This window comes from Acomys russatus, chromosome 3, assembly GCF_903995435.1.
Source record: "Acomys russatus chromosome 3, mAcoRus1.1, whole genome shotgun sequence".
NCBI lineage: Eukaryota > Metazoa > Chordata > Mammalia > Rodentia > Muridae > Acomys > Acomys russatus.
Window position 1 is genome coordinate 24458863 of NC_067139.1, and position 52313 is coordinate 24511175.

Here is a 52313-nt window from a genome sequence, read left to right on the forward strand (position 1 = left end):
ATATGTGCATATACATGTATGTAATAAAACATGATTTGCTTCATAATAATTTTTAAAGATGCCAAAAAATTAATTATATATATATACATGTGTATCTGTGTGGATTTGTGCCCATGAGTACAGGGTCCATGGGGGCCAGAAGAGGGCTCCACGTCACCTGGAACTGGAGTTATACTGACATGAATGCTGGAAATTGAATTTGGGTCATCTGCAAAAGCAGCACGAATGCATTTTTAAGTACTTTACTGTCTCTCCAGCCTCAGAGTTACCATAGTTACCACCCACTATCTTCTCATTAAAAAAAAAATTTTGTTATGGTGAGTGCCATCCACACAGACCTCTTGAACTTATCTAACTGTAATATATGACCTTCAACCTTTGTGTGTGTGTGTGTGTGTGTGTGTGTGTGTGTGTGTGTGTGTGATGGATTCAATTCTCTCCTTCTATGAGAGCAGCATTTTAAAAATGAGATAATGTTAAAGTTGTCTGGCCGGCTTATTTCACCTAATATAAAAACCTCTACGTTTACTCATATTTTTGCAAATGATATGGTTTTGTTCTTTATTGCTGGGTAGAATGCTCTGTGTTCTATTCAGCCACATTTTCTTTATTCATTCTGTTAATGGAAATTAGCCTGATCCTCTGTCTTGACTACTTTCTTTTACTAACTTGATCTTACTTACATCCTTAACTCCCCATTACTTGGCTGTAATGAACATGGTGGCACATATGTCGCTTCAGTATACTGATTTCATTTCCTTTGGAAATATACCCGGCGATAAAATTACTGGATCATGTGCTACTTCTAATTTTAGTATTTTGAGGAGCCTACATGTGGTTTTCCATATTCACAGCATTAATTTACATTTTCATTAGCTTGTAAGGTTACCCTTTTCTCCACACACAATTCTTTTTTCTTTTTTTCTGAGATATGGTCTCATATAGTTCAAGCTAGTCTTGACCTCACTATGGGTCAAGCTAGGAGTGGCCTTGATCTTCTGATCCTTCTGCCTCTACCTTCCAAGTGCTAAGAATAATGGCATATGCCACTGATCCAGACTTTTCAAGTCAACTCAGGTTTCTGTTTTCTTCGCTGGTTTTCACCTGTGATCCATCTACTAATCCCAATGATTTCATTCCATAATGTGTCCTCTGTCTGCCCACTTTTCACCAAGCCAGAGGTGACTGCCCTCATCTGAGCCTTTTACTTAGATTACCATAGTGATTTTGATTCCATAGTTCTGGGGCAGTTCTGACACATGCCCAGAGCATTCTGTTGATCTGAGATTATTCTTTAGGAGGCACAGTTTTGGAGGACACATTACATTTCACCTGGGAGCTCAAAGCAAAAACAGAAAACAAAACGCTTCTTGCCTGCTTCTTGCCCTGGAGACTGGATTTGATTCAGAGTGGGATAAGATATGGTCATCTGCAGTTGTTATGTCTTTCTGGGTGATTCAAATGAGCATCTAGACTTGAGAAACACTGTCAGGGGCAGAAGGAAAGTCAAGTTTATTTGGTCCTTGGGGGTTTTGCACACGCTGCTCTTATCACCCAGTAGCTCTTCCTGTAGGTCTCTCCATGCCTGGATTCCTGCTCAGGACTCAGATCAGTCATCACTTGCTCAGGTAGATCTTCCTTGATGATCCCTATGTTTACCTCATTGCCTTGTTTTCATTAAGAATTTGCAGTTCCTGTACAGCCCTATTTATGTTATTGTCTGTATCTTCCACCTATGAGCATCTTGAGCTCAGGCACCATTTTCATCTCGTGGTTCTATCCTTAGCACCTCAAAGAAGTCCATGGCACACAAAAGTGCTTGTTATATGTAAATGAAAGGTCAAAACCTTTGACTTCTTTCTGATTTCTTTTGAGCTAAATCTATTCAAACCTGTTGCTTTCAACCAGATTGTAATCAAATGTGCTGTTATGCAAGTGAATTGGATCATCCACTAAAAATGAGTAAGTTGATTTCTAAATTTATTGAATTGAGCTCACTCTCTTCACAGGAACTGTATATTAAATCTTGTGCAAAGCAAGTAATGCCTTGATGTGTTTTTATATGCAGCGTTTATTCACAGTGCTGTGTCTTGCTTGGAATGCAGCTTGCACAATAGGGAAACAGCTGAACAAAATTTGCTAAACAGCTAAGTGAATTAAGGGCACAGATGTCCCCAAGTCACTCACTAGTTACTTCTAAAGTGTATTGTCTGTGAAAACATAACACAACATCTGTAGCTGGGGGATGGAAAAAGGCTTTCCAGATTCTGACCTCTTTCAGTCAGGGGACTTACTGCCTCACAAGTATCCAACCTTCCCTGGAGGCAATAGGTTGGGTTCAAGTGCAACCTGTTTTTCAGGCAACCGCCTTCCCTTTTTCCCCTCTTGCTCACTAAAAACAATTTTGTATTTGGATTAATGGCTGAAACGTCACTGGCGCCTCGGCATAGTCAGGTAAAGGAGACAGCACACCGCCTAGACTTCTTGAGAACACGAACCAGCAGTCTTCAGACGGAGGTCGGGGCTCCTGAACACCAAAGGCACAGGGGACACGAAAGGAGAGCTAGGCGATGCCCTGAGAAATGTTGCGTTCTGGGAGTTGTAGTTCCCTGTAGGGCACAGACCGGCAGCTCTCAGAAGCTTTACACTACATTTCCCAACAGGCCTCGCGCAACGGCAGAGTCGCTGCAGAGTGGGTACTTGGTGATGAGCTGCTGCCGGGGGAGGGGGCGGGGAGCTGAGGAGCAGCTGCTGCGGCCTTGGGGAGTGGTTGACATCTGGCGTCTCCTAGGGCCGAGGGGACCTCGTGCGAGCGGCTGCCAGGGCCTTGCGTCCGCCGCGCCACCTCCTGCTAACGCTTTCCCCTTCGGCGTCCGCCATGGCAGGGCGTCCGTTCGCCGCCAGCCTCTCGGCTCGCCGGGGCCCCTGCTCCCCGGAGCGATGAGGCGGTAGTGGCGCCCCGAGGCCCGCTCCTCCGGCGACTCGATCGTCCTGACCCGGGGCAGGTCTGCGGATCGGTCTCTCCGCGGTCCGCCCCCGCACCGCCCAGTCCCGCCCCCCTGGGAGCGCTGCCCTCGGGCGCCCGCCGCCCAATGCCGTCCAGCCGCTCCGCCGCTCGCCGCTGAGCCCGCGCCCACCCTCCAGCTCTCAAAATGTGGCACAACGTGGGGCTGACCCTGCTGGTGTTCGTGGCCACGCTGCTGATCGTCTTGCTGCTGATGGTGTGCGGTGAGTGGGGGTTAACGTCGTGGGTGGTCGGGAAAGCATGTGTGTGGACGAGCGTCCTGGAGCCCACGGTGGTCGCCTGGTCTCCCAAGATCGAGCTCGGAGGAGCCATGACTCCTGCTCAGGGCAGGTCGTCCTGGCATCACGGAAGCTCAGCGTTCAAAGCTGGCATCCCGACTCTAGGTAGAAGCTCGGTCCTGCTTCCCCGGCAGGTTTGCCCTTGGTTGCCATAATGCCATAGTTTACCCAGATTTTCCTCGTGGCATGTATTCGAAGGAGAAGTGATTGGTGTCATCTTTTTTTATTTGGAGGTTCTGAGCCTGGTGAGAGATTTCCCCACCTTCATTTGCACTAGGGGTTGGAGCACGCTTGGGTTTCCAGAGCACGTGAAGTTTTTTGTTTACTTGAGTTCAGGCTTTAACCAAATTCCGAGCATACGTGATAACGGTCAGAGCCTAAAAACACGGCTGTAATAAACTTCCAGGGTCAGGTAACCTAATTCTTGGTTCTGCAGTAATGGTGCTGTTTGGATTGCTGTGTGTATTTCCCGTCTCAGAATGAGAGGACGTTAAACTGTTCTCAAGACATGTTTTCCATCCCTCTTAATTCGTTAAAGCACAGTAGGTGATAACCACAGGTCTCAGCGAAGAGGCCCAACAATCGTGAGACTTTGGAAAGCTTTTCAAATAAATGCCAGTGAGCATTGGTATTTACCAGACCGAAGAATGGGCTGGATGTGATGGAGTATTGGGTTACAATTTTATAAATACTGTAGGGCTTATTATTACATAGTTAATGCCCAGGCCAGTGGCTGTACTTGGAAAAGATATGTGTACACACACACACACACACACACACACACACACACACACACACACACACATATATATAATTTTTGTTTGTGATACTGTTTGAACCAAGGGCCTCACATATGTTAAGCACATGCTGAACTACCGAGCTATTCCCCACCCTAAAATTTTTGGCTATTTCTAGTGACAGAGCTAAAATGTTTGTTTGTTTAGTTTAGTTTTAAAACAGGGGTTCATTATGTAGCCTTGGCGAGTCTGTAGTTTACCATGTAGACCAGGCTGGTCTTGAACTCATAGAGTTCCAACTGCCCCAGCCTCCCAAGGGCTGGGATTGAAACTGTGTACCATGCTGCCTGGCCCAGTTTTTCTTTCTTTCATGACCTAAAACAATCAAATAACGTCTCCCAATTTTCTGATGTGGTGTGAACAAGGTGATTTCATTAATTGTTGATGTTTAAAATTTTTACTTTTTTGAGATGGGGGGGGGCAAGGTAGACCAGGCTAGCCCTGAACTTGTGGCGTGGTAGACAATGGCCTTGATTGCTGGTCCACAGAGTGCTTGCTACATTTTACACCCAGTGCTATACCCAGTGCTAGGGTGTAACTCCAGGCTTCTAGCAGGCTAGGCAAGCTGTGTCCCCCAGCTCAAGGTTCTTTTTTTTTTTTTTTTTCGAGACAGGGTTTCTCTGTGTAGCCTTGGCCGTCCTGGACTCACTTTGTAGACCAGGCTGGCCTCGAACTCACAGCGATCTGCCTGCCTCTGCCTCCTGAGTGCTGGCAGCTCAAGGTTCTTGAAGTAAGGGTAAACAAACCGTTGAGCACTGCTGGGTGACTAGAAGATGAGGACGTGTGTTAGCCTTTTATCTTGGTCTACGGATGTGACATACAAGCCATAACTTCACCTTGGATAGAACATTTACCAAACTTCCTTTGAGACATTTTCATTCCCCCTTTTCTTTCTCAACTTTCAGTGGCCACTGGGCCGCTTATTTTCACTCATTTTTCTCAACATGCCTTGTCATTAGTTTCAGGAAACCTAATGAGCGAGAGGTAAGGTATGGTACTTTAAGCCTAATGGCTGTATATGGTAGTCCAAATACTGTTCCTTGTTGGGAAACTAATGACAGGGTAGAGCAGCCTTTTGTTATGACTAGAAGGTGGCTGAAGGCTGAAGAGGGAGGGGGCAGGCCAAACATGGGAACTGGGGTGCCCTGTTAGCTTGCTGGGGCTACATGGCAGAATACCACTGGCTCATGTACCCCACAGACATTTATTCTCTCACAGGAGGCTTGAAGGGCATCTCTTTTTGGCGTATGTGTGGATGGCCATCCTTTCTTAGTATTTTCACAGTGTCTTCTCACTGTATGTACCTGATACCAGTCATTGCATCAGGGCCCTGGCCCTAAAGACTGTATTTACATTCCAGACACAGTCACGTTAGTAACTGGGACATGTGAGTTTGGCATGGGACGGGGGACACAGTTCACTTTGTGCATATGCCCTTAAAACAGTACCTACCATTCTGGTGGCCTTTAGCAATTTTGAGAACCTGGCTAATGTTTTGAAATTTTTCGTTTTCTTTTTTAAAAATTTTATTTATTAAGTATACAGTGTTTTGCCTGCATGTGTGCCTGCACACCAGAGGAGGACACCAGATTTCATTATAGATGGTTATGAGCCACCATGTGGCTGCTGGGAATTGAACTCAGGACCTTTGGAAGAGCAGGCAATGCTCTTAACCTCTGATCCATCTCTCCAGCCCCACATTTTTCCCTTTACCAACACTTTTTTTTTTTTTTTTTTTTTTCTTAGGAGATTTTGTTCAGTCAGAGCAGAGAGCTAAAACCTCTGTCCTTTGGGCTGGATCTCCTGTTTTCTGATCTCATTCATGCCACCTTTTAGTCTGGTGCCCACAAGACACCGGATGGGAGTCTGTCCCCAGGTTGGCACCAATGGATCAAAATTAGGTTTGCTGGAGAACACTGCTGGTCTATGTCACATAAAAATCCTAAATTTCAAATTTCAGGTTCCTAGGGAGGTTTTCTCTCTGTATATTGGTTGTTTCTGCTTTTTCATTTTAAAGTGTTTTCTGCCTTTACCACTCATTGAAGCTGCCCATTGTCAAGGTGGGTAGTAAATGGCTCCCATATTGCTGACTGGGTGTTCACTCTGCTAGGTAGGCCTCTTCTGCAGAATTGAGGTTTCTCCCTGAGAATCACTTTGGGTTTTTATATGCCATGGCTGATAATCATTTCCAAATCCTAACCCCCCACCACAGACCTCCAAAAATGGTCCCCACTATGTAGCCCTGGCTGTTCTGGAACTTACTATGTAGACCAGGGTGGCCTCAACTCACAGAGATCCACCTTCTCCGCCTCCCAAGTGCTGGGATTAAAGGAGTGTGCTACCATGCTCAGCTCTCCAGAATGGTTTAATAAAATACTTTGTTCAGCTTTTCACTGAAGAAACAGATTTAAAAGCCATAGCTCCTCTCACCTATGTTTTACTTTTACCCTGTAATTATTTTCTTGCGCATGTCTTGACAACCTTCCCTGCTACGGCCGATTCTGTAGTTTAGATACTTGATCTGCTGAGGCAGTTTTGCTTTTCCCTGCTTAACATAACAATTTTTGGCCAAATTAATTCTCAGGATTTATATTTGGATTGTGTAACTATTCCTGTTGGACCAGCGGTATAATCTGGCCATTTATGGTTTCATTTTGCATGACCTTAACAACTGCCTTTGAAGTTTACCCACTGGGTTCATCTTTTCCGATGCTTGGGATATAACCCAGGTTCTTGCACATGCCAGGCCAGTGATCTAACAGTGAGCTCCATGTGTAAGCCCCTGGGATTGCCTTCCCTTTATGTACTTATTGTTATGCGCTTTTCCCCTCCAGGCTCCAGAATCTACACCGTTAAAGAGAAATAGTTCCCATATGTTCAGTCTGTGGCCTGTTCCCACCCTTCCCCGAGCTCCACTTCCCTCTCAGCAGCTGTGTTTCTCACACACTAAGCGGGGCTTTCTCTGCTGCCCCGTCCTGGACTCTGCTGTCCTGTCCTGGATCTCATGTCATTGTCCTTCTCAAACATTCTTTATTTGTGGGAGCGAGCTTTCCAAGAAAAGGTACATGAAAAAGAATGTTTTGAGCTACATGCTTAAAAAGTCTTTTGATTTTTAGCCCTGACATTTGATCACAATCTCAGTAGATCTGAGGCTGCAAATGGTTTTTATCTAGATTTTTTTAAATCATTGCTTTTTTTTTTTTTTTTTTTTTTTTTTTTAATCTTCCAGGGCTGGTTTTGAGATGTTCAGTTTTGTTCCATTTCTTGGTTTCCCTCTTGGCTTTTCTCTCAGACGGCTTTTTGGATAGTCTTTTCATCACTGGTGAACTGAAGTGTCAGGGCATACCTTGGTTTCATTCCTTTGTTTCTGGACATATGCAAATGAGAATTGTCCTTCATTTCTGGGAATATTTTCTTCTAGATAAGTTATATTTTCCTATTCTCCTTTGAAATAAATGGCTTTGTTTGTTTGTTTATTTTGCTTCATCATTCCTGGACATGGAGCCCCGCCTTTTACCCTGGACTCTTCTTGGACATCTAGAGAAGGTTTTTGATATGCTCATATTTAATGATGAAGTAATTTTTAAAAACACAAAATCTTAGTTTCTTACCTAGCAGTGTGGATGTGCATGCATTTAATCCCAGCATTTGGGAAGCAGAGGCCGGTGGATCTCTTGAGTTGGAGGTCAGCCTGGTCTATAGGAGGCATTCAAAAAAAAAAAAAACCCAAACCAAACCAAACCAAGCCAACCAACCAACCAAACAAAAAAACAAGAACAACAAATACGATGAGTTTCTTATGCACTGTGATTTGGTGATGACTTAGTCTCGGTTTTACATGCACTGTTAATGTAGAGATCTGTTTTCTGAAGTATCAACAGTTGTTTCTTTCCCAGAGAGGAATTCTCTTATTCCTTCTAGGATGTTATAAATTCGCCTGCCTGCATGAGTAGACTTTAGCCAGTTGCTTTTTCTTCTCACCGACTTTTTCTATGGTTCTTGATTGTATTTTGTGTCCCACTGGTATACCCCATTCTGCCGTCTGCCATTAAGTTTTAGTGAGATCAAACCTAGATCGAGAGTGCAGATTCTCTGAAATAGAAAGGTTTAGTGAGCTGTTAGAGAGCCAAGTCCTGGGACAGGCCCTGAGCTTCCACAGATCCACGGGAGTTGGAGCTGGGAGCATTTCCTTAACAGCAGCTCTTTTAAGTTGGTCAGAGCTGTAAGGGTGGGCATCATAAAAAGCCAACGTTTTGGGCCAGGAGGGTGGTCTCTAAGAAACCTCCTGGGTTGCCTGAGGCTAGAAGTTGAGACAGTGTGTATGTGAACAGATGGCTTCAGGGTTTAATTAAGACTAGGGTCTGCCCTACATTCCTGCACAGGGAACAGTCTTTGCTCCTTTATCTCTACCCCTTATCAGAGCTTTAAAATTTTCTTATCAGAGTCTTTAAAAAGAAGGGATAATTTATTAAGGGTGGACTTAGGCATCTGCACTGGAGAACCAGCCCTGCTTGATATGATGGAAGTTATGTGCTTAACAGTCTCAGGAGCCTGTGACAGTCACTCGTGGATTCTTACCCAGAAGCAACCTGAGTCCAGAAGCTTCACTGAGGTGTCCCCACATGATTCTCCTCTCCCTTTGCATCTCTGCCTCAGTCCCTCATGTCTCCAAAGACTCCACATGGAGGCTAAGGGAAATCCAAGCCAGTGGATTGACAATTCTGCACCTGCTGGTCTCTTCCAGTAGCCTGAGCATGGCTATGGTGTAGCTTCCTGACTGATTGTCCCTCAGAAACAATGAGTATTAGCAGAGAGCTGGAAGTGTGTGGTTCAGTGGTATTCCTAACACAACAAGGTGTGTGTGTGTGTGTGTGTGTCTGTCTGTCTGTCTGTCTGTCTGTCTAAGGATTAAGGCAGAAAGAATGTGATTATCTTGCTAATTGGAACTGGCCTGTTGGAGAGTGGGCTGTTATGTAATACTGATTCTCGACATCTCTTTAACCCTGATACCTTGAGAAAAGGTCAGGTCAATGGTTTAGTTTTAGCTTCAGGACATGCAACTTGAGCAAGAGTGACTGACTTTCAGCCTGGTATGTCGGGACAATGGCAGCCTGGTTATTATTTAACACTGCCAATTAGAGTGTAAGCGCTGCTGTGCCGGTGACTTAATTTGCTTTGTTCACTATGTCTAGATGCTAGTGAAATGCCTGGCACACAGCATGATAAGCCCTCATTTGAAGGATGAAGGAAAATCCTATGCCAATCATTAAAATCCAATAACAATTGTTAAGTGAGGTATAAACCAGATGGCCTCAAATGGGTGACTCTTCTTAGTGTAAAATAGTAGATTCTTAGGTACATTTGCTGGAGAGGGTGGGGCATCCAAAATGAACAGAGCATCATCTGTGCCCCTGAGGATGTCATCCTCCAGTCGGGAAGGCACTCATTCTACAGGTAACTAGTCACACTGAGGCCTCCCCTCGGCCACACGTCCTAGATGCTGCCCCTGAACACAGAGGCTGCCTTGTTTTATCTTGTACCTTCACTAGGCTGCAAAACTCAGATCTTTAACCATCTGTTTTGATTGCTTGGTTGATTGAGACAGGGTCTCCCTGTGTAGCCCTTGCTGGCCTGGAATTCTCAGATACCCACCATGCCTGGCAGAATCTTTACTGTGTAAAACACTGGTGTCTGACAGCCTCACCTACCTCTGAATCGTCACCTAAAATGCACCCTTCTGGTTTCCTATAAACATTGCCAGATGAGTTTGTCTTCCTTAATTCCTGTTCACTGGGCTAGATGTCATACCTAGTCACCTAAATAGCTGATATGATTTCTGAGATTTAGAGGTAGCCACAATCTGGTTGTCTTTAAGTAACAAGCTGGACAGGGACCCCACTTATTCATTCAGAAACATTCCAAGAGTCTGAAAAGGTCCATTGATGTGGGCGTGCTCTGCTCTCAGATAAAGCCCATCAAGGTGGCATGGATGCTCATTCTTTTATCACCTTCCATGTCTATCCCCCAAGACCTCACAAGTTCATCTCTGCACTCTCATGAAAAATAGATTTAGTACAAAGCCCCAGTTCCCTTAGACCAGCCTATGTGATAGGTGCGGCATGTCATCAGGACCCTTTCTGACCAGCGTCTTGTGCCCATGAAGTGTCTCTGGGGCCCCTAGATTATTTTAGGGTAAAGACTGGTCACCAGAAGCATAAAGCATGTGACCGGAGAGTGGGAGATGTGAACCCCACAGCCTGACTTCTAGAGGGGGCAGGAAGACATGGAGCTTGGACCACGAGTGCAGTAAACATTTCAGACTTTGCACATAGGAACCTACACTTCAGAACTGGTTTCTGCAGCGTTTCCCATCTCATTGACACCTTTTATCCTCCCAGTTGCCAGCGAGGCTCTCTAACCTCTCTGAAGATAGCGGTTTCCTTTGTGTGCACCTGACCCCTCCCCCCTCTGCTCTTCCCCATAGATTCATTGTCAGTGGACATGCGCACTGCAGCACGATAGTGTTTGGACCATCGTAGGCACTGACAAATATTTGAGTTGGCTGGGATGAGGTGATAAATGAGTGCAGGGGCATCAAGATTTTGGCCCAGATGTGGGCCCTGAGAGGTTTCACCGGAACTTCCAAGATTCTCCAAGCTCATAGCTGCAGCCTGGGAGGAAGGAAACCCAGTTGGGTGGTTTGTGTTGGGTTGATGACAGTTTTAGCCAAGGAGACAGTCGTAGAGTTGGGAATGACCATGGCTTTGGGATTGTACTTTGCCTCAGTAACAGTAGTGCCATTTCTCCCTGCTCTGTTGCAGTGACGAGCACCTGAGTTCTGAAGCTTTAGAGCTACTTGAAAACTAATGTCAACATAGGTCCTAGGACAGGAGTTGTATTAACTGAGGGTCACACCCTCTCCTTCATAAGTTGGCAAGGTTGTATCCCCTAGGTTAGCTTGAGCACAGTGATGTGCAGGTGCGTAGTACCAAGACCCAGGCTACTGCTCTTTCTGGCAAAGCCAAGGAGTTAGAGCAGACAGACCTGACTCAGGCGGAGCTGGACTGATGGAGCAATGTTCCCAGCCTGAAGTGTTAATGAAGACAGGTTGGCAGGTAGCAGGGTCTGCGAATGGGGAGGATCAGCTGTGTGCCTGCTGACCTCACATTGAAGGACAGGGGAGTCAGTGGGTCAGTCAGTGCCTGTAAGTGGATCTTCAAAGATGAATAAGCCCACTTAGTTTACTCTGAGTCAGGCAGTGCCTCAACCCCATGGTGTTGGGGTCTGCCAAGGGCAGGAGAGAAGGCTCTTGGACACAGGCAAGGTAGGAAATACTGAACATATGGGAAATTTCTAGCTAAAGGCTTTCTGTTTCCGTGGTTAGGCTTTTGCTTTGTTTTGTTTTATTTTGATTTACTGTTGACAGTGAGTTAAGTTTCAGCTTACCTGTATAAGAATCCAAAGTTCTGGGACCATCTGAAAGTGATAGCGTCTTAATTAGTTTAAAGGGTTTGTTAAAAAGTTTGGCAAATAATGTTTTAAGTTTATGATTTTAGTCAGCCTTACTTAAGTATAATTAACAGATAAAATGTTAGCAGCAACAAAAATGTAAAATAGTTTCAGTGTCAAGCCAACATTCAGAAGGCATTATGTTTTTTTCTTAAGGATATGAAACGTGGAGGTTCATCAGGCTCCTGGGAGTCTCTAAACCGCAATAGTATCGCCAGAGTAGACACTGAAAACCAAACATCCAGGTTCCAGCTCTCTTGCCCTACCCTCTCTCACAAAACCATGTAAGAATTTAAGGATATTAGTTGGTTAGTTCGTTGGTTTGGTTTGGTTTTTGAGATAACGGTTTCACTGTGTAGCCCTGGCTGACCTAGAACTCCTTTTGCAGACCAGACAAACCTTAAATTCACAGAGCTCTACCTGCCAACGAGTGCTGGGATTAAAGGCATGCCCCATCCCACCACACAAATGTAAGGATTTAAAATGTATATCATCTGCTGGTAATATACTAACTATGGAATCCAGCCCAAACTGCTGGCGCCTTTTTACACAGATACCAAACAGTCTTGTTAGTCAGATAGACCCGAGATGTACAGAATACAGACCGCACCGTTCAAAACAGATGTGAATGGCCATACCTAATTCTTCCCGAAGGACTGTACCCTCTGACCCTTCACCTTCCAGAGGGCCGTCCTCCAGTCTAGTCGCGTGGGATTGTGTCACAGTGTGTGAATTACATCATGCTGAAAACTGCATTGTCGTACTTCTGCCATGAAAAACCCAAGAACTTGAGATACTAAACTTGGTTGTTTTGTCCTAAGTTGGCTAGCTGGCTCTCTTCAATAGCTGTACCTCATGCATCCCAGCACTTGGGAGGCTGAGGCAGGAGGGTCTCTAAGTTTCAGACCAGTCTGGGCTACTGTAACAAGACTCTGTCTTAAAAGGGGGTGGGGCAGGCAGCAGACCCCAGTTGCTTACGGACACTTACTTGAAGCCTGCTCGCTTTTCCGAGTTCCGACTCAAAAAGTAACTTTTCCTTTCCCCTTCCCTGTGGGTTCTTTAGCTCCTGACCCATATCTTAAACGGACTTACACTCTAGATCTTTCTCCTGTTCCTCTTCAGTGCAGCTACTTACTGACCTCCACTGCTAAGCCTGCTTTCTTGGCCCCTAACCCAAGGCATGACTTTCTTCCTCCTTTTCTTTCCTTCCTCTCAGCAGCTGCTGAGATTTACAGCTCGCCTGCCCTGTGTTGTTTTTCTTTCAGATTCTTAACCAAATTGGTTCCGAAGCTTAAAATAAAGCAAAACAGAAAGCCCCAGTTAGTCATCGGGTCTTTTGTGTGGGGATGGGGATCATGGTTGCTGGTCTTGGTGAAATGCGCAGTGTTACTTGATCCTGTGAACTTTTAGTTACATTGATGGTGATGGCTAAGTGTTTAGCTTGTCTACCACTGCTGTCCTTCTGGCACGTCGTTATCTATAGGAATCCAGTGCAAAGTGTTTCATAACGTTTGTCTTTTGAACTAATCCTTGATGACTGGCACACACAAGAGAATCACCTTTCTTTATCCCAGAACCCATGGCCTCTGCTGCCAGCCAGGTTTTTTTTCTGGCTTACAGCACCTATCAGTGGAACAAAGCCCAAACCTACCTTTTAAAAAGCTGTGAAGAACTCACCAGCCAGCCTTGGGGTCTGAGTATATGGAAATGGAATTTCCCTCTCCCCTCCCCTCTCTCTCCTTCCTGTTTTTCTTTCTAAATCCCAGGACATAGTGCAAGACTCATGTCCGTAGAACAAGAGTAAGCAAGAAATGTGTTCTGTGTGTCTGTCAGGCCTCAGTGGGGAGCGTTCGGTGCATGGGCTGTGCTTCCGTGAGCTGACGCACATGCTGCAGGGTTAAGGGGGTACATACTTTTCAGTACAAGGTCATCTAAGGGTTAAGGGCCTTTTCTTCTCCCATCCTCCTGTTCCCCCCATACATGCAGCACACCTTGCAGAAGTTGTCCCAGAGCCTGGCGTCCACAGGAGGCTGGTCTACTCTTAGGCTAAGTGGAAGTTGTGAATCTGAGCCTTTGAGTCTAGGGTAGCCTTTGCCCTGCACTCACATGCCTCATACCCAGCCCTGGCCCCTGTGGTGTGTTTGTGTGGCTAGTACTGTGTGCAGGATGAAGCTCCATTTTATATCATGTATGTCTGTCTCTACATGCAGAGTGTACAGGAGAGTGAGCCCACACTAAACAATTCTATGGTGCAGACACAGTGCAACTTTAACTAGAGCATTGTCAATCTTTTTTTTTTTTTTTTTTTTTTTCCCCTGAAACAGGGTTTCTCTGTGTTGCCTTGTGGACTCACTTTGTAGACTAGGCTGGCCTCCAACTCACATCAGTCCACTTGTCTCTGCCTCCCGAGTGCTGGGATTAAAGGTGTACGCTGCCATCATGCCCGGCTGAGCACAGTCAGTCTTCATCCCTAACCCTGACCATCTTACCTAATTCGTTTTCTGCTTTATATATAGGTGTTGGCTGGTTGTGTAATGGTGGCGGACTGTGGCACTAATACCTAGTGAGAGCCTCTGTGACGTTTCAGGGTGGAAAGGCAAACAGAAGGAGGGGCCGACGTGGTCTGTCCCTGTGATACTTTCGTGTTCCCTCTCTGCTGACATTAGCTCGCTTCCTAATGCGTCATAATCACTTCTTTTTCTTGTTAAGATGTCACGTACGTATCCACATGAGATTTGGGCGGGGGTGACATTAAAAAGCTTTGGCTGCTATATTAGTTATCATGTACACAAGCTTCTTTCTGTTATCACCCAGCTCATGGGGATTTTTTTTTTTTTTAAGTTGAGGTGTTGAGTATTGAAACTAGAATCTTACACATGCTAGACAGTGCGTTATAATTCCACTTCTGGGCAGTTTCTTTATATAGTTCTCTGTCTTGGGTGGGGTTTCTATTACTGTGATAAAACACTGTGACCAAAAGCAACCTGGGGAGGAAAGGGTTTGTTTCAGCTTACAGCCTGTAGTCCTCATCTGGGGAAGTCAAGGCAGAGAGGGAAGCAGCAGCCGATGCAGAGCCATGAAGGGGTGTTGCTTACTGGCTTGCTCCCCCTAGCTTGCTCAGTTTGCTTTCTTCTACAATCCAGAACCCTTAGCTCAAGGGTGGCACTGCCCACAGTGTGTGGGGCCCACCCACATCAGTTATCAATCAAGAAGATGTCCCTCGGGCTTGCTCATGGGCCAGGCTGGTAGTGGCATTTTCTCAGCTGAGATTCCCTCTGCTGAAATAACTCTACCTTGTGTCAAGTTGACAAAGAACTAGGTAGCACATCTTCCTTATGTCATCAGCAGCGCTCAATAAATACTAACGTGGCTTTTGTGGCTTCTTTGGAAATGGGGTCTTCTGAGGCGGTTTCTGGTCATCTGGTGCTTCACTTTTCCTCCAGAGGCATTCAACTCTGAATCCCTCCCCTTCTCCTTTTCCTTGGCCAGTCTGATGGATTCACTTCTTCACAGCCATTTCAGTGCTTCCCAAACTTGTGTGCATGTTAGAGTAATCTGTGGAGCTTCCAATGAGCAAGCACAGCGAGGGTTGGTGGTGCACACCTTTAATCCCAGCACTCTGGAGGCAGAGGCAGGTGAGTTTCGGGTCAGCCTGGTCTATATAATGAGTTCCAAGGCAGGCAGAGCTGCATAGTGAGACCCTGTCTCAACAAACAAATACAAACTGAATGCGCACAGCTGCCAGATTGACGTGGGGCTTCCGAGAACTCCCTAGCAGCTGTGATGAGCGGTCAGTTTGAGTGATACTATTTAGGGACTGCTGTGATCAGGTGTCTGTAAGTATGGTCATTACACTGGGTCGTCTTTGACTGTGTTTTATGTTTACACTGAACTTGTGCCTCAAAGGGAAAATATGCCTCTCCTCTTCCTCCGGCCCTACCTTGCCCCACACCAAGGTGTTTGCTCTATAGGTTAGAGCTTCACGCAGTGTAGGCATCACTAATACGTACTGTATGCAGACCTTTTAAAGGAACCAGGGAAGGCTTTGTTACTTTGTTTTTGATGCAGGATCTTGTGCTGATGCAGGCTAGCCTGGAACTTGTGATCCTCCTCTTTCCTGCTCACCCCTCAAGTGATGAAAGGCACCATCAAGCCCAGCTTTTTAGTTAGTTAGACTGTAACCAGAAGATTTGCTCGTGAACTGGGTATGGTGCCTGTGGTCTTGCTTGGGAGGCTTACACATCAGAATTGCCCCAAGTGTAAGGCCAACATGGACTACGCCTCAAGTCCCAGACGAGCTTGGGGTACAAGCAACCAAAAATTGCCTGTGTGTTTTGAGCAGCTTCTGTAGTGGAGACTGTCCTGGGAGTCTTGCCTGATACAGAGGCATTTACCAAGGCTTTCTCCAAGCTAATTTGTCTAATCCCCTCAAATTTCTAAAACTACCCATGCCTTCTCAGGAGTACTGAGGTAAACATGTAGGGAGAAACAGATTACACCAACAGAACGACTAATTAACGAGTCAAGAGTTCATGACTAGCCAAGTTAACTAACCAACCCAGTTCAGGTCACTGGTAAAGGTATCTGCTCCCAGAACACCCCACCCCCATCCCCCCCCCCCCCCCCCACTCCCCGCTTTTAGAGCGCCTGTTACTGAAGCCACAAGCCACCTTATAAAGGGGACAAGCTATGCAGTGCTCAGTCTACTTAGGATTTGTCGTAAGCTCTGGTTCCTAGACCATAGCACTCTTGTTCTGACAGTGAGGCATCTTAGGTGTGTATGACAGGACAGCTTAACTGAGTGACACTTTCGTTGGTAGACAATATGTACAGAGTGCTTGTCCCTGAAGATAAAAAGAAAAATTAGTAGTTTCTTTTTCTGTATTTAACTCAGCACTCCTGAGTAGGGTCTTGGCAGTTCTCTCTGGGACTGCAGTAGCTCATGGGATCTTTGCTGAGTCCTGCTTTGGATGTATGCACTGGGGGTTAGAATAGTTCTTTTTCTAAAGAAAATGTCTTGGGTAGTTATTTTTTGTTTAACTTCTGGATTTTCATTATTACCCTTTGTTTAGACTGTTGACATTTTTTGATAAAACTATTTTTAAGCAGCAGACACTGGTTTAGAGACATCTCCATTCTCTTCAATCTGCTCCCCCAAATTCCACTTTTAGAAGGATGTATATTTGCTGTGCCAAATGCTACTTGTTGAGCTCCATCCTTCTGTGAGTGGCCCTGCAGCGCTTGTCAGCTGAGCTTACCTGTCCCTTGCACTTCCTACCCCATGAGAACCACTGCACAGCGAGCGCTTCCCCCCCCCCCCCCCCCCCCCCCCGCTCTGTGTTCATGGCACCCACTGCACAGCAAACCCCCAGCCTCTCTGCCTCTGTGTTCATGGCACCCACTGCACAGCAAACCCCACCCTCTCTGGCTCTGTGTTCATGGCACCCACTGCACAGCAAACCCCCACCCTCTCTGGCTCTGTGTTCATGGCACCCACTGTGCAGCAAACCCCCACCCTCTCTGGCTCTGTGTTCATGGCACCCACTGCACAGCAAACCCCCACCCTCTCTGGCTCTGTGTTCATGGCGCCCACTGCACAGCGGACCCCCACCCTCTCTGGCTCTGTGTTCATGGCGCCCACTGCACAGCAAACCCCCACCCTCTCTGGCTCTGTGTTCATGGCATGGGGTTCTCCTCTCAGTCTTACTCTCTGAGTCCTCCTAATCAGCCCTTGCTCACCCTCTTCCCTTAGGCATGTTTTGTGAGTTTGTCTAGATTTGGGGCAGAAGTGTAGTGGGTCAGCAGGCCACTTTGGGGAAATGTTGAGTATGGATGCAGCAACCATAGCCTTCTGAATTCTATCGTCTATTAAATCTCCCTCCCTCCCTCCCTCCCTGCCTCCCTCCCTCTCTCCCTCCCTCCCTCCATCTCCTTCTCCCTCTCTCCCTCTCTCCCTCCCTCCCTCCATCTCCTTCTCCCTCTCTCTCTCCCTCTCTCCCTCCCTCCCTCCATCTCCTTCTCCCTCTCTCCCTCCCTCCCTCCCTCCCTCCCTCCCTCCATCTCCTTCTCCCTCTCTCCCTCCCTCTCTCCCTCCCTCCCTCCATCTCCTTCTCCCTCTCTCCCTGTGATTGAATCTCAGTTTTGTTCAGATTGAAGGGAAGAGAGAACCTGTGATCTAAGAGTGGTCTCATACTCCAAGCCTCTGACAGCTGCTGCATCCTTTTGTGGATTTCTGCCCTGGCCTCTGCCTTCTCGTGCCCATTCCACAGGGAACTAACTTCTACTGTCTGGAGGGATAGTTAGTACTTTCAGTCAGAGACTTCTTGTTCCCCACCTCTTCCCTCATTCTTTATAGGATATTTGGTCTTAAGGAAGTAAAAACCTTCCATCCTTTTTTAACTGAATTGTTTTAATTTCCTGATACTACATTTACAGTCATGTACAATATCTGAGTTAAGATTCCCAGCACCACATACAAAGTCAGGAGTGATGCTGCACATCTGTAATCCTAGAGCAATAAAAACACTGTCGTCAACCATAACACATGCACATGCATGTATAGACACATATGCTCATTGTGGGAAAATCTAGTTGAGTAGAGTGGCATTACAGAACCAACACAGGCCCTTACTTTGACCTACAAATTCCGTGTACTGACTAGCCAACTCTAAAATTCACCTGTAAATGCAAGGGACCCAAGTCTCAAAATAATCTTGGGAAAGAACGAAGTTGGTGGACATATACTTTGTGGTCTCAAAATGTAATGCCCAGCTACTATAGTTCAGATGGTATGTGTTAGCATAAGATAGGCAGCTAGCAAGCTAAAAGTTCAGAAGAAAATTGCCATTTAAGATTGGTTTTTGACTAAGTTTCTAAGAGATGAATAGTCCTTTCAACAAATGATCTGGGACAACTTGATATTCACATGCTAATGAATGAATTTGGACCTACCTCTTGTGCCAAAGACTATGCGTTAAAATCTGTAGACCTCTTAGAAGGCTTATAGGTATAAATCTTAACCATCTTAGATTAGCCAGTGGTTTCCTCCCTGTGACAAGAGCTGAGACATCCAAGTCACTATGATTTACTGGATTTCATCAGAATTAAACATGTCCTGCAGAAATCATTCCAAAATAGTGAAACAACACTGGATGAGATGGGTGAAGCGCCTCTGCTCTTTAGAACATAGAAGAGCTTACAGCTCAAGAATTAAACAAAATAAATAAATTAATAAAACCTCTGAGCTCGATAGATATTTTTCAACAGCAAAGACAAAATTGTCAAATGTTAAAAAAAAATTGGAAACCTGTTATTAGTTATAGAGAGTTGATTGGCAATAAGACGTGTTGGTGAGGGTGTGGAGAACAGGACCTCACATGTTGCTGGCAGGATGTATAGTTGTGCTGCCACCAACAAGGATGGACCATGAAAAGAGGTTTTAGAAATGAGGCCAGACACAAAGGCCGTTTATGTAGCATGTTCACAGTGGGCAAGTCCACAATGACATAATACATTAGTGACTGCTAGCAGGGAGGAGGATGGTGCATGGTTGCTATTTGCTGTGCCAAACACTGCCTTGTGAGCGCTGGCCTGACACCGAAACACGTTTACATGGTTGTTGTCATTATTGGCAGTGCAGTTTGGGAGGAAGACAGTGGGATCCAATGGGACAATCTCACATCCACAGCCTCTGACCAGTTTGTTGTCGTCAGCTGTTTGTTTTATAGATTTTCATCTTTTATTTTCTTTACTTCTCCGCCCCTTTCTCTTTTTAGACAGGGTCTCACTGTGTCTCCTTGGCTGGCCTGGCACTCACTGTGTAGACCATGTGGGGACATAGAGCAAAGAGACATTATCCTGGAACCAGCAGTGCTGGGAGAGTCTTACAGAGACTGACCAGGGTTCTTCTTCTTTTATTTGTTTTCTTTTTCTTCCTTCCTTTTTGAAAGACAAAATATATATAACCCAGGCTATCTCAGGCTCACTGTATAGTCAAGATTAGCCTTCAACTTCTGACCCTCCCACTCCCACATGAGATCCAGGACAGGCCAGCAGAGTCCAGAATGGGGCAGCAGAGAAAGCCCCGCTTAGTGTGTGAGAAAGATGGTTGCTGAGAGGAAAGCGGAGCTCTGGGAAGGGTGGGACCAGGCCACAAACTGAACATATGGGAGTGACTCTAGGACTTTATATAGCTAGACAAGCTCTCTGTCAGTGGAGGTCTTTCCCTAGCCATGCTGGCTCAGGAGGATTCTTTTAGGGTCGGTGCGCATGCCTTGGAGTTTAGGAGTATTGATTACATAATCTTATGAATATTCCAGAATCCATTACGTTGTATGCTTCAAAGGATACATTTGATGATATGTGAATCATATCTATAAAAATATAATTTGAAAAAACAAAAAGTTACCTCAGGTTTCCCTGCCCTGTTAGCATTTAAATTCATGTCCGTTGAGCTGTTTATAGAACACTTGCTCAGTGACAGGCCCCTAAGCTCTTTGGGTGGCTCCCTCAGTCTTCACAGTGCAGCTTTGTGAGCCTTGGGTAAGAAGCAGTGTCTCCCAGTGGTCTTTTCTCTAATTGATCCACCGGTTTATCAGAGACTTTTGGATGAAAGCAGAGCTTGTTAATTTGGAGCGTCATCAAAATATTTTACAAAGCTGAGCCATTTATGGATATAGTTGACCAAAAATATTCAGGGTGTGTTCTGGTTAGCATGCAGTGTTCAGGCTTAAAAGAAGCCCAAACTCAGGGGATGGGGTAAGTCTCCAAGGTTGGCCTTTTTGTACTCAGGAGTGGATGTTGAACTTTCTGCCTTTCTTTGTTTCTTCCTTCCTTCCTTTCTTTTCTTTTCTTTATTTATTCACTTTACATCCAGTCATAGCCCCCTCCCTCCTCTCAGTCCTACCTTCCCTCCCCTATCCCCCATTCCCTATTCCTCAGAAAAAGGGAGCCCCCCCCCCCCCAGCTCATCAAGTTGCATCAGAGCTGAGTTTGTCCTCTTCTGCTGTGGCCTGGCAAGGCAGTCCCGTCAGGGGGAAGTGATCAAAAGCAGACAGCAGAGTCCGTATTAGAGACAGCCCCCCCCCACCCCCCTTGCTAGAGGACCCACATGAAGCCTGAGCTACTCATTGGCTACATCTATGTAGAAGACCTAGGTCCAGTCCATGCATGGTCCTTGGTTGGTGCTTCAGTCTCCACAGGCCCCTCTGGGCCCTGGTTAGTTGCCTGATGGTCTTCTTGTGGAGCTCTGGTCACCTCTAGGTCCTTTTCTCCTTCCCCTTCACTTTTCCACTAGACTCCCTATGCTACATCCACTGTCTGCTTGTGAGTCTCAGCATTTGTTTTGAACCTCTGCTGGGCGGAGCCTCTCAGAGGACAACTTTGCCAGCACAGCAGAGTATCGTTGATAGTGTCAGAGATTGGCTCTCTTCCACAGGGTGGAAACATGGTAAAGAGGGAGCGCAGAGAGAAAGAAGCCTGGAGATCAGACCTGGGGAGAGCAGGGGCGGGAGGACAGAAGGCATGCAGAGAAAAGAGAAACTGTGGGTGGGGATGTCTCTGTAACAAGTCTAGGCCTAAGTCAGAATAGGCCTCTGAGAGGATATGAGGGGAACTGTAGCTGAGACTCCTTAGCAGGGGCCATCGAGACTGAAGAGGACACCCTCTAACTAGACAAGACTCCTAGTGGAGGGGGAGAACACCAACCACCCACAAACTCATCCTGCCTACAAGACATGCAGGGGTAAAGATAGAACAGAGATTGAGGGAATGTCCAGCCAATGCCTGGCCCCACCCAAGAGCTCTTTTTCTTAAGTAACTGTACGGAACAAGACAAACTAGACACTGCCCTTAGGTGGCGTCTGTTATCATGGCCTAGCTTAACATGGGTGGAAAAGCCATTTGGGTTTATTTTCATGAAGTACATGTCATCAGAAAGTGCTGTGACCGACTGGCTTTTCTGAGTAACAGCATGAAGGAAGCAGCGGCAGAAGACAGCAGAGCCTCGGCTGACCTCACCTGACTTTGCATGTGCTCCGCTCTTAACGCTTGGGTCAAGTCGCTGTGGTTTACATGACTGATCCTTTATTGAGTGGTATTTCTTCCTTAAAGGATGTGATGTGAAAATTTCATTTTCTAAAAATCTTGAACTTATGCAGTTGGTTCACAGGCTTTATGTTTCTATCTTGTAATTATAGAAATTTTATAGTTTTCTGTGAAATTGTCTATAAACCAGCGGTTCTCAACTTGTGTGTCTGTACCCCTTTGGCAAAGCCAATCTCCAATAACATGCACTTTGTAAAAATATACATTACAATTTATAATAGTAGCAAAATTACAGTTATAAAGTAGCAATGAAAATAATTTTATGGTTGGAGGTCATCTCAACATAAAGAGCTATTTTTGTTTTGTCGTTGTTGTTTTGTTTTGTTTTTTTCTCAAGACAGAGTTTTTCTGTGTAGCCTTGGTTACACTTTTAGACCAGGCTGAGATTAAAGGTGTGTGCCACCACGCCTGGCTTTGAACTGACTGTATTAAAGGCTTGAAGCATCAGGAAGGTTGAGAACCACTGCTATAAATTTTTCAGTAGCATGGCCTTCACTGAGGCATTTTCACTGCTGACCCCTGCTGCTAGACATCTTTCATTCAGGCTCACCTTGTGTAGAACTGAGATAGGGTGTGTCCACGCATTAGTCAGGTGTATTTCTTTTCTACAAAAATACTCTCAAAACAGATATTAATACAGTAAATACTCTTATTTAGACCCAATCTCATATACATGTGTATGGAGGGTTGGCATTTAAGATTGGAATCTTAAAATGTAGCCCAGGCTAGCCTTGAATTGGGTATCTGCCTGCCTCAGACTCCCAAGAGTGTATGTGCAACCATACTCCACATCATTATAATGTTAATATTGGATGCTAAATTCCCTGAAAGCAGGAAGTTGTCCTCCCATATAATTCTAGAGTGTATCCTCTTGCCTTATACATCATAAGTGCCTTATGTTTGTTGTATGAATGCATACTTTAGTATACTAACTGCTTTGTGATGTAGACCTTTCAGTTAACAGTAGTATTCTGAGCTGAAAACAATGTAATAATTTGTCTTAATATTTTTATGTTTCTCTAGGTTGGTATTTTGTATGGCATCTCTTTTTATCTAAATTCAAGTTTCTACGGGAGCTGGTGGGAGACACAGGATCTCAGGAAGGAGACCATGAGCAGCCTTCAGGATCTGAGACAGAAGAAGACCCTTCAGCTTCGCCACATAGGATCAGATCTGCTCGCCAACGAAGGGCACCTGCTGACGAAGGCCACTGACCAGAGACACACTTTTCTAGAATATGCTCTAAAAGCAGTTAGGAGCCTCTGTCCTAAGGGACCTGGCTTTGAAAGTTACTAAGTGACTGAGGAATATTTGCAATTGGATTTATATCCAGTTTAAAAAAAAAAAAAAGATTTACATGTAAGCCATATAGAAATAAAGGGAATTTAAACCAAATTGGACCATATAGATTCCGTCCTGGATATTTTGCTGGGTGTACTTAACACTTATTCTCTGCCTCTTGGGCTTCCCTCCCCCACTGGTGTAAATCTGTAAGCATTTCAGGCTTGAAAACATATGTTATTATTACTCATAAACTGTACCCTTTTTTTGACATTTTAACTTGTCAGAAATTGGGACGTATCTCATTACTGTCAACCAGGTGATAGTCTTGTCATTATCCTAGCTAATGCATATGTGACTTTGCAGCTTGTTATAGTGTCATTACCTCAGCTGATGTGTATATTGTTGGTATCAACTGTGTCAGGTTTAATTGGCATTTTAAAAATGTCTTCAAAAAGGTAGCACTACGACTCAGCATTGAGAGGCTATTATATAGGGAGAAAACCAGGGAAACAGCAGCGAACATTTTTGATATTAGCGATGCCAGCATTTGCTGCCGGAGAAATGCTCACAATTCTGTATTGTCTTGCAAAGAAACAGCAGAATGCTTTACAGGACTCAAGGAAGGAAGATTCCCACAAGGTGGTAAAGCTGTGCTCCATTTTGTCAGGGAGGCACTTGCAAAACAGTTGCCTTTCTCTGAGCCAAGTGCTTGCAGTCGAAGGCAGGAGAAATTGCCAAAATCCTCAGACCTGACTGACCTAACGAAATTCACAGCAAAGCGGCTCACAGTACCACTTCACAGAGAAGACTGACTGCCATTAAGATATGAGATGTTTTGCCCAAAGCTGCCTGCTGGTACTAGACAGACGGCAGCGGCGAACGCTCCTTCAGGAAGCGCTGCATTGCTGGTCCTCTTGACGTGCATGTGGGAAAAATGCAGATGCCTGTGGCTAATTTGGAGGAGAGGACTTGGAGTATGGAGTGAGAGTTCTAACAACTAGTTTATTCCACACGTTCTTTACACAGGTATAAAGTTTATGTGACGGAAATATTTTAGACCATGGAGTAAGTGCAAAACAAAACGTTTCTGAGATACCAGGCACATGCCGTGGTTAAGTGGGCAGTGCTGCTTCTTAGAGATACGTATGGTGCGCCTTTACCACTGATGGTCACTTAGATTAAGTAAAAGTGATAATTTGTAATTTTACTTTCCAAGATAGCAGTTATTTATTGGAGAACTTACGTATAAATCTTACAGTGTTAACATAGTTATTTTCTATGAAATACCATTGGGGTAAACCCATTGGGGGTTTTAGAGTTATAGTTAGGAATCTAAGAAATGTCTTCTCCTTCAGGGAGAATGAGATCAGTCCCCTTTATATAGGGACTTTATGCTTGGGGCTTGTGTTGTGGGGAAAGTACGTCACGAACAGCAGTTCAGCCACAAGACCTCAGGAGTGGCAGGGCTTGAACAGGCAGTGGTTGAAGATACCTGCTTAGCTGTGTGAAATGCCTCTTGCCAGGAGTCCGTGTTTGCTTTAACTGAGCTTTGGACTGTTTACCAGAGAAGAGAGGGGCTTAATGGGCCTCCTAGTGTTGTCTGCACTGTACAGAAGTGAACTGCAAAGCTGGTTACTTTCCTGCTTCTTGCTCTTCGTGACTGTGTGTAGTCTTGTCTGATACCTCATTCTTCCTACTGGCAGATTTTGTTTATTAACTGCCTCCTGGCACTGCCCCAAGTTGAGTTCCTAAAGAACTGCTTTTTGACATTGTAGCCCTTTGGGCACACTGGAAGGGAAAGTATAGGGGTCAACCTTTGGTTATGCATTTTCAGGGGAAGATGCCCAATAGCTAAGAGTGGGGTGTAATTGTTCTGTCTTCTTTAGGGGCATAATGTGACTAAAAGGCATAAGGAGCAGTGACATTTGTTTTTAGCATTGATTTTTAATATTTCTTATACTAACTAAATATCACTAAATGGGTCAAGATGCTGCAAGGCATCTTGGTACCGGGAGGATGTTTACATTAGATTTTTTTTTCATAATCTAATGTATTGAGCTTCAGGTTTTCATTTTTTCTAGTGTTTTGCGGTGGATAGCTAAGGTTTAGATGCCAATAGGAAAACTTTAAGCTGCAGGTGAGCTCTCTTTTGAACCAGTATTAAGGAAAGATGGCTGATGTAGCTGTCCCCCTCCAATCTACAATAGGGCCCAGACTAATCCCTGTAAAGAGGGGAGAGAAACCACCGTCCCTGCAGCGTTCCTCATGTGCTGTTGGTTCTGGCCTGTTCCCTGTTTTGTTTTAGCACTTTTATAACTGTTACAACTGTCCCACGTGTATTCTCAGGCTCTCAGTGCAAGGGCTGTGCTTAACTTCAAAGTTGAAAGACACAGCATACAAATACTAGAGTCTTGCCTGCACCCTTTCCAAAATGATGGCTTTGCCTCTTTGACGATGGGTTAGAAACTTGAGGACTTGGGCCAGCCCTTCCCAAATCTGTGTTTTGTCTCTGATGATGATGATGATGATGATGATGATGATGTGTGTGTGTGTGTGTGTGTGTGTGTGTATACGCTTGCAAATTACCCTTGTAGTGGCATGACTCAGATTTAAATGCCAAAACACTAAAGATTTGTGTAACAGTTAGCCGAGGCATTAACACACACCCGAAGATAACATCTGGACTGAATGGTTTCTCACAGTGGAAGTAGATATTGAATAGCCGTCCCGTGGACATCTTGACCTCTTTGTTTAGATTAGGCTTAAGAACCATTTCAAAATGGTATTTAGCTAAAAGTTATATAATATGTATGTGCCGACGCCCAAAACATGATGGCAAGTAGTCCATGTTTCCTGTTAGGAGGCACTGTGTGTGAAGTTATTCTGAGTCCACAGTGCAATCTTTTTTAAAGTCAGTTTTTCCCAGAAGGTATCTGTGACTAGTAACTAGAGTGACCACAGACCTCTACTGGTAAACTAAGTGCTTTTATATTTGAAGTTGACTTCATAAAGCCCGTGAGCAGTTCCCAGCGTGGAGGTACTCAGGCGACGGTAGAATGGCATTGGGTAATAGAATCTAGAATTAAAGCTCCTTGTATTGTCTGCTGTTAGTCTTGGAGTTTGAAACTAATAACAAGTTACATTTTATCCTGTGGTAGAAGCTGCATCTCCATTTGTTAGAGCACACGCTACCTGCTGAGGAACTGTCTCGCATTAACCTCCATGCCAGCTCTCCACATAACCACTCACCAAACACTGCTGCCGTGGTTTCTTACAGGAGCCCTCTGCCCTGTGCTGTGATGCATTGCCATCTCACTGCTTGATGAATACATTGTAAGGGATTAGAACTGTGTGTGTGTTGACAGGACCTTTGTGTAACAGGATGTTAAATACAGATGAGGGATATGCAAATGAGTGACGTTCCTGTCTTAGAATATCTAATGCTTTCATGGTTTGTATGTTTTAACTTTCGCTTTAAACTGCACAGAATAAAATGAAAATGAAAACAACCAAGTATATGTCTCATTGATTAAGGATAATGGCTGTGATGGGTACCTTGGACAGGATGGGATTTTAAAGCCGTTTTGTTCCTTATGGCCCACACTTTGGCACCCCACTTCACCAACTCTAGAAGCCTAAGGATTGAGAGGGCAGCAGTTATGCTAGGAGAGTAATCAACAGAGAGCCTGAGGGACATGTAGCAGAGCTCTGTTGGTGAGCTTAATCATATGCAAGCTTCTACCATCCAGCACCTCAAGACCTTGGCAACTTGCTCACCCCAGACCGTGTTCACTTTTGTTAGCCCTGACTACCAGGAAGACCAAGGGAACAGAATAGTGCCAGGTGAGAGGATCCAGGGAGGCCTGTGAGAACTGTTGGAGGTAGGGAACCATGGGTCCCAGTGACTGAGCCAGTGTTTTTCTTCAGTGTTCAGGTGCCAAGAATATAGGACAAGAAAAGAGACTCTGCCAGGGTCTGGCTTTGTGAGGCAGGTGTGCCTTAGAGATTGCTGGGGATTGGCCTGGGATCTGGGCCAATGCCAGAGGCCTGGGTGGGTAGCACTAAAAGGAGAAAGGCATTTGCAGAATGGAAGTAAAATGTCCTGGCGGAGCTGTGAGAACATCCCACCTCTGTGGTCCAACAGGCTGGCAGAAAGATGCTGCTGTTTATGGAGGATTTGGAGAAGGCGCTAGCAAAAGTTGCAGTAGGAGTTTTGCAGGGAGTGAACAAGAGGACTTCACATGAGAGCAAACACAGGGGCAAGTGAAGAGTGCTTGCTTGTGGAACCATTGTATAAGTGTGGCGTTGAGGATGCAGGTGGTTTGAGGGTAGAGGCATGTGAAAGAGCTAGACCACAAAGGACCTCGGATGCAGTGGCATAGGCCTTGATGGTCAAGTCATGGGTGACAGTGTTGAAATGCTCTGGAGATGGCTGCTCCCTGCATACATTCCAGGCTGACCTCAAGGCACTGAGTGCAGGTGCTGCACAGTCCTGCACAGCCATGCCAGGCTTGAATTATTTTGTAAATGAGAACATAGATCGATTTCTTAAGATCCTAAATGACCATTCTTCCAAGCACCTGGACTGGGTGCAGGTGGCTTAGGAAGATCATGTTACTTATGAGGACAGATTCGATGGTGTAAACAGGAGGTCCCTATTGCTGGCCTGTGTAGAGACATCATGGCCAACTCGGTAGTAGTAACTGTGGGGACTTTGAGATCGAAGAATGAGATGAGGTTGGCTTGTGAAGGCGAGGAGCGGGGTGGGTGATAATGTCACCATTTTATGTTTGTCGTTGATAACACAGCAGTGCATGTAGGAATAGATTTGAGTTTGAGTACTGGAAGGTGGAAGTCTAGATTAAGGCCTCTAACTGAATTTGGGCCCTTTGGCAGGAATAATCAGCCAGATGTAAAGCTAGTAGGAGCCGGGCGTGGTGGCGCACGCCTTTAATCCCAGCACTCGGGAGGCGAGGCAGGCGGATCGCTGTGAGTTTGAGGCCAGCCTGGTCTACAAAGTGAGTCCAGGATGGCCAAGGCTACACAGAGAAATCCTGTCTCGAAGAACCAATAAATAAATAAATAAAAATTAAAAGTAAAGCTAGTAGGAAGCATGAGAGTTGTAACCCAGTGATTAGGAGTATGTGGATACAGTTGAAGCAATAAGCACCCCTCCCCACCACCCTCAGGAAAGAACTGGAAGAAGTAACTCATCATGGCACAGCAGTGGTTTGACTATGTTTGCCCCTTTGACAGTTTGTTTCAAGCATAGTCCCCGGGGGTCCCCAGTGCTTGGGCGATGAGGCTTTTGTGGGGAGGTGTTTGGATCGAGGATTCTTCCTTCATGAGTGGTTAATGCCACTGTAAAAATGGCTTGAGGGACTGAGCTTATTCTGTTTTCTGCTCTTAGGCCATGTGAGGACATAGAACAAAGAGACATCATCTTGGAGCCAGACACTGCCTCATCAATGTCTTGATCTTAGACGTGTAGCTTTGGAGCTGTGAGAAGGACAATCTTCATAAATCACCCAGCCAGAGTAGTCTGTGACAGCAGCTCAGAAACTAGTCCCTAAAGAATGATGCATTTTCTGACATTGACAAAGAGACCACTCGGATGCTGAGAAGGACTGATAGAGAAACAGGAGCACAGCTACAGCAGGGTGCTGATGCGCTGGAAGCAAAGAACAGGAAGAACATGGTTTGGTGCAGAGTGATAGTGCTAAGTCTATCAGGAATTGGTAACAGGAAGCTAGTGTACTGGTCCATGCCCTAAGATGTGAGAGGGCGGGAGAGGGACAGTCTGAAGAGCTTCCTATGAGTCCATAATAAGAAAGGTGAAGAACCCAGATGAGCCAGTGGTGGATTGGTGCTGGAGGATGCTGCCATGGAATGCATTGGAAGGGACAGATTGAGAGTGAGACCAGGTCATGTGACAATAATAAAAATGGCCTATCTGGATCCTAGGTTAAAAGTAGGAGAACTGAGATCCTATCTAAATGTTACAACTTAGTACTCAATGGTTTGTTTAGCCTGCTTCTTGGTCTATTAAATGGGAGAGATAAGATTAATATTTTAGAATATTTACTAAGTGTATTCATATCAGTATGTAAACAACCAGTGTCTACCCCTGCTAGTCATTCACCTCTGCAACTGTAGAAGTCTTTTTGAGGACAGCTTGGTCCAGGAGTTGTTCAGTTCATTTAATAGGTCAGTTAAGAGGGAGTCACAAAATTTGCATTCATTATTTCTGAGTAAGACCAAGTCAATTTCCCTCCCTCCTTGGTAACCTGATTGCAGACCCATTTGAGTTTCATCTTGTCTTTGCAAAGGTCAGATATAATTCTGTGATTCTATCTCGTTCTCTGAAATAAGACTGGTCCTTTGCAGAGAGTTTTACTGTATTATCCATGGCTCCGTATTATATGTATAGGCTTATATTTGAGATGGTCTCACTCCGTATCTTGCGATGGTCTGGGGCTCACTACGTAATGCAGGCTAGCCTTTACCTCTCTAGAGCTGGGATTAGAAATGTCAACCCTGAACCTGGCCCAGTATGTGCATTTTAAATTTAACTACTTAGACGGACAAGATTTTTAGCATCTTGTGTTTTTGTTGTTGTTTGTTTTGTTTTTTAATTTTCAAACACATTCAAACAAGCTTCCATAAAGGCATCACCTCTCTCTCCACATTGGCTGTTGTATCTAAAGTGTGTGATTATAATATCAGAGGTAAGCAGAGTGTGCATACTCCTGTTTGGGAGCAAGTTTGAGTTTCATCAAACATGAGACTTATGAGTGAGAACAGATCTGTGGGCATATACTGATCATCTTTCCTGCTCAGGAGGAACTTGGGCATCTTGATTAGAAACCAGTGGGAACCTCAGCCTGGAGCTGTATCTACACTCTTATCGACTTCCACCCTTGCCTTCCCTCCTGATGTGGGGCAGGCCCTTCCCCTGTCCAGATGGGTCTTTTCCTTCCTCCTTTCCATCAAATTGACACTAGTAGTGACTTGTCACTCCCTACCAACGAGATCAGTGCCTTCAACACAAACATTCATCAAGTGGGTTCTGCCTTGAAACAATGAAGGGAAGGCTTCTTTTTGCTAAACCCTGCTCAGCTGCCTCTGTGACATCACTGGCAGAATCTGAGGGACAGTTTTCAGTCTTTCAAGTTGATGTGGGCACTTCCTGTGATTGCTCTTTCTTTCCCTCCCTCCCTCCCTCCCTCCCATCCTCCCTTCTTTGAAATGTTCTTTTCCTAGCTTATACAGCACAGATTCTGGATTGTACTCCTGCTCCTTTGGCCCTGCCCCCACCTTGTGAATAGCTCAAAGCTGAACCCCACAGCTCATGAGCCTTCATACTAGCCCTGTTTCTTATCCTGTGCTCTTTCTCTGGGGCATTTGTACTCGTGGCCTCAAGTGTCTCTTCATCCCTGGGACTCTGCTTTTCTCTTTTCAGCCAGCTATCTTCTTAGTGTCTCCAGCTGTAAATACTGGTCAAGGGACTGGGGAGAAGGTTAGTTGGTAAGAATGGTGCCAAAGCTTGAGAGCTGGGGCCAGGGGCTAGGGTTCAGGGGATGAAGGGTGGGAGGGTGTACAGATAAGCGAGTATTTGTGATCCTAATGCCCTGGGGACAGAGGCCAGTGGATTCCTGGAGCTCATTGGTTAACATGCCTGGCCAAATCAGTGAGCCCAGGTTCAGGGAGAGACCCTCTTTCTTAATAAAAAGAAAGAGACAGAAAGAAAAGAAAAGAGAAAGAAAGAAGAAAAGAAAAAAAGAAGGAAGAAAGGAAGGTTTTGTGCTAATTAAAAATAACATGGAGAAGTGACTGGGAAGTGGACCTCTGGCGTCCACACAGGTACACTCACATGCCTCTACACATACGTATGTTCACACATCCACATGAACACCCCATGCACACAAAACACACCCCCCACACACAGATCTAACCTCAACATCAAAATTATGTATGATCCTTGGTGTTCTTTCAGTGCCCCTAAACAGTTGCTCAGCTGCTCCAGGCGGCAGCCTTGGTGTGGTCCTCCGCACCTCCCTGCCTGGTGTCCTATATCCAACTTCCCTGGGCTTGTGGAGTCTCCTTCTGAAATAGTTGCATGTACTTTCCCCCCATTTCACTGTTAACTACTGCGCGAGACCAAGTGCTTGTAGAACAGTGGTCACAGGTGTGGTCACTGGAATTAACTTTCTGCACACGTCACTTTTGATCTGTAGGATGGGTTTTATAATGATCAATATATTTCATGTGGTCTTACGGGGATTAAATGAATCAGTACAGATGATGTGTTTATGGTGCCCCCTGTGCGTTGAGTATTTTCTATTACTGTGCTGCACATCCAAGACTATGTTAATAGTGTGTTGGGTCCTTATGACCTGTCTCTAGTGGCAGTGTTCTCATTGCCACAAGAATGATCTTTCTGAAACTCAACTTGTTGCCTCCTTACTTATAACATGTAGATGATTTCCTGTTGCTTTTTGGGAAGAGGAGAAAAGAAATGTTGAAATCTTTTTTTTTTTTTTTTTTTTTGGTTTTTCGAGACAGAGTTTCTCTGTGTAGCCTTGGCTGTCCTGGACTCACTTTGTAGATCAGGCTGGCCTCGAACTCACAGAGATCCGCCTGCCTCTGCCTCCCGAGTGCTGGGATTAAAGGCATGCGCCACCACGCCCGGCTGAAATGTTGAAATCTTTCATGTGCTTTGTGCTTTTCTACCTGTCGGCATAGGTGAGTCCCTTCAGCATTAGCTTTTATCCGCCCCTCATCTCCATTTCCACAGCCATGGAGGCCATCTTAGTTGCACCAATATGTGGTCCTCCTCACACAAGCCATGAACACTTAGCTCCCCACTCCTCACCTTCTAGTCATTCTCCCTGTTTCAACCCAGAAGTCACACTCTTGGGGAGGCCTTCTTGAACCACTCTTTCCAGGCCATTCTTTTGTTAACTTATTCTCAGAGAACAGGCTTCCTTCCCTCCAGTGGCCAATCGCAGGCAAGGATTCAATATCTGGTGGGGATTTATTTAGCTAAATGCCACCATCCTCATTAGGCTGAACTAATAATATTTCAATACATTTTAGGGTTTACATCAAAATAACACTTGAGTGTACAAGGTGCTGTATCCAGTCTTCTTGCTGGAATTCAAGCCCAAAATCCCAGGAGCTGGATCCTGCCTCAGCATCTGTGAACATGCCACTTTCTATAACCAACAGTCATCAGAGGAATGTGTATTTTGCCAGTCCCTGGTTCTCCTTCTTGGCTATTTTATTCCCTTCTGAAAAGGTCAAATGATCCTGTCCATTAAACAGCAGCTTTTGACCACAAGGTGGCGACAGCTTTTAAGAGTTAGGATTGAGTATTGCTTCTATTCCAAGGGAAGTCAGGAGGGTGTGCTTTAAAAGCTGTTGTGCTTTTATCTGCGCGCCCCCACCCCACCCCCCCACCCCCGTCTACTTTCCCACTAGATTCCTTATGCTTCACCCACTGTTTGGCTGTGAGTCTCAGCATCTGTTTTGAACTGCTGCTGCATGGAACCTCTCAGAAGACAGCTCTGCTAGGCTCCTTCTTTCTGCAAGCATAGCAGAGTATCCTTAATAGTGTCAGGGGGTGGGTCTCTTCCACAGCTTGGGTCTTGGTTTGGGCCAGGCATTGGATGGACATTCCCTCAATCTCTCCTTTATCTGGTATATCTTTATCCCTGCATGTCTTATAGGTCCTAGGTCCTCTATGTAGATGTAGTCCATAGGCAGCTCAGATTTCATGTGGGTCCTCTAGTAAGGGGAGCAGGTGCTGTCTCTGACATGGACTCTGTTGCCAGCTTTTTGATCACCTCCCCCTGGTGGGACTGCCTTGCCAGGCTACAGGGGAAAAGGACGAACTCATCTCTGATGCAACTTGATGAGCTGGGTGGGTGGGTAGGTGGGGGGCGGGGCTCCCTTTTCCTGAGGAATAGGAGGGTGGAACTGAGAGGAAGGAGGGGGCTACAATTGGGATGTAAAGTGAATAAATAAATTAATTTTAAAAAAGAAAAAAGGGGGGGGGTATTGCGGATGGAAGTTTGTCATCTATGGTATTCTATTTGAGGCCATAGGTGTAAGGTTTAATCAGGCACAAATAAGGCAGTGAATATGAATGTATAAGTCATTGCTCAAAGCAGAGCAACGGGGAGAGGGGCATGTCATACATTGTTGTGCCAGGACAGCAGGACAGCAGGACAACAGGACATGAGGACAGGACAGCAGGACAGCCACTCTCCCCATCTAGAGCAAAGGTGAGTCAGGTAGCTGTACTTCTCATCCTTGTGACTCCCCTTGACAAAGGGCTGAAATCTGAGGCAAAGAAAAGTCAAAGAATTAAATTTCATCTCTCAGTGAAACCAGAGGATTTTGGAACATGAGCAGGGAAAGAGTGATTGATCCAAAGGCCCTTGTGTGAGTGTGGAAATAATGCTTTCTGTCAACCAGTGGCTTCAATTTGAAAAAAAAATGCCTATATTGTTTTCATGGATCCTCATAGCTTTATAGTAAGTGTGGAAGGCAGGGAAAATGTCTCACGGGTAAAGAACTGAGGTCCCAGAAGGTGACTTGACTGTGGGTACTGTGGTTAAGTACCAAACCCTTAGGCTCCTGCCTTGTTGCTTAGGAAACTATTTTCTGTTTCCGAAGCTCCCAGATCACTTTGTGTCATGCAGCACAAAGGAAAACATATTCAGATACAAACACTAGGGGAGACTTTGTGTCTGTGAGCCAATATGGCAGGATGTACTTCCTGTCTGTGAGCCAGTATGGTGGGGTGTACTTCCTGTCATGGCCTTGTTGCCTTTGGTTTCTTCCCTACCCCCAAGTCAGAGAAGCCTGTGGTTTTGTCTTCTATTGCTGGCTTTTCCTCACTCCACAGGGACTCAGAAGGCTTGGGTTTAGGGTAGGGGTCTAGGGAACCTTAAGGGAGAGTGACATAGTGGTGTGTGAGCAGTGTGGCAGAGTTGCTAAGGTTGGCAGCAGACACCAGAATCCTTTGTTCATTTGGCTTTGAAGGTGGCAAGACAGATGAGGGTGGATTGTAATTCTCAGGGTCTGAACACCAGCTTGTAGTTATAAGTTGCAGCCATGTTTCCATTGGCCACACAGGGCCCAGGGAGTGATGACATCATCTCTGTGGTGTTCTATCTTTCTATGGCTCACCAGGACCAGAAATGAGCATTGCAGGAAGTTTTCTGGATTGTGGAAGCATCCTTCAGGATTCTAGGCAGGAAGGTCTATTTATCAGTAATAATTAATACTGAATGCCTCACCAAGTGTACCAAGACACCTAGAGTCACACTGAATTTAATGTAGAAATAAAATATATATAAAGAAATAACACAAAACCCAAACCATGAAGTCTTTCATGAATGTTGTAAAATTGATTCAAATATGTTGGTGATTACAAGCTAGAGGAAGCCAAAATGCTCCTTCCTACAGCAGAAATGGAAAAACAGGAAGGTTTCTCTTCCCACACCTGAGCCCTCTCTATCCCCACATCAGCCAATCCGACTTGATCTTTTACCATTGCTCAACATCGTGCTCCTGGTGTTGCATTTACCCCTCAGCTAATCTGGTCACTTTTCATTTTGAATTCAAGGGCCACCTGTTCTTTGTAGGCCTCCTGTGCCCACGTACCCTTCTAATTTCTAGGGTACCGCTTCTCACACACAGAGGCACTGCCAAAGTCTGTGGTAAACGTAGCCTCTACTGTAGTTCACTGTCAATCACTGGGGTCAGGCCTAAGAGTCTATACTTCGAAGTACATTTTCTCCTGGGTGATTTTAATCCTTCCTTTACCAAGTGCAAAGAAGAAGAAATTGAATATCTTGACAGGAAAGGCCAAACTTTCCCCAAGTAACCTAAAATCCCTGATGAGCAGAAAGTAGTCTAAAGAGGTATATACCCCCTTTCTCCTTAAACCTTTCTTGTCTACCTAGTTATGGCGGTTGGGAGGGGTTAGGGTAGAAAAGGGTGGTATAGAAAGAACTCAATAAAGTAGCCCTCAAAAGTACGCCTACAATTGCCAGCAATGTTGTGTAGCCTGACTGTTCCACCTGCCCAGGGCCTCAACTCCAAGCTTTCCATGGGATGCTGTGAGATTGCCAGTGTTCCTTTGTAAGCATCTTTTTTTTTTTTTTTTTGGTTTTTCGAGACAGGGTTTCTCCGTGTAGCCTTGGCCATCCTGGACTCACTTTGTAGACCAGGCTGGCCTCGAACTCACAACGATTCACCTGCCTCTGCCTCCCGAGTGCTGGGATTAAAGGCGTGCGCCACCACGCCCGGCCCTTTGTAAGCCTCTTTGCTGCTGAAATCAGTCCTGGTTGGTTCCCACTTCCTATACCTAAAGGGCTCAACTGCCATGGAGGACATTTATTCATGTTCTTTCTAGACATGGTCATGTTGGACAAAGCTAATAGACACCAGAGTGCTTCCATCTCAGTACCAAGACCCAAGGTTTGTGCTGGTCTCCATCCTTTCATGGATACTTTTGCTCCACCTTAATTTTAACTAAGAAATTATTACCATTAACTCAACATCATCGTTACTGACTATTGCTCTTTTCAAAAATTGGTTTTGTAGATACAGCACTTTGCTTGTAACCCAGGCTGACTTTGAACTTACAGCAGTCTCTATGCTTTAATCCCCCCCCCCCAAGGTGCTAGGAATATGTGTGGGTACCACCCTGTCCAGATGATCCTTTCATTTTTAGAGAGTCAACCTCTTCAGGCACAGTTGCACACACCCCAGTTTCTTCCCCAGTGTCTCTTCAGTCTCATTCTCCCTCTACACCCTCCTAGAAATGGACAGGAGACTCCAGCCAGGTGATTGTGTTTCTAATCAAACATCGATGGGAGGAGGGATCCTGGGAAGAGACCCGGCCCTTGCATGAGAGAGACAGACACAGGCTGACTCAGCAGGAGAGGGCGGGAGGAGGCTGCAGGTTCAGAGCAGGAGCACACTTAGATCAAGAAAGGACCAATGTACAGGCAGAACCGGTGAGCGGGCCAGAGACACCTAGGGATCCGTCCCATGGAGCAGACACTGGAAGGTTTATTCTTGTTTTCCCTTTAACCTTTGCCCCCTCTTGTGTAGGATAGCTGGGTTATATAGTAAAGTCTAATTGTTAAAAACAGAGCCAGCACAGTCTCCCCATCATGACTGCTGAACATGAGCTAAACAAGCACAATAATAATAGATAAACCAAACTGGACAGGGGAAGAGGCTTCAACTCTACACAAAGCATAATAGGAAACTAAGGAATGCTGAGAGTGGGAGAAATAGTCTTCCCCAGGGAAGAGCACATCAATCTGCTATCCACTACCAAATGCTCATCCCTGAAAACACATGTGCAAGTAACATTATATAGACTGAGCATGTTATATTTAGGAATATATATTTAGGAATATATATATATTTAGGAACAACGGTTAATTTAAAAAAAAAAAAAAAAGATCATGACTTTGAAAGAGAGCCAGGAGAGGTCAGAGAAGCACAGAGAAGCAGGGGTTACTAGGTCTTTGTCTTCCCTAGTTGGCAGCTGGCTCCTGCTTGTCTGGGCACTCTCAAGTCATCTTGCAGTTGAAAAGCTACAGACTGTCTGATGTGTGACTGAGCCCGCTACCAGAAAAGAAGAAACTCTCATGCCCCAGGATATAAATTAGATAAAATTGAATCCATAAACAATGGGATGAGGAATCTGGGAAGGGGACAATTCTAGACACTGGGAAGATTGTACCTTCCTGAAGAACTCAGCCAATGAGGAGTTCAGGCTGGAAGGCAGGGAAATGCGATTAGGAAAATAAAAACCACTCCTTTGTGCCAAGTCAGGGCACCAATCATCTTGAGAAGGGCTATAGGAGTGTGGGAAAGCCCGCAGTGTGGCCTAGTGTTCAGGGCATTTAGAGGGCATGGTGATTAGCACAAGAGACACAGAATGGTGGTCAGACTGTCTGAGGGGGAGAGCTAGTGTGCAAGAGCTAGTGTGCAAGACTAGGAATATAATTACAGGTTGAAATCTTGGAGGTCACAAGATCCAGAGAACGAACCTACTCTTTGATAATCATTTTCAGGTCTTGAATGAGTGACAGGAATTTAAAAGCCCTATTTCTGAAAGTGCCTTGGGACTGGAGTTCCAGGGAGCTGTGCATGGAAGGAAGGGTGGATGGGTATGGAATGGACCCCACATGGACTGTCATGGCTCCTCTTTAAGCAATTCATCAGGTCTAGAATGCCAAATCCAAAAATAATATGCCAAGTCTGGATTGCTGATAGTGTCCCTGGGATTTCAGGATGAACAGGAAGAATCCTGTCTTGGAGCAAGAAGGGAGATCCTAGGTCTCAAATTATTTCTATAAATACATTTCCAAAGGCAAATATGTAGTGTTGTTTGCAATTGGGAAGATAGCACACCAGTTTTTCTTTAGCTTAATAAAGTGTGTGTGTGTATGTGTGTGTACGTGTGTAGGTAGGTAGGTAGGTAGCCTCAATTTTTTTTCCTATTCCTCTCTTTTGGTTTTTTGAGATAGGGTTTCTCTGTGTAGCCTTGGCTGCCATGAAACTCACTCTGTAGACCAGGCTGACCTTGAACTCACGGAGATCCACCTCTGTCTGCCTCCCTGAGCTCTGGGATTAACGGCGTGCACCACTACCGCCTGGCTACCAGCCTCATCCTTAACCTTCACATGTTGAACATGCTAGGCAGGAGTCATCCTTTCAAACGAGGACAGAAACAAGCATGGCCACTGTTTCCACAGTCTTGACACATTGCTTTAGAATGTTAGTTACTATAGTAAGGGCATAGACAAGTAGAAGAAGACATGTTGGAAAGGGCAGTGGCAGACTGCCTTCCTTTGCAGAAATACAGCTACATATCAGGAAAATGCCCAAAGGATCAGTGGGGAAGCAATGCCAAGATAAGAAAGTAAGGTAACAGTACACTAGTGTATTGAAATGATGTACCCACTTTAACTAGTTTGAAAAGAAGATCATGTGCATCATAACACAATGTACGTATCTAGATGTAAAACTGATAAATAGGCAAAATATAGGAAAACTACAAGACATTTTTGAAAGGCTTAACAATACTTTAAAACAATTAGAAAGCATTTTCCACTCTACCTTCCTCGATCTTTTGAGAAAAGGACTATGTAGCCAGGCCCAGTTTTAGACTTGCCTGTGGCTGAGGGTGAACCTTGTATTTTTGATCCTCTTCTCTCTGCCTCCCCAGTGCTGTAGTAAAGGGGATATGCCACTGTGCCTGGCTCTCATACTGTCTCATCGACTAGAAAAGCTTTGACATCATAGTAATGCTATTTTGCCCTAAATTCCTATAAATGTAAGGTATCTCTCAGCTACAAACCTCCTCGGGTTTCCCTTCCCTTCAATGAGATGTGTTGATTTCAAAGTTGACATAGAAGAATAAGCACATGAGAATAACTAGGAAGTACTTGGAAAGACCACACCGTCATGCACGGTGACTACCATGATGTTTTTGGCAAAAATGTCATAAATCCTCTAGGTTAGAGCAGTGAGATGCTGACTGAGGAAAAGACTATGTCAGCGCACTCATCCGTGGGATCCCAGCAAAGCTAGCTCTGGTGTCATAGAGGAAGCCCTGGCTTCTAAATCGTGATGGGATAACTGCAAAGCAGTATTGAAAAAAAACAAGAGAACGTTAAAGAATGGGAGAATATCCCTTTTAGCCCAGTCCAAAGATTGACTGCTATCTCAATGTCAATAGTTCCAGGTCGTCTACAGATTCCGCTCAACCCCTCTCAACATTCATGTGATTATTCAAAGATAGCAGGACAACCCACTGTTGAAAAGGTAAGTGGGTACATTCAGCTTCCTTGTGGGGAGCCGTGCCAAATTCTGCCAAGTCAGAAATCTCGTGCTTAGGCTCCATGCTGTGACCTTCCAGTTGCTGACCTTTGCCTCAAGAGGTCTTGTGTTCTAGGCTATCCTTAGACTATTTACCTCTGAAAGAAGTAGAGAAGTCCCAACTTGGAACCACCCAGAGGATCAAGGAAGTTCTTACAGGGAACTACTCAAAGAAATAGGAAGTTCTTGCAGGGAGTTACCCAGAGAACTAGGAAGTTCTACAGGGAGTGATTCAGGCTATTGTATCCTTGCCTGGGGGCTAGGGTGAGTGGGATTAGGATAGATCCTATTGACCTTGCTCTATATATGTTCTTACTAGTCGGCATTAAAGTGAATCTTGCTCAGAAATTTCCTGACTTGACTCGTTATTTCTCGTGTCTCTGTATCCTACTTTCAATCCCCACTCCCTCTTTCAGGTGAACCCTGATTCGGTTTTTCCCACAGGCTGGGACACGACACTTCCTGACATCTAAACACACCACAGAGCTCTAACGATTAAAATGATATGATGCTGGCACAGGATAAACATGAACCAGAACTGAGAGTCAAGAAATCAATCTGTCTACACAGAGAAACCCTGTCTCAAACAAAACAAAACAAAACAAAACAAAAAAAAAGAAATCAATCTGTACAATTATGGCCAACCTATTTTTTTTTAACAAAGTAACCAAAAAATAATAGTTAAAAAAACAAAAACAAACAGAACTAGAAAAAATGGATACTATATGCAAAAATCTCAGTTTTTACCCCAAACCACATGATACATAATAATTATCCTAAAGTGGATCGTAGACTTATATGTAAAAGACGAAACCAGTAAGCTCACAAAGGAATATACAGTCACAAATATTTGTATAATCTTAGATTGTACAACAGTTTCTTAGTATGACAACAAGGTGCAGGCACACGTCAGTTCCATTTCCTTTTGCTGTGGCACAATACCCTGACAGCAGACGTTTACAGAGGGAAGGATTCACTGTGGCACATAGCTCCAGGGTACCACCCGTTATGGAGGGTTGTCCTAGCTAGGGTGACTATTGCTATGCTGAAACACCATGACCAAAGGCAAGTCGGGGAGGAAAGGGGGTTAGTCAGCTCACACTTCCACGTCACTGAAGGAAGTCAGGACAGGACCTCAAGCAGGGCAGGAACCTGGAGACAGGAGCCGGTGTGGAAGCCATGGAGGGGTGCTGCTTACTGGCTTGCTTCCCAAGGACTGCTCAGCCTGCTTTCTTATAGAACCCGGGCCTACCAGCGGAGGGATGGCACCACCCAGAAAGAATTGGGCCCTTCCACACCAACCGCCAATTAAGAAAAAATGTCTTATTTTCTCTACAGCCTGAGGCAGTTTCTCAACTGAGACTCCCTCCTGTCTGATGACACCAGCTTGGGTCAAGCTAGCCAACACAGAGGGGAAGACAAAATGGCAAGAGTCTGAAGCAGCCGGTCACATTGCCTTCATCGTTAGGAAGCTGAGAGAGATGAATGCTTGTGCTCAGCTGGACTCTTTTTTTTTGTGCAGTCCAGGGTCCAAACTCAGGGAATGTTACCACCTCTCTCAGGGTCTCTCTTATCCTCCTCGGTTAGCAGGCAGAGGCTAACCTGAAGAGATAACTCCCGTGCCCAGAGGCTGGTCTCCTTGGTGTTCTAATACTGCCCAATGGTAACGTTACTATCATAGAGTGATGGATACCTTGGACTTCTTCAAAAGTGAAAATCCTGGGGACTTCAAAGGCTATTATTAAGAAAATAGAGACTGGCCACTATTCTGGTAGAGGTCCCTGATCCCTTCTTGTTCCTGTCCTCTCGCCCCAAGAGTGGGAGGATAACACATAGAAAACTTTCTGAAATTACATATCTGAAAATGGGCTGGTATCAAAAAAAAATATAAAAAATTCTTACAACTCAAAAGAAAAGGACAGACAGATCAATCTAGAAATAGAAAGAGGCTTTGAAAAGATACTTTACCAAAGGACACAATGAAAAATAGACACATAAAAATGTGCCTGTTTGCCATCAGTCATTAGAGAAATGTAAATAAAATCCCTGACACACACACACACCTTATACCCACTGGAACAAACAGACAAGAGCAAGTGCGAATGTGTGCTTAGATTTCCTTAGTATGACTATAAAAGCTGTGGTCACTTTGGAAAAGAGGTTGGCAGTTTCTTAAAATGTTATAGTTACTATACACTGTAGCAAGCAGTTGCACCCCTGCACACCTAGCCAAGTGAAGTAAAAACCCGTCTATACAAAAACCGCAGCTAAATATGCAGAGCAACATTATCACAATAGCCAAAATTGGTTGGATGGAACCTAATGCCTACCAGCTAATGGGCAGAGTGAATCCATACGATAGAATACTGACCTGCCGTAAAGAAAACTACAGTACTTACACAAACTAGACCAAAATCGAGTCTTAAAACACAGTGCCGCGTGCAAGAAACCAGTCATGAAAGACCTGCTGTTATAGGGCATCATTAGCATGAAATAGTCAAGCATGAGTCAGTCTCCAGAGGAAGGAAATGTGTTAGAGTTTCCTGGGACTGGTGTAGGGCAGAAAGGGACCGGCTTGGAGTCACTATTAGTAGAAACAAAATCTCTATAGGTGATAACAAAAAAAGTTTTAAGTTACATTATGGTGATAATAGCATAATTCTTTTTGTGTTTTCTTTCTTTTTTCTCAAAAAAAAAAAAAAATAACCACCTTTTTCTTTTTGCTCTTGCTTCAGTCTTTTAAATACTAGAGTTATAAGCATGTGCCATCACACCTAGAAGAGTTTGTATAATTCTATCAACACATGAAAAATTCTAGAGTGTTGCAGTTTAAGTACTGAACATTAAAATATGTGTATTGTATTTCAATAAAGTTGCCTTTACATTTTAGAACACTACAAAGAAAAAATCTTGGATTCCTCTGGTGACTTAAGGAGCATCAGCTATTACTCTTAGATGATTTTTCCCCCATAGCAACTCAAGGTAACAAAATGACTGGCGAGGGGAAGCTATTTACTGTGAGATAATTATAGCCAGTAAAAGCAAAACGAAAAATGGAATTAGCAACCACACCTTGAAATCCTGAAATAATTTCAGCTAGAGACTAACAAAGCTGTATTTTTCAAATCCACAAGGATCTCACTTAGAACTCTAGAGCTAGAAAATAAAATAGCTGCAAAGAATAATTTACCATAGCAGCTTAGGCACAGCTGAGGAAAGAGTTAACAAATAAGCTAGGAGACGTACAGACGCAGAAAAGGAATACAAGGAACCTAAGGGGGTCAGAGCCAGGCATTGCATGAAAATCTCCTGATACACATTTAACAGGGTGCATAGAAAGAACAGGGACCAACCAGAATGGGCCAGAGAGGTATTCCAAGAGTGTGTTGGCCAGCAGGCCCAACAAGCTGTGTACAAGCTATGTGTACAAGCTATGTGTACAAACTATGTGTCCAACAAGCTACATGTACAACCCTGAGAGGCTGAGTCGAATTGGGGAGTAGCATGTAGGATGACATGGATAAACATGAATTCACAGGTCACTTGAGGAAAATAAATTAAATTTGGGATCTTGTATACATAAGTACAGAGGCAGAGGCTTCGAGGTAGCAGTCTGCTTCCCTGTTCCCTGGAAATTTCTGGTTCTAGTTGCTTATAAGGTCCATCTGCTTCCTGTTCTTAAAAAAAAAAAAAAAAAATCTTTGTAAGAAATTCACTTTCACTTCCTTTTTTATTATTTTAAATACTTGGTTTTAAACCCAAATCAATCTTTTCTTTTCCTGTTATGTTGTGCTGATAAGGACAGTTTTGTGTCCCCTTTGTGGAAACGGCATCATTATTTCATACTTATGCATGATGCTTTCTTTAGCTTTCAGATTATGGAATAATCTATCATAATATAGGGAAAACATCTGTATGTTATGGCTGAATGTGGAATTCTTTGGAAAATGTTTTGAACATGAGATTTTGCTTCAACTTATTTTGTGATAATTTATGCTAACAAAGTCACTTCTGTTATTAGCCATTCTAGCAGGGATAGACATTGTTATAGGATATAATTCTTTTAATGCACAGAAGATATATTATTCTTTTAAATTCATAAACATCCTATTCAGAGCCTTTGCATCTGTCTCATTAGATTAAATTAGTTTTTTTTTTTCTCCCTCTTGTGGTATCAAGACTCTGTAATCCTTCCAGGTTTGAAATAGAAGCTGTTCATAATTTTCTCTGTTTTTGAATAGTTGAATTTATTTTGGACTTATTTATATGTTCTCTGGGTCTTGGTAGCATGAACTCTAAAATTCATCTGTGTAAGTTCCTATTATTTTTAATTTACACTGATAGCTAATTTTCTTGGGAATGGTCCTTCTTAGTCAGAGTCTAAAACATGTTAGTACAGATCTGTGAGCAGACATTGCTTCTCTTCCTATGTTCAGTTCTCAGCCTAATGGTGCAGACTCAGGCTCTATGCTCTCCCCGTGCATGTACTTGTCAAGTATCTACCTTTTGTAGGACATTTAAAAGCAAATTTCTTGGGTTTAGCCACAATTCTACTTTATAGAATCATTTACTCATTTATATATTTTGTGGGGGGAGGGGGGAGCATATGCTACTGTGGAAGTCAGAGGGCAACTTTTCAGAGTCAGTTCTTTTCCTCCACCATGTGAGTCCTGGTTCTCAAACTCAGGCCACCAGGCTCAACAGCAGGAGGCATACCCTACCAAGCCATCTTACCTGCCTCATAAATTCTACTTAAAAATGTATTTATTGGGCTAGAGAGATGGCTCAGAGCTTAAGAGCACTGACTGCTTTTCCAAAGGTCCTGAATTCAATTTCTGGCAATGACATGGTGGCTCACAACCATCTATAATGTAACCTGATGCCCTCTTCTGGCCTGCAGATGTACATGTAAACCACTGTATAAATAAATAAATAAAATAAAATAATAATAATAAATTGTTATAAATAATAAATAAGTATTTAAAAATGTATATATTATTTTTGCTTGCATTTCTATTAATCAATTCTGTTTTATTTTTAAATTTTTTCTTTTGAGTGAAAATTATTTATTTAGCTTAGTTCCTTAATACCCACTTGCCATTTTGAAGGTGCTGTTCTCCATTTACATACGGATAAGAGGTTAGATGCTTTTCGAAGAGGCCTGAGAACATTACTTTGTGTTCCAAATACGGCAGCGTGATCACTATGTTGTTCTGTTTAAAGAACGAGTCTGAGAGAATTCACATTAAAATCTGACCGATCTGCAAGAGGGAAAACTGTAGCCGGCTGTAGAAATGAGGTGACTTTCTATGGGAACTTGAAATGCAGATGACCGCATTTCTATTATTTTTACTTGAGAGAAGAAGCATTCAGATTCCATCTCCTAAAGTTGCTCATTTCAAAGAAGTACACATCCCCCAGAGCATTTTTTACAGGCCTCATTGTATGTTCCCTAATCTTATTGAAGTGACCTGAGAGCTCTTTTGACCAACTACTTTCCCAAGTTCCACCAACTTCGTTCAGAAACATTTAAGTTTTTTTTTTCCCCCATAATGTGGAAACATGATTCATTTTAATTGGAGAGAGCTGGCCGGGAGTTTCCAAAATGAAATTTAAGCGTAGACAAAGACCACTTTGGACAGAAAGGTTAATTCTTCACAAGCTACTGAAAGCAGAGGACATGAACTTCAGTCTATGACCTTAGCAGTCACAGCTCCTAGTAGGCAGCTGAAGGGCCATTCTTCATTGCTCTTCTGTGACTCGGCCCTGGTGTGTGGAAATGGAGAAGAAGAGAGCCACACAGCAGGGTTCTTCTGCGCGTCCGTTTAAGTTATTTGTACCCTTTGTGCCCATCCCCCCATAACTTAGACAATCCTCTTTGTGGCATTTGTTTATGATACTCAGGTTGAGAAGTCACAAGGCACTTAGCTCCTCCTTTTCCATGGAAAAGAAAGTGTTGGGGGATGGGGGTGAGATGAACTTCCCTGAGAAGAACTCAGGGGCCGTGGGAGCCTAGGGAGGGGGAGAAACGCCTCCTTCCATAACTCATGGCGAAGTGTGAAGTAGGTGCTCCCACATAGAGGAGAGCACATGCCAGGACGTCTGAGAGCCCAGCGTCAGAGAGCCAGGAGGACGGGTGAGGTGATTCAGGAGTGCTTATGAAGAGAAGGGTTAGAGCAGGAAGTGGGAATGTGTGCCAGGTGGAAGAAGCCAAGTATGAATGACCACGGCCTGGGGACATGGATAAAGTTGGTACTGGGTGCCACATTCCACTATGGAAGCAGCTGCAGTCATAAGAGAAAAAAAAAAAAAAAAGCTTTTGCCAAACACACCAGGGACCTTAGTCAGGTAGGCAGGTTATAGCAAAGCCAGTGGTTCTGTGCTGTAGGTTTCAAATGCTATCAGGTGGCATTCTTAGCCTGTGGGCTGGGGGAGGCAAGTGGCCTGCTAAGCGAATACATCCCAAAGGGTTTACCTGATATTTAAAAGGATGTTAGGTTGGATGCAGGTAGCTATCAGGGGGCTAACACTAGCCCTTGCTATGAGGTTAGCCCTTTTCAGCTTCTACAATAGGTAGGAGCAGGCATGTTTGAATGTCCGTTCCCTGCCTCTTTAATCCACGCAGTTTCACCCATACTGTTGCAAGTGACAGGACTTCATTCTCTTTATGACTGTATTATACTGTTTATTTTTCCGTTTTTATTTATTTAGGGGATTTTTTTCCCCCTGATACAAGGTTTAGCTGTGTAGCCCAGGTTGACCTTGACTCACAGTGACTCTTTTTTAGTCTCCTGAGTGCTGAAATTACAGCGTTAAGCCACCATAACTGGCTTCCACTTGGTGTAAATACCATACTTCTTTTATCCATTTATCCACTGATGGACATCCCATATATTATAAATAGCAGATTTCCCAGACCAGAGAGAAATGTCTCAGGGGTCCTTATAAAAAGGCACAACCCCATACAGCGGAACACTTGCATAGAAATGCAACTGCCTGCTCAATCCTCCGCCAGGGCCCCCTTTCTCAGCCCCCACCCATGTCCTTCCTGTCCACTGCCTCTTTTGTGTGACCCAGTTAATGGAGAGTCTCCAGGTCTCATTGAATTTGATGTAATACAGAAAACAGAGTTAACTGGAGGGGTAGATGTTGGTCCCAGTGGGCCAAGGTTCCTTTTGTAGCTGCCTATTATGCAGAGTGAGTTTGTTCTCTTAGCACATAGCTTGAAGATTATAAAAAATAAAACCACATAGTATGCTTGAGTTTTGCTAAGAAACTAGCTCTCGAACATCCCCTATGTGCACACACACGCATGCTAACTAAATGAGATGATGGCTATGTTAATTTTTTGACTATGATATAATAATTTCACAATGCATATGTGCATTAAAACATCACATGTCGGCTGGGTGTGGTGGCGCACTCCTTTAATTCCAGCACTCAGGAGGCAGAGGCAGGCGGATTGCTGTGAGTTTGAGGCCAGCCTGGTCTACAAAGCGAGTCCAGGACAGCCAAGGCTAACACAGACAGACCCTGTCTCGAAAAACCAAAATAAATAAATAAATAAAATAAAATAAAATAAATAAATAAAAATCACATGTCACTCCACAAACACATACTTTTGATTTGTCATATTATACCTCAATTAGGCTGGGGGGGGAAAAAAAGATTCAGGGAAGGGGCAGGACTAGGAAGGAGGAGGTAGGCCAGGGTTTTCCTGCTTCAGAAACAGAGAGCCCAGGAACTGAAGGAGGTTTTGTTCAAGGCTAGGGCTCTTCTTCACAGAGGCAGAGGAAACCCTAATTTCATGGGTAGATAATCAATGACAGGCACTTCTGAAGAGAGGGGTGAAATGCAAATGATGTGCTGCTTCCTACGGGAACCCAGAGGAGACATCCTCTGACAGGATGCTGTGCATCACTGCTGACCTGCACCCATGACTTCTGCGCCCTGTTCCTTCCCCCTACGCATAGCAACAGGCATGTGTGACCAGGCCTACTGTGCTGTTTGTCCATTAAATTCATTAATTAACTTATTTTGGAGCATGCATGTGTGCGAATGCAAGCACATGTGCCTGTGTAGAGGTCAGAGGTCAGGTGGCTCAGGAGGAGACTGCTTGTTTCATATGCACAGGACCCTGGGTTCGGTCCTGGGCACTGCTAAATAAAAAGAAAATACCCTAAATTTCAGGAAAGCTGTAGAATTAACACTAACACACACAGTTTACTGAGGTTCCTTTACTGAAACACACATGTGTAACATGTGTAACATGTTGCTTTATCTTAGAGCAGTGGATGACATCTTTGCTAAGAGAGGGATTTTTTTTTCCCTCTTAGAGAACATCAGAGTATTTATCAACTTGAATACACTGACCTCCAATTCAATTAGCTTAATTTACCATCTGTATTTCCATGTTGACGGTTGACCCAACAATGCCCTTGATTATTTCCTCTGAGATTGGATCCAGCTCAGGGCCAGGCCTCTGTGCCCAGCTGCCATATCTCTCTGCCTGCTGTAATTGAAAACATTTCGCTGACCTCTCTTTATCTTTTTTAACAATGCCCACTTTGCAGAACATGTCTCCCCTGCCTTTGAAAAACAAGAACACACATTTCTTCGGGTTGTATTTTATCTATTCAGGATGACCCTGTGACCATCTCAGGGTCTCCCTTCTGGGACCCACGGTCTCGCTTCTGTGCTCCAGATTCATGAGGCTAACTTTCACAGTCTCAATTGGCCATGGGCTTGGCTGCTTTCTCCACCCTTTGATCACTGTTTTTTTTTGTTTTTGTTTTTCTTGCAACCAAGCAACAATCTACATGAGATTGAAGTGTGTTTGTGTTTCTTTCCTGCCATGGAGAGGTGAGGAGCATGGGATGATGGGAAAAAAGGGGGGGGGGAATGCTGATATGTCATCAACCTAGTTGGGAAGGCAAAAGAATGGACAGACAAAGAAATAAGAAAAGTTGATCCACGCATCAGCTAGCTGACAGATGATTGCTCACATTCCTGGATGTGAGGAAACTTAAAGCAAATGACATCATGCCCACAAGGTCCATTATACCCTATTTAAGTGGTCCTCATCCTTCCTAAGGCTGGAGCCCTTGACTGTAGTCATGTGGTGGTGACCCCCAACCATAAAATTATGTCATTGTTACTTCATAATTGTAATTTTGCTACTGTTATGAATTGTAATGTAAACATCTGATATGTATGCCATTGGATATGTGATCCCAAAGGGATTGTGACACACAGGTTGAGAACCACTGCCCTATTTACATGGGAACTTTTCAGGCTCTTAGCCCCAGTCACTGCAGAAGCATCACGTACTAATCTAGATGAACTGACCTCCCATCTCAAAGCTTTCTCCATGTATGCTACTCCATCCAATGTGAATTCCAGGTAAGCAACCTGGGCTGCTCATCCTCGAATGTGCTCTAGCAGTCATTTTCCTCACCACTTCATACCTTTCCTGTAGTACAGTCTGGACCATTCCTGGTTAGGCCCCTATAAGGGCTCAATGCACTTGGTCCTAAGAGGTTTGATTGACAAGGGGCCACACCCTCCCTCAACCTTTAACCAGAGTCTGCTGCAGGGAGAGGGGTATTCGGTTAGAGCTTAGATACAGCCAGAGAGCATTTGGGCCTGGGTGTTTGCGGGCTCTGATGATTTAAGCTTGCATTTGTGAAATTATAAAGTGGCCAAGCCATGCCCTGAAAGAAAAAGGAATGGAACCCACCCATGTGGCCATCTTTGAGGGAAAAATATATTAAAACATGTCTGTGGTCAGACTTGAGGAAAGGGCAGTACCTCCCCTGAAGGCTGACGGGTGTTAACCAGGAGGAAAGTCTGGCTGGTTTTACAATGATAGGCTCTGGAGGAAGCTACAAGGAAAAGTTGATGGGGTGCACGAAAATGACTAGATAGATGCACTGTTGTAGGTCAATGTACCTCAGTGGAAGAGTGCTTGAGCAGCATGCATGAGGTCACAGGCTCAGCCAAAGTGTGGGGTAGGTCAGAAAGGAAGAAGAAAGGGGAAGCAGGGGAGGGAATAGGAGCTGTTCTACCCAGTACTCTTGGGTGGGTATATATTGAGGAGGACTGGCTATGAGTTGCAAGCCCAGCCCAGCCCAGCCCAGCCTAGCCCAGCCCAGGCCAGCCCAGCCCAGCCTAGCCCAGCCCAGCCCAGCCCAGCCCAGCCCAGTTCAGCCCAGGCCAGCCCAGGCCAGCCCAGCCCAGCCCAGCCCAGCCCAGCCCAGGCCAGCCCAGCCCAGCCCAGCCCAGCCCAGCCCAGCCCAGGCCAGCCCAGCCCAGCCCAGCCCAGCTCAGCCCAGCTCAGCCCAGGCCAGCCCAGCCCAGCCCAGGCCAGCCCAGCCCAGCCCAGCCCAGCCCAGGCCAGGCCAGGCCAGCCAGCCCAGCCCAGCCCAGCCCAGCCCAGCCCAGCCCAGCCCAGCCCAGCCCAGCCCAGGCCAGGCCAGCCCAGGCCAGGCCAGCCCAGGCCAGCCCAGCCCAGCCCAGCCCAGCCCAGCCTAGCCCAGGCCAGCCCAGCCCAGCCCAGCCCAGCCCAGCCCAGCCCAGCCCAGGCCAGCCCAGCCCAGCTCAGCCCAGGCTAGCACTGAACATTTTGACTCTGTATAGGGAGAAGCCACACCCATGTGCATAGTCACATGTGACCCACGGGAGGCATCTAAAAACAAAAGACAAAGAAGGTAGAATTGATTAAATAGAAAAGTTAGAAATGTGATTTGTGAACTGTGAATATAGTCATTGCACTGAGCACCAAACTTGCCTTTGACCTAGAGAGTAAATTTAAGAAATGAAAAAAATAGTCAATTAGCTAAAAACATCTAATTTGCATAAGAAAAATTATTAAAAAAGAACAGAAAAAACTTTCTTAGAAGGAGAAACAAAACATAAATATGCATATATATCCTTATAACTTGTTCGTGGGTAATAAACCTGGTCTCTAGTTAGCTTCCTGCAGCTTTTGGTCTGATCACTTTACTTGTTGGTACCATGGTTCAAAGTCTGTAATGCTGGGTTGCGTGGAAGTCTTGAGATCAAGATGGGTAGTAAATGTACTGGCCATGTGAGACATCGGAGTCACATAAAAAGCATGAATTCTAAATCCCGAGGCAGGGTCGGTCTGCTTACGCTCTTTTTGCAAAGCAATGGATAGAGTCTGTCAGGAACTGTGAGCTGTGGACACAGTTAAACCTGAGAATTGCGAGGAGAAAGGCCAAATTGATGATTGTCTAATTAAAGCGAGCTTTATTCAGTACTGATCAGGGCGGTGGACACTAGTCAGGTGCATACCCAGGATTCCCTGAGAACGGCACTGTAGTGGATTAGTCTGGTGTTTATAAAGGCAGAACTCAGAAGGTATGTACTTCGTCCAATCAGGGGCAAGCATGCATCCTGACATACTAGCAAGTATGTACCTCTCACATGCCTGTGATCAGGGACAACCTGTGCAGTTGGGGTCAACCAACCTTGATGCGGAAGCCATGTGTCCTTGCACAAGTGGCGCTTACAGGTTAGCCTAGCCCTCACACGCACTGCATGGAGAGGACAGCTATCCAGCCACCAGAGAGGCAGCTTGCTGTGAGCTGCCAATCTGAAAGTCCTCTGCAGACCCATCTTTTGGAGCTTAGTAGCAGCATGGTAAACGCTGTTTGGAAGGCTGTGGATCCCGAGGGTGGAGCCTGGCTGTCAGAGTGAGCCTTTGACAGTGTCTATTCTAGTTTTTTTTCCACTTCCTGGGCTTCTGCCATGGACTTCTCCATGCCTTTCTCATCGCGATGGACTACAGCCCTCGGAAACCATGGCTTCTGTCAGGCATTGCTCACAGCGATGCAAAAATAATTAACATGTGATGGAAATACGCTTCCATAAAGGGAAATGATAGAGCAATCGCTTACGAGAAGCCTGACCTTTGAAGAGAATTTTGTTTTTTTTTTATTTATTTATTTATTTATTTATTTATTTATTTATTTATTTATTTATTTATTGGCTTTTCGAGACAGGGTTTCTCTGTGTAGCCTTGGTTATTTATTTTATTTAAGGACCCCTTTCCCATCACTCACACCAGGTGGCTCATAAACACCTGTAATTTTGAATCCCAGGGCCTATTCTGGCCTCTGTAACACAGATATATACACATAAATAAAAGAAAATAAACATATGTAAAGGTTCCACAAAGTCCTATTTGCTTTTAGAAGTTTCTTCCAATGTGGGAGCTGTGTGTGTGTGTGTGTGTGTGTGTGTGTGTGTGTGTGTGTGTGTGTGTGTGTGTGTGACACATACGGAGGTGGAATCATCCATATCATTATCTAGTCAACAGACATGGGATGAGCTCATGTATGAACCACATTAGAAGGCAGAGATGAAGTCATGGCCCAAGATGCCTTAGGTATGAGATATACAATAGATGTTTATGCCAGAAAATAGTAGTGTTTTATGTATTTGAGAAAGAATTAAAGTTATCCTAAAATCTTGTTTTCATAGCGTCGAGCCAAGCCTTCATTAGCATCCCTACTTCTTAAGCGGCTGGTGGAAGACTTGCTTATAACCCAGGCCACCTCAGCTTTTCTATTTTCTCACTGGACCACAAGGGGGCACTGTGTGCAGCATCCGTGAGCAGGCTCTCAGTTTTCCACACTGGACCACCAGGGGGCACCGTTTGCAGCATCCCCGAGCCGGCTCCCAGAGAACGTGGCTTTAGATGAGCAAAAAGGCACTAAAGAGCTTATTACTGAAGGGAAGGGGTGCTGGTCCTCTGCCATTGGATGATGACAAGGAACTCTTGGGAGCCCCTTCCCAACAGGGTCTGCTGTCTGAAGTGGGCCAACACCCCCATATTTACGTCAGTCGCAAGCTAGCGTAGTACATACTAATTTGTTTCTAACACAGGTCCCTGCAAGTCCTGCACTGGGTGTTCCCCGCAGATCTTTTGTTCCCTTCTTTGTTGATTTCCTTTTGCAAACAGAACTATTGCTAAACTAAACCTTCTTTTGGCAAATCTTAGGCCCTGGCCTGCGTGGATTGGATGTCTAGACAGCTAGGTGGAAGTCTCCGCCCGAGGGTTAGGATAACGTTAGGTTGTTTGCTTACGTCTTTTTATGTCCTCCTAAAAACACTACCGCACCAGTCCTTGGCTTTGATATTTCAACTTTATGCAAGACTCTGAACTAAACTGCCCCTCTGACCAACTCTAAAATGTCCCATTGGCCACCAATGTCATCAGAAACGTCAACTTCTTGCCTAGGGACTGTTGTCCCAAAGAGCTCAGATGTTCTCAAACCTGCCTTCAGGCTGCTTGGCCGTAAAGGCGACTCCTAATCTGCCTTCAGCGGGCTGACTGCTGGGAGGTGGGCAGTGTCTGGTGTCTGCCTG

The 52313-nt window shown here is 44.8% G+C and overlaps 1 protein-coding gene across 1 annotated transcript; it reads left to right on the forward strand.

Moving 5' to 3' along the window:
* Nucleotides 1–2742: 2742 nt before the first annotated feature.
* Nucleotides 2743–23186, forward strand: Smim13 (small integral membrane protein 13). Its single transcript, XM_051170415.1, has 2 exons — nucleotides 2743–3228; nucleotides 22737–23186. Exons 1-2 carry the CDS (start codon nucleotides 3153–3155, stop codon nucleotides 22925–22927), a joined length of 267 nt encoding a protein of 88 aa, XP_051026372.1. The 5' UTR covers nucleotides 2743–3152; the 3' UTR covers nucleotides 22928–23186.
* The last annotated feature ends 29127 nt before the right edge of the window (nucleotides 23187–52313 follow it).

Excerpts from the sequence above, each read along its gene's own strand:
- Smim13 (XM_051170415.1), top strand. The coding sequence starts at position 3,153 with ATGTGGCACAACGTGGGGCTGACCCTGCTGGTGTTCGTGGCCACGCTG. Across the intron at positions 3,229-22,736 it reads CTTGCTGCTGATGGTGTGCG|GTTGGTATTTTGTATGGCAT; the intron begins GTGAGTGGGGGT and ends ATGTTTCTCTAG.